The 71,111-nt window shown below is 45.5% G+C and overlaps 4 protein-coding genes across 6 annotated transcripts in view; 2 read left to right on the forward strand and 2 right to left on the reverse strand.

Moving 5' to 3' along the window:
* Nucleotides 1-145, forward strand: part of LOC120809347 (NEDD4-binding protein 1) — an 11,728-nt gene extending 11,583 nt beyond the window's left edge. The window contains exon 12 of the mRNA XM_040163076.2: nt 1-145. This exon is cut by the window's left edge and continues 1,562 nt beyond it. The gene's annotated coding sequence lies outside the window, so the exon portion shown is untranslated.
* A 4,331-nt stretch (nt 146-4,476) lies between these two features.
* On the forward strand, nt 4,477-17,132 carry LOC120809471 (E3 ubiquitin-protein ligase Siah1). 2 transcript variants are annotated; one of them, XM_040163293.2, is made up of 5 exons: nt 4,477-4,653; nt 11,715-11,772; nt 14,404-14,585; nt 14,810-15,106; nt 15,201-17,132. In XM_040163293.2, exons 2-5 carry the CDS (start codon nt 11,763-11,765, stop codon nt 15,570-15,572), a joined length of 861 nt encoding a protein of 286 aa, XP_040019227.1. In that variant the 5' UTR covers nt 4,477-4,653; nt 11,715-11,762; the 3' UTR covers nt 15,573-17,132. The 2 variants fall into 2 exon arrangements, with proteins under 2 accessions (XP_040019227.1, XP_040019228.1); XM_040163294.2 differs by lacking the exon at nt 4,477-4,653 and adding an exon at nt 9,849-10,498.
* A 4,441-nt stretch (nt 17,133-21,573) lies between these two features.
* Nucleotides 21,574-37,683, reverse strand: LOC144383709 (lon protease homolog 2, peroxisomal-like). Of its 2 annotated transcripts, XM_078082557.1 has the most exons (17): nt 37,297-37,683; nt 35,332-35,467; nt 34,487-34,600; nt 32,414-32,545; nt 31,952-32,080; nt 31,698-31,852; nt 30,629-30,723; nt 29,563-29,681; nt 29,311-29,450; nt 27,034-27,175; nt 26,794-26,944; nt 26,139-26,265; nt 24,926-25,065; nt 24,060-24,148; nt 23,610-23,817; nt 22,345-22,535; nt 21,574-22,248 (listed from the first exon to the last, which is right to left on the reverse strand). In XM_078082557.1, exons 1-17 carry the CDS (start codon nt 37,527-37,529, stop codon nt 22,012-22,014), a joined length of 2,538 nt encoding a protein of 845 aa, XP_077938683.1. In that variant the 5' UTR covers nt 37,530-37,683; the 3' UTR covers nt 21,574-22,011. The 2 variants fall into 2 exon arrangements, with proteins under 2 accessions (XP_077938683.1, XP_077938684.1); XM_078082558.1 differs by lacking the exons at nt 34,487-34,600; nt 35,332-35,467 and having other exon boundaries at nt 37,297-37,553.
* A 557-nt stretch (nt 37,684-38,240) lies between these two features.
* LOC144383710 (interleukin-34-like) lies at nt 38,241-58,525 on the reverse strand. Its single transcript, XM_078082559.1, has 8 exons — nt 58,356-58,525; nt 53,345-53,538; nt 48,716-48,819; nt 48,164-48,241; nt 47,994-48,071; nt 46,929-47,036; nt 41,874-42,057; nt 38,241-40,945 (listed from the first exon to the last, which is right to left on the reverse strand). Exons 2-8 carry the CDS (start codon nt 53,388-53,390, stop codon nt 40,914-40,916), a joined length of 630 nt encoding a protein of 209 aa, XP_077938685.1. The 5' UTR covers nt 53,391-53,538; nt 58,356-58,525; the 3' UTR covers nt 38,241-40,913.
* Between the last annotated feature and the right edge of the window lie 12,586 nt (nt 58,526-71,111).

A 71,111-nucleotide genomic window follows, 5' to 3' on the forward strand; every position in this document is an offset into this window, starting at 1 on the left:
TTTTTTTTTTTTTTTTTTGTAATATAATTATTTTGTGTATATCAGTTTTACTTTTTTGTAAATTCAAGGTTTTTTTCTGCTACCGTGCACATATGGTTTTGTGTATGTGGGGAAAAAGGAAATAAAAACCGCAGTTCCAATCAAACTTTTGTGTTTTGTTTCTCTAATTCATTCTTCAGAGGCAGTGTAACCCTTTTAAAATGTTTTGTAGTTTTGGGTGCGCTTCCTTTCCACTCCTGGACAATACATAGTGTTTGACATGCTCCCATAAGGTGCTGGCAGTGTGACGTTGACTTTTTTTACTCATGTTTTTATAATAATAATAATAATTCTAACTCAAAAGTTGAGTTTTTAACTCAACTTAACCCATGGCCATCGTTGTTGAGTTATATCCGCCTGGCCTGAAGGGGGTCGACCAGACCGACTGCCAGCTCGCAGATTCATATGGAAGCATTTGGCTGCGGGAGGGAATGAAAGGCGACCCCCCCCCCGTGCTGTTTGGGCCGTGATTTGTCTTTGGTTTCACATTTAGGGTTGTCTTGTCTGTATTGACGTGAATAACTGCCTTGAACGTTTATTGCCTCCGCACTCCCGAAATGGATGGCGTCCCGGACTCGGGGCGTCGTCATTGCCATTCTCTCGAGGCAAGAGAATGGCAGATAACCACAAACAATTCCACAAGCTTCTCTCCAGCATCTCTCGTGTTTGCTTCCGCTGCCACGTGTGTGCGCCGCCGTTTTGGAAGAATCCTTCCGGTATTGATTATTTTGACAGTGTTTCTAGTAGTTTGTGGTGCATGTTGACTGAGTCAGGGGGGCAGGGGTCAAATGCTTTGTTGGCACGACGGGTCCGAGAGTCACTACTGCAGGTTGTTCACTAGGGGGCAGTGTGCAGTGAGACGTGACCATTGCAGTGGCGTTTTGCTCGTGCACCATCAGTGCCGTTACCATTCATGAGCATTTCATTGGTACTACAACTCTCAAGAAAAAAAGATTTATGAGGAACGTGACTTAATAATTTCATCTTTTAGAGCTCTTTTACGAGCACTGTCACTGAACTAGATGCATGACACGGCCCACCTGTGTAAGCAATGTTTATAGTGCAGAGGACAGAGGATGCCTTTTCTTTACAGTGGCAAAGGCCGTTGAATAACTGCCTTTACAGTTTTGCATTCTCTCGTGTGGTTTGTTTTTACGAGGGTCGTGTTTTCGTGAAGAATTGGAAAGATCCGCTTTTGACTTTAAACGGTGGTTTTCCTCGTTGTAGACGTCGCCTTTAAAAATTGATTATTTCGATATATAGTATTTTGAAAACATCTCATCAAATGAGTGTTTACGGTTGGGTTCATGTTTACAAGCGTAGTGGTTCACTTCCTGGAGGAGCTTTAGAGTAGAAGCAACGCCGTCCAGACGCTTTGCCTCCATGCAAACGTGCGCGGCGGCCTGTATGCCAGACGGATGCACTGTTTTTCACAATTCTCCATGTTTGAGATTCAAGCTCTCATGCTATTGCTTCATGTGGACGGTTGTCTCTCTCCTAAGGCATAAGAAACCCTCGTCTGCTGACCCGCAGAGCTGGAGCGGAATTACAAAAGCGGCCCAAATGGACACGCAGGTGGGCTCGTGGTTTTCGGGGCAGAGCGACGCCAACATGCATGTGAATCCAGAGGGGGGGGGGGGGGGAAGACATTCCAGATACAAAGTCGTGCCGCTCTGCTTCAGCCAGAGAGATTGCAATGGGGGTAATTCCGGCCAGGAAGTCTAGTTTGCAACAAGAAGTGATGACTTCTTGTAGCAGCAAGAAGCATTTGTGTGCAGCGCAAACCATACGGATCAGCTGTGACAGCAGCATCGATTAGCCCAGGAGTTATTTGCATCAAAGCCCTCGACTACAGCACTCTTAAACAAGTGCTTTTGTATCAAATCCTTTTAGCTGTTCTGTATTTTGGCAAATATAATTTGAAAATGTTTTTATTTTTATTCCTTTTAATTCATTTTTCAAGTGATTTGAATTTGAATTTTGTGCAAAGCCTTAAATGTCTTTTTGTAAAAGCAACCATTACTAGGATGACGACATATACTATTTCCTATTAAGACATTCAAATAAGTCTGACACGTGTTTTCTCAATGCCGTGACGTCCGTCATCTTTTTCTCCGTCAGACATTCCGGCAAAAACAAGAGTCCGCCGGGGCTCGTGGATGTGATCGTGCCTCCTGCCACCACTTCTGAGCATAAAATGAGGAAAAATACTGCGGCCTGATCACAGAGTTGTGGCTTTTGCACACTTGACGAGTCCTGTCTGTGACACTGCTGCCCTGGGGTTTTTGTTTTTTTTCTGAATCGGTTCCTTGTCTTTTATTTTGTTGCTCCGTGATCCCGTGTGTGTGTGTGTGTGTGTGTGTGTGTCATGCACGCGTCTGGACGCAACGGTTGTAAAGCGGCTTGTGCTCCACGTGTCATTGGATCACCGCCCCGCAGGCCATGAATTAATGACTAGCTTTGTTAATCACATAGTTACCCAGAGTGGCAGAGTTTCCTCAACCAAACAAATAACCGCTTCTTGACTCGCTCTTGTTAGGAGCCTTTTTGTGCATTTTGGACTCTGGCATAATTGCAATAGACCAGAGTGTCACTGAGAAAAGGCAAAATATGCCAATCCAGGAAGTTATACGAGGAGATTGGCGTCTATGTGATAAAAGGTTAAACCGTCGTCAGTTTAAGCTCAGCTTAATCCAGAATGAAGACACCAAATTTGATTATTGAGATTTGAACTGGAGTTTAACGGAAGGAGGTTAAAAAAACAGCCCCCGTAAGTGTTTTGCACGAGAATCTCAACAGCACACAAGCCCCCAACGAGAAATCCTGAGAAACCCGCAGCTGGCAATTTGCATTATTTCGGGTGGAAGCTGCTGCCAAACAACTTTAAGTCAGGAATTCGCCGATGAGCCGCCTGCTCCTCCCTCTTCCTGCTCGCTCTCTCCTTCATTTTCTTCCTAACCTCTCCCTTGCATCCATCACGTCTGCATCCTCGCTTCCTTCCCCTCGTTCGCTCCTCCTTGCCTCCCGCTTCAGACTGTCGCCCTCGACCACCCCCCCTTCCACACTTCCCCTTTCCTCAAACCCCTCTCGTCGTTGTCTTCTTCTTATCATCGACAACATGTGTGTTGTAACGTCTGATGGGACATTCCAGGTCCAGCGGCACACCAACCGCGGCTCGGCATTCTCTCCACCTTCCCCTGCCTTCCTTCCCCCGGCCCCTCCTAGCTCCTCTCCCCCCCTGTGGTTTCAGATGTTTTCCTCATCATCTCATCCTCAGCAGGAAGTGGGTTTCCTTCACCCCTAACTGGACGACTCCCGTTCATTCAAAATTAGAGATATAATTCTGCCTTTTTAAAAAAATATGAGCTTCATCAGCACTATTCCATTGTTCCATTCGTCTATCCGTTTTGCTTTTTCATCTCATCAAAATAGTATAATGTCATGGTAACATGATGAATGTCAAGGGATTACCAAAATGATCCGGTCACATCCTGTGGAGGCCGCCAGCGTCAGCACGCGATTGCAGTGAGAAGTACACTCGCAGTCCCGGAGACATTCGCCCTTCTTTGCCGTGAGTCTCGCCCGCTCGGCCCGAGGGCTGCTGGGACGATGCACTTACATAACCGATCCCTCTCTCTGTAATCCAGACCGGGTAGCCACTCCCAACCCCCCCCCTCCTCTCCTCCAATCCCTCCGATGGGGGCAGTGGTGTTGGTCGTTGGGGGGGGACGGGACTCCCTTATGTTCAGATTACTATGGAGGAAGCAGCATGACCTCTTAATCTAATCTCACCCAGTTACATGTTTAAGCGTGGAGACAGAATCGCACGGCCTCATTCTCGAGTGTGTAAAACTCAAAATGAGGATATCTGTGCAAATTCTAAATGCCTTTCTCACAGATATGTGAAGGCGCCTTTGCTTTTCTTAATCTGTTTTTTCTTAACCAATCTTTTTGTCTCCAGATATGTTTCTTAGAATAGGCGTAAACTCATGCATTAGTTGTACATTTGAGAAGCAAAGAAAAAATACAAAATGCAAAAAGGAATTAACCATAAAAATCACCGCTGAGTGGAAACCCTTATTCTCTTGGGGCAATGCAGGTTTAAAGTGGTGCATATACCAGATGTCATGGGCTGATGGCCTCATGTTACTAACCCGTAGCATTATATTGTATTAGATTGTACCAGATTCCTCTTGCACTGTTTTTTTGTCGTACAAATCCCTTGTATGTCTGACATATTATGGTAATAAATGTTTCCTGATTCCTGATTCGGATTATTTATGTATTAATCCATAACCAGTTTAGTCAAAAATCACCCAAACAATAATAAACTAGGGAAGCGGGTGTGCAGTGGACGCGTGTGCATGCATTCACTTGTTTGAAATATTCGGACCCACGATGCGAGATTCGCGCAGCGCGCGCTCCCGCGACAAACTTCAACAACTGTGCGCGCTCCGGAGCGGCTGGTACTTAACGCCTGGCGGTCTCGTCCCTGTAACCGGAGCAGCGTGAATGTGTACACCGAACTCACGAGTGAGAGACCATTAGGAGGGATCCCGCGTCTTATCGCCCACCCCCTTTAATTACAGCGAACTTGAGGATATTCCGTCCGAGGTAAGCGGGTGGGCCGCGCCGAGCCGAGCCGAGCCGAACACCGGGGATTCGAGTGCGGTGTGTGTGTGTGTGTGTGTGTGAGTCGGTGGGAAAACAACAGCCCCGGTGTAGCAGGAATTAGCTTCCTTCATTAGCGCCGTGCTAATGGTGGCTGCTAGCTAGCCCCCGCTGCCGTGTCGGCAACTCAGCGGTTTTTTTTTTTTTGTCATGGTCACGTTTTGTAAAATGCACACGTTTCCGGGCCAGCCTGCCGAGCCCAACTTCCCCCTGAGCTGTACGCGGGAAGAAAAAAAAACAACAACAACAAAAAAAAAAACGCCAAGGTGTCGGTTCCACCGTCGCTAAGCTAACAAGTCACCGAGTCGGCTAACGGCAGCTAGCGTGCTACGGGCCGGCCGCTTTACGGCAAGACGAGGCCTCGCGCTGCACGTAACAGTTGACGCTAGCTAAGCTGCCTCGGCGCAGCGGGCCACTGGGCTTTACGGGCCGGCTGGTTCGGGTCAACGGAACGCCAACATGGCAGCCGTTTGTCCGTAGCTGCCCAAACCCGGCTCTGTAATTGCTGTCGGGGAAGTGGTGACGAATGTTTACCCGAAGTAACGACTGAGATCCAGCAAGACCGTGTGTGTGTGAGAGAGAGTGTTATTGTGCTGATAGTTTTTTTTGCACATTCGTCTCTGTGCCCTTTCGAGTGCAACAGCTGAGCGCGTCGCATCCATTTTTGCCGACACGGACACTTGTAGACGTGTGCTTGTAGCTCTCCCGTCGGCACCAGAACCAACGGTACCTCCTGTGCGTTCGTTTGTGTGTAAGGCGCCTGAATCAAGCAAAGGGAGCCCCCGTTGTTGATTCACGCTCACCTGCGTGGTTGGTGGTTCTGCTCAGGTTGAGGTGGGATGGATGGATGGATCCATGCTGGAAACCACGAGGCCACCCAGTTTGTAGAGAGTCGTGTTTTGATGCAGTACGTGATGTGTGCTGACGGAGATACTCTGCAAGCGCATCCACACCACAGTCTTCTTCATCAATGCGAGTTCACAGGAATCTTCATTCAAGTCTACTTGTGGGTACAAGTAAAAGTCACCTGATTAAACTTTGCATATTTCCACACGCATAGAACCTGTAGTATTTTTGTCTACAGCTAAGCAGTTTGTCAGAGAAGTGAATGTGAACTCTGCTCCTCAGTCACTCTCCCTCAAACTGTAGATGAAGAACTTTGATGGCGTCCCTATATTTCACTGGTGCCATTGCAACTATCAATGGCACACAAATTGTGCATCTATTAATTAATAACTACTGCGTGAGACAATACTGCAGCTATTGGTTGGCAGTAGGGCCATTAACCATATATATAAATTAAAACCGCTAAGTGGTTTCTTTTCAACCAGCTTAATCGATTCCTAGTTGGTAATCAGCTCTTGAATGTATGCCAATAAATAATCCCCAGTGTGTGTGTGTGTGTGTGTGTGTGTTTGTGCGCGCTTCATCTCAAGGAGACGTCTGATGAGCAAACCGAAGACCATTTCGTCTTTTGCAGAGTGTGCGCTGCTGTGTACAGTTGCAGCAGAGAAGAACCTTTCTCGATGTAAACAGTGACTCTTGGGCCACATCCTTTTACCGAATTATCCATCGCAGGGCTGTAACTAACGGTTATAACCACGAATACACATCTATCTGACCCTGTAAAAGCTGCTGATGGTGGCGCCAATGGTCAGAACACCTGCCCCGTCGACCAGTTCTTAACTCTGTTCCTTGTTGTCTTTTGCGATATCCGATTTATTTTGCATGCAAGCTCTTGCGTGCCACTCTGCCGTGTGTGTGTGTGCACGCTCAGTTTCACATGGCTCCACCCGATGCGCTTCTTTGACCAGATGTATGTGGAGTTTGGCAAAATAATAACATCTATATACAGTATATAGATGTATATTTGAAATAACCTGGTGGTCAAAGATGCTGCTTGTGCACATGAATATATGATGGTATCATGTTGTATTGATTTAAGCTGAAGACTACGTTTTTTTCCGCCGATATCGATCTACCACGCAGAAATCTGACCCTGCTGGATATCTCTTGGTGAAAGTCAACGTATACGGTGTTATTTTCATACGTCAAAGTTTGTACCGTTTTTCACTCGTCATCAGCAAGTGACTTTACTTGAGCAGTATTTTGATGATTTTTTTTCTAGGGGAGTTTGTCTGATTCAAGCTGTTGCAGCGCTCCAACTGTGTCCCGTGTAACTTTGTCTCCATGGAGAAGAAGAAATGGAAAAGCCTTCCAGAAAAGGCATGTCCTTGTCCTTGCACGAGTCTCAGACCGAGCGCATCGGCAGATCTTTTTTTTACTCTTACCGACACAGCGTCAACGGCACGTGTGTCGGGCCGCCGCCGCCGCCTCCTCACAAGAATGACAGCTGTTCTCGCCGGCCTACTTGTGTCAGTGTGTGTTTAAGAGCGAGAGTGACTCATTGGCTCTGTATCAATGAGGTAATTCCACATCGGTTACTAATGCCAAAGGGAGTCCCTGCTCGCTCATCGCTCTCCTTGTGTGTACGTGGAGGCCAAGACGAGGTGTGTGTGTGACATTGAGCTACGGGCCCGTCCCCCATATCCTCGCTCTGCGTGGCTTCTCCATGGTAACCTGCTAAGCCGCGCTGTTGTTTTTCCTGCGGCCAAAGTAGAACAAGGAACTCCAGTTTAAGTTGCCCTCTAATGTAGACGGCTGTGCGTTTTGTCTCCGTGCGTCATTCTGTGACTGTATTCCAGGACTCCGCGAAGAACGTGCCCTTTTTGCGGCGCTCTCGACAAGCGGGCGAATGGAGGGTAGAAGTTGTCGGTTGATTATCATTCGTCCAGTTCACAAAGTCTGCACTCGGCAAGCGGGCCGTTTCTTCTGAAGGGTCACCACCAACGGCCAAGGACTAAATTTGGGGCCGAACCGCTTGTGGCTGACTCAAAGGACTTGTTTTATAAGTCTGCTTAACGTGAGCGTGCTCTCTCCTCAACAAACGCCGAGACCTGAACCACAGTCGACTTCACTTAAGACCAAACAAACCTCAATACACAAATTGTGAGTAACAATGACCACTTCCTGACGCACCCCCTTCTGTGTGCGCGCCGTGTGTCTTCCTCTGTCCCATTACACTCTATGAGCCAGGCGGGAGAACCTCTCATTAATGATGAATAGACCTCTAGCGGTCATATTAAACACGTCAATCAATTCGGGGACTGTGGCCCCGCGGAGTCTGCTTGTGGTCACTGTGTCTCGAGCTTTTAACCTCGCTTTTATGCGCTGATTTCAGACCCCGTGTGACGCCATTAATCTGCAGGTGAGCGGTCGCCACCCCCTCCCCAACGCTGCAGGGTGACCTGTGCGAGGACGCTATGGCTTGAGACTGGCATTGAATGTCAAATTCACCTGGAAGCAAACTGGGGTAACTGATTTAGTGTAACAATCAGCGCTTTTTAAGCATTGTTACAAAATGCACTTCTTAACGGCAGAGATGATTTTTTTTTCTTCTTCTGCCTCTGTGACGGGCATCAGATCAATACTTGAGCTGTGGGGTTAGGCCCTACGACGCCCCGCCCCACCCCCCCCCCCCCTCCCTCCGCCCAGGCGTGCTTTTGCATCTTTAACTCGCTTGTCTTGTTGTCGCTCCCTTTTAGTTTCATCCCGGTTGCAATTTGCATGACAGAAGTGCGTTTAATATGTAAATAATCTTTTCCTCTCGCTTGTGAAGCCCTCGCTGTAGGTGATGAAGTGTGAGGCTCTCTGGAGAGGAACTGCTGCCTGGTCCAGATGGCTCATTGTTGTGTCCGCTGCACCGCCCCTTTTAATAACACACTTTGGGCATTGGCTAGTGTCACCGCTGTTATGTGTGTGTGTGTCACAGCGGGTTCTCTTTGTGCACAGATTTCTTTTCCCCCGCTGCTGGATATCTGACTGCATTCTGTTTTATATTGTGTGCTGATAATGTGAACAGATGCGGTGTGGCGACGGTGAGGAGGGCGGCAGCGCGCCTCTTCTCCTTAAGCTGATGTTTAAGGGTTCGTGCCGATTCTACCCAAACCAGCCATTCCTATCAGTACTGTTAGCCCGGCGATCCGCTTCCTTATCGATACTCGGCGCATCTTTTTGATTCTTTTTTTAATCTTTTTAAACAAATTGTTTTATTCTTTGAATGTAAACAAATTAAATTTGAGCAGCAACTGCAGGAATGTTTAAATAACGTGTTGTTGTAGACAGCAAATACGTAAAATAAACAATCTTTGCTTCCTGACAGCTACATTTATTACATAATAATAGATTTATTGGCCCGTACTCGTAAACCTTGCATTGTTCTGTTGGTTAAACGCTGTGATAAATTACTGGTAATAAACGTCGCGGCAACTTTTTTTGGCGACAATCAAAGAATATTAACAATCCATAAACCCAATGATCCCTCAATAGTCGGCCCATTGTCAACACACAACACGCCGCTCGGCGACTTTGAAAAGCGGCACACGAAACGGCGCCGTTTTCTTTTCCCGACTCCCCATAAATTCCTCTAACCATCTTTCCTTTGACCCCATGACGTTTTCCCACAGAGGTCGCCGTGACTTGTTTGAAAAAGTATTTCGTGGGCCGTAAAAGTGTGACCACCCCTGGAATAGATGTTAGGAGGTAAATCCTATTGGTGTTGCTCCACGTGATTCATTTAGCGTTCAAACGTACCAATATCTCATCTGGGGGAAGCAAGTTAAAAAAATATGTCTAATTTTGGCCTCAGGAAAAGGGTGTGATGCTAGCGTATATGCGCCAAGCTAGCTATCATTTTGTGTGTGTGTGTGTGTGTGTCTCAGTGGGTGGGCAAAAGAATAGCGGAAAGGTGGGTTGAGCATTTTTGCACAGAATTATTCTACAAGTTAAATAGATCAGTGTTTTTCAATTGCAAATGTCGGAAACACACAGCTTTTTTTTTTAAATACATTAATTCATCAGTGTGTGATTACAATGTAACCAAACCGGTTATTACATAGTGACGGCAATAGAAGGGCAGAATGAAGAGAAAGTGAGGTGTGGGGCAGCTGGCGCTGCAGCCTCCAGCCACACGAGGCCTGAAATACGACACTTGCTGTGTGTGTGTGTGTGTGTGTGTGTCTGTCTCTCTGTGGTGAGAAGGCAAGAAAACTGCTGGTTCGGGGCCGAGCGTGAACGCAGAAAAGTGTGGGGCAGAAATAAGAAGACATGCAAGATGAAATGTGACGTCTCGCGTCGCGGTCCGTGTGCAGGAAACCGGGTGTGGGGACGTCGGGTTGTGCGTCTCTGGTCCGAGCTCCCCGGGCTGTGATTGGGCTGCAGGCTGCGTCCAAGCAGCAGCGACGCCCAGCGCACTCCAGAGGACAGAAACACACGGCATAAATGAAAGGGGGGGGGGGGGGGGGTTACTTTGTGTTTGGGACTTTCCCTCCATTTTTTCCTTTTTTCCTCTCCCGCGTGCTGCAGCTCTTCTTCCACAAGGAAAGCAAGAGAGCGCGGCTTTGTTTTCCGAAGCAGCAGATTGTTCCTCCAGCAACCCTTTTCACACCATTCAAGACTTGTGTTTGTGTTTTCCCAAGAAACTATCCCTCCTTTTTCTGTGGGAATTGTGCTCGTGTGCCTCAAACCGGCAGGTTTGGAGAATGATTTTGGAGGAGGACGTACCTTTTCTTCTCAAGGCGGCATTGTTGCGGCGACAAAAACGGACTCTGGGGATCTCTCAGCGGTGAAAGCGAACGCCTAGTTACCTACGATCAGACGACCTGCAGTGACTCAGCGAAAAGCATCCGGACGTGGTCCTGAGCTCCCCGCGGCTGATCGGGAGGGGCAGGTTGAATACTCGCACACGGGGCAGATCAGGGATCAGCTGCTGGTGTTCATTCTTCTTCTGGCCCTGTGGTGTCCCCCTCTTTGTCCTTTGTCCTTTTTGGGCTGTTTCTTTTTAAGTGCATGTCTTTTTAAAAGACATTTGCAGATGAGTGATGGCAACAGGGGAAAAAAAAAAAAAGTACACGTTGTTCTGCACCGATGGGCCGGTCGCAGTTTTACGTCCCGTCACGTGTGTGTGTGTGTGGCCAGAAAACAACTGATGTTGCAGAAGCTATTTTTTACACCTGGGGGGGGGGGGGGGGGGGGGGGGAGCGTGACGCGGTCGGCGTTCCTTGTCTTGCCTGTATTGAGTCACGGTTACGTCATCGTACAACAATGAGTAACTCGCAACAAACCCTTTTTATAGCGCGCAGGACGTTTGTTTTAGTCTTAAGCATCAGTTGATGAGAGGCGGATTGAGCGGCCGTCCCTGCAGTGAATGGTTTGCAGCGGCGTTTGATGGAGCGATGATGCGCCCCGTCTCCCGTCCCCCCCCCCCCCTCTCCTGATGAGCAACACGCGTGCTCATTAAGTGTGCAATGTTTACATGGGCTCCACGCTACTTGTATTACTAGCCCGGCTACGTCTCCCGTTTCCCTCCCCCGGAGGCGTGCAGGTACACAATGTTTAGAAAATACGCTTTGTGTAGGAAACTATCCGTCTGTGTGCGGTGTACACATCGTTGGCATGATCTAGTTTTCATGCCTCTTCACGTGTTCGTTTGGTTCGTGGTGACCGGCTTCCCTGCAGCAGGTTCACCATTCAGTGGCTGCAAAGTGGACACGCGTTTGTGGGGGGAAAAGCGTAATCGACCAACCGCGTCGGGAGTTTGTTCCGCTCCTGGAAAGTGATGCATCAGCACAATGTGATCCCAACGTAACGACCAGGAGCCGCTAAGTGTAACCTGCCGATGTAGCTTCGTCTGCTATTTGTGAATTATGGATGAACAATGCCGGGCAACCAGCGTGGCGCCGACGGCCTTTTAGAAGTCGCGTCTGATGTACTTTGCGTTAGCGGCGCATTAAGTGGTCGAACGTTGCTTTTGAACCAGCGGCGCTCGGCGTAACGCAGGCGCGTGCCCTTATGAGTTTACTGTACTTTTATTTGTTGTGGTTTTCAGTATTTTGTCACTCGGTCATGTTTGTTTACCCTCAATTCTCTCTGCTCTCTGTTTCCAGAGGTCCCCCACGTTTCAAGAGAAGACGAAAGCCTTATTTAGAAATCTTATGGACGAAGGTTGGTATCCATTTGTTTTTTTTTCTCCCTTTTCTTCCCCCTCAGTCTCCCCCATCCGTCCCTCTGTTGGTGTAACAGCTGCGGTTTAAGAACAACACTTCCAGCAGCTCATTTTTTGTGTTGACAAACTCCCCAGTTTGCTGCGAGCGGCGTTCCGCGGGGGGGACGTCTCTCCGCTGCTTTCTTTTTGGTCCCGTTTGCGTTGCTGCTCCAAAACAAAGAGGACTGTTTGTGTGCGCGTGTGTGCGTGTGTGTGTGTGTCTCCTCTCCGTCATCGTCCCTCGCCTCCCTGACACGGAGCGGCATCACGCCCGCTGGTCTGGGTACCCGGAGGGACGCTCCTTTCCCACGAGCTGCTGGTTCTGCCTAAATGGCCACTTTGGGGCGGAATGTAAATAAAGCCGCCCCGAAGAAGGTTGCTGAGCCATGCGGGTCCCTTATTCCGGCCCTTTTTATCTTGGCTGTGTCTCTTCTTACCCCCCACCGCTCTCCCGATGTGCAACTGAACAAGCGATACTCTGTTACCCCCCCCCCCCCCCCCCCACTGGCTCGCTGCTACGCGTTGTTTTGATATGCTGCCCACTCGCTTCTGCAGCCAACGTTAACCAGCAGACGTTTGTGTCAACACTCTGCCTTAAAGTGAGTGAACCTTGTCTTTTATCATGTTCTCACCGTATTTCTACAATCCCCTTGTATTTGTACTGTGTGTGTGTGTGTGTGTGTGTTGCTCAGCCAATCAGAGGCAGCGTGTCATTCGCTCCTTCAAGCCCTCCTGTGCTCCGGCGACACGTGATCTCTTTTAGAATTACAACCTCAGGTCCATATTTCGACATCGCATGGCTGCGTTGAAGCTCTACAGAATTCTCTCCAGATCTGGTGCGGCAGCTCGGGAGTTCCTCCACTGTAGGACCGCCCCCCCCCCCCCCCCCCCCCCCCTCTCCGGGCCTCCGCTGCTGCAGTGTTGTTCTATTTCAGTGAAGTATGTTCAGCCGTACAGTTGTTCTGCTGACTGAGCTGCAGTCCGTGTTCTTCCTGTTCACTCGAACCCGTTCGCCTCTTCACGGCTGCTCTCACCCGCTTTAAGTTGCTGAACTTGCTGTGAAATGTTCCAACAAAACCACAGTGCGAGTTTCCTGATTTGTGTAACTAAAGAAAAACCTTCTTACCCAGTGTTTTTATGAATGTCTTTAATTTGGAAACGTATGTCTAAAACTGCAAATTACCGCTCGCAGCATTTTCTTAAACGCTGTTGGAAGTCCGGGAGCCAAATCTGGTCCCGCCGCTCTTGCCGTTGGCACGCTGGCCCGGTTAAGGCGGCCTATTCGTGGCCACCGAGGCGTCCCCCGCCTCACCTCGGCAGACGTGTCTGCAAGCCAAGGTCCGGGTGCCGCTAGCGTGCTCGCTGACGTGCGGGTCCAGTTGGTGCCTCGGTTTTGGGAGGGGCCTCACGCCCCCCCCCCCGACGGTTGTGACCGCCGCCTTCTAGCGGCACTGCCCACTAACCAGCTGGACCCGTGCAAGTAGTGATCGCGAGGACAAAAGCGCCGCGGGCGCCTTTTTCGGATTGACGAGCTTTGAGCCGCCACTATAAAGCCCGATTCTCTCCCTGTTTCCTTAACACTCACCTAATCTCCCGCCCGTCACGTGTTCTTATTCTCTGTGCTCCACAGGCCACCCCGCACTTAAACACTAACCCGTTACCAAGGCAACTGCTCAGCACGATAGGAAACTGCAGAAACACACACACACACCACATCGGAGTTCACTTTACTGTCTGGTGGTTCTTTTTTACATTTACCGACCGAGACAGTCTGTGCAGCTCCGACTCGTTGCCGTGGCGATAATGGACAAGTTGCGCACACACACACAAGGCTCCGTCTGTGTTTTTGTACTCGTTCCTCGTATAGTGTCACGGAAAGACCATTCGCCCCGTCCCCCTAAAGGGTGCAGATGCTTCAAATGAACTCCACACGTGTGCAGTTAACAGCGTCGCGTTGGTTCGAGGCACTGTGGTTACAGATGTGACGTAGCCTCCAGCAGGAAAGTGTGGTCCACAGAAGTGGTTAACCTCACCGGTCGCTTCTGTAAAGCAAGTTATTTGTGTTATAAGATTTATTCTGCATTTCTGCACGCACTGAATCTATGAAGGGAAAATGCCCCATTTAATCAAAGCTTTTCAAAGTTTATTGTTGATGGCTGAACATGCAGTATGTGGCGCACACACACACACATGACACACACACATGACTCTATTCATGACTCTATTCATGACTCTATAGCTTCTATTGCTACTAAGCATGGTGAGTGTCAGACCAGATTCATAAAGAATAAAACGTCTGATCACGTAAACTGATCAACTAGTATTGCAAGGAATTTACTTCCTGTAGCCCGGATGCGTTTGTGTAACTCAACAAAGATAAAGAATGGTGTACCCAAAAAAATTCAATTGAACAGGAAATGAAACCCTAATTAAAATGTCATCTTATGAAGGCCCTCTGCTGCCCATCGGCTTTGATGCAGAGGCGTCCTGGTTGTACAGGTCGTAGAGGACATGTGTGTGGCCTACTCGTCTCAAATGACGTGTGCATCTGATCACGTGCTAAGCAACCCTCCTTTTTTTTTTTTTTACAGAAATGAGTCGCCAGACTGCCACCGCGCTGCCCACCGGAACCTCCAAGTGCCCCCCCTCCCAGCGCGTGCCCACCCTGTCAGGCACCACGGCCTCCAACAGCGACCTGGCGAGCCTGTTCGAGTGCCCGGTCTGCTTCGACTATGTCCTCCCCCCCATCCTGCAGTGCCAGTCCGGACATCTGGTACGCCGCGTCCAGCCCGGGAGCTGCTTGTTGTGTGCATTAGGTCTTACACCTCAAACCGTGTGTCTCCATTTTATTTATTTATCTTGTTCCTACAAACTGTTTTATTTGCGGCGACATTTTAAGAGAACGAATTTGTTGAGAGATTCATTTCAGGTTTGGCGTTGAGCAGAACACCCTGTGCACGGAAAGCCCGCTAACTCGTTGTCCGTGTCCCGTCCCAGGTATGCTCCAACTGCCGGCCCAAGCTCACCTGCTGCCCCACCTGCCGGGGCCCCCTGGGCTCCATCAGGAACCTCGCCATGGAAAAGGTGGCCAACTCTGTCCTCTTCCCCTGCAAGTACGCCTCGTCGGGCTGCGAGGTCACCCTGCCCCACACCGACAAGACGGAGCACGAGGAGCTGTGCGAGTTCCGGCCGTACTCCTGCCCGTGCCCCGGCGCCTCCTGCAAGTGGCAGGGCTCCCTGGACGCCGTCATGCCTCACCTGATGCACCAGCACAAGTCCATCACCACGCTGCAGGTCAGACGCGGACACGCGTTTTTCTATTTGTTTCAAGAGCCGCCGTCCGACACGACGAACTAACCCGCCGTGACGTGTGCTTGTCTCCAACCAGGGCGAGGACATAGTCTTTCTGGCCACGGACATCAACCTGCCGGGCGCCGTGGACTGGGTGATGATGCAGTCCTGCTTCGGCTTCCACTTCATGCTGGTGCTGGAGAAGCAGGAGAAGTACGACGGCCACCAGCAGTTCTTTGCCATCGTGCAGCTCATCGGGACGCGCAAGCAGGCCGAGAACTTTGCCTACCGGCTGGAGCTCAACGGGCACCGGCGGCGCCTGACCTGGGAGGCCACGCCGCGCTCCATCCACGAGGGCATCGCCACCGCCATCATGAACAGCGACTGCCTGGTGTTCGACACGTCCATCGCGCAGCTGTTCGCGGAGAACGGCAACCTGGGCATCAACGTCACCATCTCCATGTGCTGAGAGCTTTCAAGAGGAGAAGGATCCAAAAGTTACAGATTGTCGGGGGGGGCATATATATATATATTTTTTTAAAAATGGGTCAAATCGGTCGTGACCTCGCAGTGCCCCACCAACCCCCTTCCCCCACCCCTCCTCCCCCTTCCTCTTCTCTGCTTCACCCCTCGAGACGCGGAACTGGGCTGTGGTTGGGCAGCCGTGGACGCCCCTTTGGGTGCGATGGAGGGACGAATATTCACATGGACGATGCCTACAGACACAGACACACACGCACACGCACAGATGAACTTATCACATGTGAGACTCTGGTTCATGCAAACTGAAAGGCAGTTCAGTCAAACTGCTGCAGGTGATTTTCCTCATCACTTCCCTCAGTCCTCCGGAGACATTTCAGGCCCTGCTGCTGTGCTCTGACGGCACCACACGACCAAGACGGACTCCTGGTCAGTGCTCTTCAGCTACTCCCCCGACCCCCCCTACACACCCTCCCCCCTCCCTCCCCCAGCCCTGATTCCTTAAGGTTCGTAGTCTGCCTCCGACGTCCTGCCCCTCGATCGACCGGTTGACAACGTGGCCGCCGGCGTGGCCTCAGAACCCGAGGGGTTTTGCCTGTGGCTGCTGGCGGGCCTAAGGGGGCCGCTTCCGCCCGACACGGGGCGCCCGGAGCCCGGTCCGGGATGGCGGTGCGTCTCCAGGGCTGCGGACGGCGTCCCTCCGGTCCCGAAGGCTGAAGATTGAGCATCAAATGCTCTTTAAGTAGTTGCCCGTCGTCGTCGATAGTTCTTAGAACGGACGCTGCTCTCATCCTGTACGGACGCGGTTGCCCTGTTTGTTTGTTTTGTTTGTTTGTCTCGCACACAAAACCCACACCTTTCATTACAGACTGTGTGCCGGTGTAATAGTGAGTAATAGTGGATCAATTGAGTCGGTGCGCTCTATAGGAGACTTTTTCTTTTTTTTTCTCCCCCCACTGCATTTCAATTGAGTGCGTTTTTCTTCTGAGGAATAATTTTTTTTTTTATGTCCCGTTTCTTTTTAATTCTTTTAGTTGTCTTTTTCTATGAGGTCCGTGTGTGAAGTGCACGTGTGGCAAACAGCCGCTCGTCTTTTTATTTGTCCTTCGACCACTGATCAACTGACCGCGCAACCAGGAATGAGGGACAGTTTCTACCGTTACAATGTGGCTGTTGTTGTTGTTATTAAATGGAGATTATCATAATTATCTTATTTTGTAATGACTTTTAAAATGAAAAGGCAGTTGTAAAACTTGTGGCTAAAACTTCAGTGTTTTGTAGTTGAAAAGCAAGTTGTGTCGTTCTTCTGGAGGTTTGTGTTTCCCCCCCCGAGTTGGATTGGTTTACCTCATCTGTTTGTCTCTGTCCTCTTGTTTGTGTGTCCCTTTTATTGTCTACGAGGAGGGAGGGAGGGAGGGAGGGAGGGAGATCAAGGCATTCATCTCTCCTTTTGCTCTCCGTGTGGAGTCTCCGTATGTTGCTGCTCCTCCTCAACTCCTTTTACTTTGTTTGTTTTAATTTGTCATTAAATAAATCTATCTTTTTCATACCTGCTTCTTCTTCTTCTGTTTCCTTTTGCCGTCGGACCTCAGATCCCGGCGCGACATTTCTTTCTCATGACCAATTCAGAATAGAATAGAAAAAAAAAAGGAAGCGCAAATCTCAGCTCACGGTCAAATTTAAGGATTTTTTTTTTTTTACATTTTATATTCTCAAAGTGTGTGTTTATGTACGTACACCCCTTGGTTGGGCACAGCGACGGAACAGAAGCCACATCCTTTTTCTTTTTTCTCAATGCTCTTGTGTTTACAGGTCGGGTTGTCTTGAGTTGAGCTCATGCCGTCATAGTTAAAAAAAAAAAATGCAACATGGTGTTGTGACTGAAATATTTTTATATGTTCTGTAGAAAATGATTTGCGACCTAGAATTCCCTGCTTCTGGTCCCAGTGGGAAGGAACCTAAAGCGGTAGATTTCCCGCTGTGCGGCTCTCCGGTGTGAATCCTTTTTATTCCCTCAACAAAAGCCGACCGCTGGTTCCTTCTTGCGATTGTTTCCAGAGATGCGGTGGCTCCTTGCAGGCTGCGCATTGGTCTCCTACGACCGTTATCTGAGCTGATGGGAGGTCAGGAAAGGGAGACGGTATTTTCTGAAGGGCTTTTAAAAGATGACTATATAGAAATGGCTACAATCCTTAAACTGAGAAGACATGGACCTTACATGACGAAGGTTGGAGAACATTAAAAATACACCTCCAGTGTTTTTATGCTTCAAGATCAAATCTTCAACCTTCTGATTCCATCTACTATCCCAGTTAGGGATATAATGTAAAAAAACGCCAATAATCTGTAAAATCTGGACTTTTGAGTGGAATTGCTGATATTTGGAACGTCGGCGAGATTAACAGGATGTTCTGTTTTGATTTGAATAAACAGGATAAATTCATAGTTATCAATGGTTTACGTAGTTGCACCACTTGGAGTTAGTTGCATTAATTACAGGGTTTTGTATTTCACTGTAAAATATTGGTTCACATATACGAAATATCCGAATACCAAGAACTGGACAGAATCATCTGCAAAACGAATTGGTTGGTTCAAACCTTTTCTCCGGTCCCCTTTCTGGCCCTCATGTGGTCTCGGGTGGGGGGGGGGTGGGTTTCGCGGTCTTGCAGGGGGGGCTCTGCCATGGGACTTCGGTATGTGGCCGGTATTCTAAGCGAACCCTCAGGGGCCTCCGGGTTCTGGACACTTAATGTCCTTGATTCACTGCTGGGGGGGGAAACGCAGTATTGCGACTGCGTAACTAGATCGTGTGGACGTGGTAAAAGAGACAAAAAACATTTGAATACTCCGCTGTGCCTAATGTTCATGTTGTGACCCGGGAGGAGGAGTGTGAAAGCCCATGATGCGCAGGGGAGGACATGACCTGCATGTTATGGGCTTTGACCCCCAACGCGTCCGGTGCCCGTCAAGTATTCAAGGTGTTCTGTGTGCGAGCGGATTGGGGAGCAGATTCACACAGTGGATTCACTGGTTCAATGTTCCTACGCACAGTGTTTGAGGTGTCGTCCTTTTACCAAGAACTCCGTTTACATCCGGAACCAGAGTTTTCAACTAAAAGATGTTTTCAGAAATATCATTTTAGTGAAATATAACTCACCTTGGCCGCTTGGACCAGAGGCCAAAACGGCAAAAATGTCAGAAAAGGGGAAAAAAAAGAAAATTTAATAGAAATGGTTGTCTAACAATATTTACACATTAACTCAAGATGCCCGGGACAAAGATTATTATTATTATTCAATGTCTTTATTGATCGTATCTCTTGGTGTCGGCGTGTTTCTGACTGGACTGGCATCTGATGTTTGTTTCAGAACTACACCCGACCTCCTTCGGGCGGATGGGGCACCGAACGTAAAGTGCGGGCGGCTGCAGGCTCCAGCTGGGACTTGGCCCGGGAGGTCCGGAGCGGGACCTGTGTGGCCCCTGGCTCGCCGCCTCTTTTGCTCAAGGCCTCCCTCCTCAAATCCGCCGTTTCTCACTCGGGTGCTTCTTTTCGGTGGGCCGACCCCTCGTGGACCAGCCGCTCGCTCGCCCGCTTTCGACTTCCAACGCGGCGACCTCGCTGCTCTGCTCTCTTGGAGATCAGATCAAGAGGCGGAGGCTTTGAAAGTTGCTCCTTCGGCCCCTCGTTCTGCCTCCCCTGTGCGTTGGCTACGTGATCGTTCCTCTCGGCTTTTTTTTTGTTTTCTTCTCCTGAAGTTGGTTTGACTCGTTCTGGAGTTTCTCAACCTCCTGCTGAAGGACGCGGATTTGATCCATGAGGCGTTTCTCCTGCCTGCTCATGCTCATTCTTCCTTTGCTGGCAGCTGCCCAATCGGGTATCGTTTTTCTTTCGTTACCTGGTTCAGTCGTTCCTCTCGTTGAAGGAAAAAGGTACGTTCGTCCTTCGCGGCTCTGCGCAGATCTTTTATCTGCAGCTGCTTTCTTAGGTCAGTGAGCTCTTTCTTGGTGGCCTTCTCGTAAGTAAGATGCTCCGCTTCCTTTAACCTGTAAACATTATTTTCCTCGGTGAGAATAAGATTTTCCACGTGAATTCTTCTCCTTTCCCTCAGTTTAAATGAGAGATCTTCAACCATTTGTTCTCAGCTGGTTTTCACTCGCGTCAGACGAGTCATCCGGTTCCACGTCACAGAACTCCATCTTTAGTACGAGAAGTCAGCGCTCCGTTGCTCCGGTCTGATCCGTGTTGCAAATGGAAACCCGGTGGTTTGTGTTTCTGTGCTCCAGAACCTGAACGCGCTCCGTTGTATCCTCACGTTCTGTGTTCTGCATCTCAACTCACAGGAAAAGGCCTCTTATTGGGCCTCGCCCACCAAACCCAAGAAGGGTCTCTTTTCACAATCATGATATGAATCAAAATGACACGTTTAAATGTAATTATTCCTATATTATATTAAGGAAAATTAATAATAATAATCCTAACTTTCGTTTTTTTTTACCTTTTTGGTCCTGAGTAGCACCTGTAAAAATTCCCCACCCCATCATTCATCACGATTTTAATGAAACAACCTGCGTTGCCGTCTTTCGATTCTCATTTGGTTGGAAAGGAAACTATAAAACACTTCATCGTCCTCCACGGCAGCTCATGTAAACAGACTTAAGAATGAAACGTAAGCCAAACTTTACGTAGAGTACATCAGTCCCTCGCGTCGCCCGGAGAGACTTTATGTGAATACAGCTCCTCACTGCTGCCCCCAAGTGGCCAAACCCAAGTTGCTGCAAGCTCGGACGCTACTCGTCCACATGAATGAGACACACATACTGTGGGCCGCTGCATGCGTTACACTTTCTTTCATTTGTTTTCATCATTTGAAAGTAATTGAAAAACGCAGCAGATCCCACAAGGACTCGCGTTGTCTGTGGAAGTGTCTGCGTGGTGTCGCAGACTCCACATATGTGGCGGGTGCGAAACCTGAACGGAGGCCTTTGATGGCGTTGCGTGTCTGTAGAAATGCTGCACACCTGCATTAATCATTTCATGGCTGTCTGAATGAGAGAGAGAGAGACAGAGAGACATTGCACGCTGGTGTTTCAGATTACGTCGCTACGGGGTGGAGAAGGAAAAAAGAAAATCACATCCGTGGGACAGAGTTGGAATTGCTTTTTTTTTTTTTCTGCTTCAGATTGGAATCAGCTGGGATACAGATTTCTCTTTTTTTTACATTTTAAAAGTCATTTTGAAGAACAAAGGTGCATCTTTAGAAACTAATTAACGCTACAGTGTTTTACACCACTCGTCTTTTATATGACAAAAATAAAAAAGTTAAACCTATGCATGAATCAGCACTTCAGTAGGAAACCCAATTGCTGTTGCGTAAGCGTGCTGGGCACCAGCGTGTTATCTGCAGGGTGTGCAGTATGTACACTACGTCACGTGTCATTTAGCTGACGCTTTTATGCAAAGCGACGTACAAAAAGTGCATTCAACCATAGGGACACAAACTCAGGAGAGCAAGAAACAAGAAAGTGCAATTTCCTCAAATAAGCCAATTTACAAGCTCCACAAACGTAGCAGAGGCCCCGGGATTCTCCCGGTGTACTTTACAGTTGGTTGCATTGTCCGTGCCTCCCCCGCTGTGTGTGTGTGTGTGTATGCAAACTGGTGTGGATCCAGCTGTGGGACCTACACAGCTTGCATCTGGATGCAAACGGCAGAGATGGCGTCTGGACCCGTGGCCTCGTTGACATTGATCCGCTTAAAGACCATAAATCCACATTTATTTGTGGGTTTCATGTTGGTGGCTGTTTTCATGGAGTTCCACAAGTGTTTTGGGTTCACGGCCTGGAGGGTTTCCCTCTGTAGCAATTAGCAACTATGAATATTACATAGCAACTATGTGTGACACCCCTGATGTATGTAGTTGCAATTAGTCGAAACCGTTGTTTTAATCCGGGCAGCTCGGCCGACATGATGCAAGAAAAACGATGTGTTTTGGCTTGAGATCTTTTTATTATTTTAAAATGAGTCCAGGAAAAAGATTCCATAGCGCAGGTTCGTATCCGATAACTTCTGAATTGATCAAAATGATTGCAGTCATTTGTCACATGCCACCGAACGGGAAAGCTGCTCTGAATGATCAGTTTTATATTAAAAAAACCCAACTTGATTTCAAATGAATTGTGTACATGTTTTTTAAATCTCTTTCTTACATTCAAACGCCACGGTAATTAGTCGTTAGGGACATTTCCACAATGTAAACACCCTCATTACATCAAATTTATAATCAGGTTTATAAGATCTGACTCTGAACCCCGAGGGGGTTAAATAGGAAAATAATCCTCAGATCTCAAAAGCAAAGAGCCAACAGAAAGTTACGGTCACACAACAAAAGTCCAAGCTGATGACCCACTCTGCTCTTTTAAGTCTATTACAGTTTGCTGCTCAGCTGAGGGTGGGGGTGGGTGTGGGTGTGGCCCGTCCCCGGAAACCCTCCGTCAAAGGCGGCGTTCAGCACCTCGTCCAGGTCGGCGGCCGTGACGAAGTCGAGGTCGGCTCGGACGTTGGCCGGAAGCTCCTCCAGGTCCTTGCCGTTGCGTTTCGGGAGGATGACGCGCTTCACTCCGGCCCTGTGGGCCGCGAGGACCTTGTCCTTGATGCCGCCCACCTGGGGGGGGGGCGAAAGCAACGCACCCAGTCGGGTTAAAACCAAGTGAAGCCTCCACACTCCTCGCCATTTGCGCTGAAACGTGAAATCGCTCACCGGCAGCACCAGCCCCCTCAGCGTGATCTCTCCCGTCATGGCGACGTCCGATCTGACCAGTCGGCCGCTGAACAGCGAGGCCAGGCATGTTACTATGGTAACGCCCGCAGAGGGGCCGTCCTTGGTGACGGCTCCTGCTGGGAAGTGGAGATGGATGTCGGTCCCTTCCAGCGGGTCCGGGCCGCCGCCCACTGTTAGAGACCCGAACATTCGTTAAAGGAGCGTGTGTGTGTGTGTGTCAGAGATGCTCACAAGTCTCTGATCTAGAGTCCAAGTCTCAAGTCTCTGAGCTAGAGGTCAAGTCTCTGAGCTAGAGTCCAAGTCACAAGTCTCTGAGCTAGAGGTCAAGTCTCTGAGCTAGAGTCCAAGTCACAAGTCTCTGAGCTAGAGGTCAAGTCTCTGAGCTAGAGGTCAAGTCTCAAGTCTCTGAGCTAGAGTCCAAGTCACAAGTCTCTGAGCTAGAGGTCAAGTCTCTGAGCTAGAGGTCCAAGTCTCAAGTCTCTGAGCTAGAGGTCCAAGTCACAAGTCTCTGAGCTAGAGTCCAAGTCACAAGTCTCTGAGCTAGAGTCCAAGTCACAAGTCTCTGAGCTAGAGGTCAAGTCTCTGAGCTAGAGGTCAAGTCTCAAGTCTCTGAGCTAGAGTCCAAGTCACAAGTCTCTGAGCTAGAGGTCAAGTCTCTGAGCTAGAGGTCCAAGTCTCAAGTCTCTGAGCTAGAGGTCCAAGTCACAAGTCTCTGAGCTAGAGTCCAAGTCACAAGTCTCTGAGCTAGAGTCCAAGTCACAAGTCTCTGAGCTAGAGGTCAAGTCTCTGAGCTAGAGGTCAAGTCTCAAGTCTCTTGTGGTTATAATAAGTGTTGCCACACGTATATTAGCTTACAATTATATGTCCAACAAAGCCCATCTGATACCACGAGGTTATGAACTGATTAAATGGTACTCTGGGTAAGAAAATATTGCAAAATGTATAAGCGACGACTATTTGTTTTTCACTTGCAGAGCGTAAACATTCGTTCCCGTAACGTCGGGTCGTAGCTAAAGCAAGACGCAAGCTAACGGTGGATGGTCACTGCTCGCTTAGCTAAACATGTTTACTCACCTATCAGGGTGAGTTTTCAGAGGCCGGATAAAATTGGACGTGGTTGAGGCCGAATCTTTTATGGTAATACCGCATAAATTGCGTTTCGCGGTTCTTTTTTGTAGGAAAGTCCGAGTCTGTGTGTGTGTGTGTGTGTGTGTGTGTGTGTGTGTGTGTGTGCGCGCACTCACTGTTGGTGAGCTGGTAGGTTTTAGCATTTGCTCTGAGCCAGCTGATCGCCAGATGGGCGGATTCTTTCATAACGTCTCCAAGCTGACCGGTCAGGGTGAGCTGACCTTCTCCCTCCATTCGACTGGCCTCCACAAACAGAATCTCCCCCCCCAGGGGGGTCCAGGCCAGACCCACAGCCACACCTGGCAGGGTGAGCCTCTCAGACACCTGCACACACACACACACGCACACGCACACGCACACGCACAGAGTTGGTGGAATATTCCGAATTCAAGTGGCCTTGTAATCTTCTTTCAATCAAAAGGCCGACATGATGAGACATGAGGACAAGTGCCTGCAGCGTGATCCTGACTTTATGAGACATCTTCACATTAATGAGGTGCGAGAACATTCCAGAAACTCAAGACAGCCGAAGGGGGAGGGGGGGAGGGGAGGGGGGGGCTTCTCACCTCCATTTCAAACAGAGGAGGACCCAGGATGTCCCTCAGGGCCACGTGGTCGATCACTATGGGCATCTCGGGGGGGGCCGCCGCCTTGTCTGAGCGCATGCAACAAATTGGAACGGTTTTCAGAATAAATTCATGACGCAGCCAAACGATCGCGTGGTCACGTAACTGAAACATGCTATGAAGTTCATACAAACGCACAGTAGGTGGTGCAACGCTCCACACGGCCCACATGTGATACAGAACGATGGAGCTCAGGGTTACACACACACACACACACGTTATGCATTATGCAAAATGCAGATATACATTAAACCCTGATTAAAAATTAAAAAAGCTGGAAACCGTCAACGGGGACAAACTCCACCCATGTCAGCGCTGGATGCCCCCTGCACCCCGTTACCTGGCAACACGAGAGGTCTTTCCACCGAGCCGCACGAGACGACTCGCTGAGCCCCCCAGCTCTGATCCACGTCTCCGCTCTCCATCATAAAGGTCTTTTTTTTTTTTTATAACGGGAGATGTTTCGACTTGTCATATCCAGAAAAGCCCATGTGCTACTAGTATGATGGTGTAAAGGCTCATAATAGCATCATATTTTTACTTTATCTACTAGTTCTTTACTAATAAAAGGGGAACCTTTGATTCCTGATTACTTCATCTAGGATTTTTCTGCCCTTTTTTTATACAGAAGCAGTCTGTGGTGAGTTGAATAAGTTGAACTGTGTTCACATTGATCCGCTTCCTTTTTTTGGAACCAAGTACACACAGTAGATCACACGTCCGCTCTGCCAACCAGGAATTTGACCCCCTCGTCCGTCCCGCCGAGACACAAACAGAGCAGAGAAACCCCCCCCCCGGGCTCTTACCCCCCTGCTGTGGCGGACGCTCGGCGGCGGAAACGTCCGTCGCGGCGCCTCGGCGGCCTTCGGCGACTTTCACCGCCACCGCGCGGCAGATGGCCCCAAACTTCCTCTCCAGGGAACGCACGCCGGCCTCGCGGGTGTAGCTACAACGACGCACACAAAGACACACAAAGCAGATGGATACAGTTATGTGGGGGGGAGGGGGGGGGGGGTCAAGTGAGGAACGACAGTCGCCGTTTCTGGTTGCTCGTATTTGGGTGACTTATGAAACAAAGTCTTATCCGCTCAAAATCAACTAAAGTAATCGGTTCTGACAAAAAAATGACATCTCACATTATGTGTTTTGGTCACTTTGACACAAAAAAAAACCCAAGTCACATGTAACTTATTTTCAAAATAATGCGAAAAAGTGAAGTCAGGAGTATCCCTCTAAGGACGAGCACCGGGCTGTCTGCTGTTAGCCGTTTCCATGGTTACCAGTGAGGTAACCAGTGTTCTTTTTTTTTTTAATTTGACCGGGCTGTTACTAATATTAATGAAGCCATTTATTCCACCACTCGAATGTTTAGAACCTGTGTCTTTGGTTGTGGATTCTTTGTGAGAGCTGCTCTCAATCGAAGACGCCGGCTCCTCCGTCTCGTCTTTCGCTCCCATCTCTTACGCCACCTCTGCTCCCATCGGATCCCGCCGACCGAGGCGCACAGATGCAACTGATCCGCTCTCCCCCCGTGAGTTATGGCCCTTTTCTTTTCTCCCCTCGGCTGGCTTCAATCTTGGCAGGTCAGAGGATTCTTGTACGTGCTTCTCAGGGACGCGCCGGCTTCATCTTTGGCACGCGGCGGCGGCGGCGGCGGTGGTGGACGTGCAGGCGCTGTTTGATTTAATAGTGACGTTGTCTCGTAATCTCTGCTCAGATCGACCCTTTGTGCCGGAGGCCCCCGCCCCCCTCAATCCCACACCGGCCGGGTGATTATCGTGGCCACATGAAACCGTGAGACAAACCAGATTGTCGACCCCTGACGTAGCGCGTATATTTCAACTTAACCCTCCCTCTAAAGGCCCCCACCCTGACCCCGCATAACCTTTACCAGATGGACGGAAACGCGCCGTGGAGGAATCTGGTGCTCACGCCACCACCAGGACCGGCCCTGAACCAATGGAAGCCCCCCCGCTCGTTTCACCGCGTATGTGTTTTTTGCAGAAACCCCCTGCGCACCTGCTGATAACGTCCTGGGTGGTGTCCTGCGGGACGTGCAGCTGCTGAGGCGTCAGTCCATGCTGCTCCAGCTGGTTTGGGATCAGGTGGCGGTGAGCGATCTCCACCTTCTCCTCCCGGGTGTAGCCTGAAACGCGACAGGCGCACACACACACACTTTGATAAAACAGCGACCTCGGCTTGAGCGCCGCACTCTTATAACATCGCCGGCGATCCGCTGGGGAATTCGACGCAGCAGCGCTTTCCCTTTTTCGACGCGCCGGCGAAGTCCTCCCCCCCCCCGCCTGTGATATGCTAACCCTGAACCTGTTGTCATAACTCTCGCCAGTCACAGCAGGGTGTGTTATTTCGCAGCCTGTAGACGGAGCAACGGGAAGGGAAAAAATGACAACTACTACTTTCCTCAAAACAGGCGGGATTCTATCAGGTTCACCTTCTCCCGTCCGGCGGCATTTCTGTCCTCCCCCGCCGTGTCTCATGTCAAGTCTTCATGGACCTCAGGTTGTGAAACAAGCTACCGATCGATTCTTTCCGGCAATAAATCGAGTACCTGCGGGTCGTCGCTGGACACGCAGCCGGACGGCCTCGACACACGTGCACTCAACTTGGGAACTGCTCCGTCACCACGACGGGGACCGCTGCGACCTGAACTCACCCGCTACCTGCAGCACCTCCATCCTGTCCAGCAGGGCGGGGGGGATGGTCGCCGTGGTGTTCGCGGTGGCGATAAAGAGCACTTGGGAGAGGTCAAAGGCCACGTTGAGGTAATGGTCAGTGAAGCTGTGGTTCTGCTCCGGGTCCAGGACCTGAGAGAGATGCAAGACATCCGATACCGATGGAAGAGGATTCCTCCCAACCCTCGTCGTCAAAAAACAACGTCACGTCTTCTCCTCACCTCCAGCAGTGCGGCCGCCGGGTCTCCCTGCAGGCCCCTCCCCAGCTTGTCCACCTCGTCCAAGAGGAACACGGGATTATTCACGCCGACCGTCTTCAGGCCGTTGATAATGCGCCCGGGCATGCTCCCCACGTACGTGCGCCTGGGGAAACCATTTGAAATCATTTGCTTTACGCACAGGCACGTGAATTGATTGAGTGTGGGAGGGGCGGGAATCTCTTGGCACCTCACGATTCCGATTCCAAACCGATTATCGATGCATCTCGATTTTCTAAATGCTCTCAAATCTGAGTTTGCTACTCAGAGGTTGCTAATCACTTCCTACTTTATTTGATAATTAAAGAAAATCAACAGATGAATTACCTTCTCTAATTTTTTATAAGAGAAAAAAAAAGATCTTTGTCAAAAATATGATTTTCTATCAACAATCGTTTTTCTTTTAAATGAAGAAAAAGCTGCTCTTAGTCTCAGACCGGTCCGTTTTTGTAAAATACTGGAAAAAAGTCAAAATCTGTGAATATCTCGCCAACTTTCAATACGGATCGACTTTTTGGAAAATGGAAATAATGAGGTAAGATGTGCGCAGGCTCCTCCATAGTTCAGTAAAGTTATTAGATATTCAGATTCAGACTGACGGACCGGTCTGCGAGCTGGACGCATTGCTCTTAATGTGCCGGTAATGATGGTAAATGATGGTTGTAGCTGGTTGTCATCTACGCTCCACTACGGTTACCGAAGGGGGGCCAAAAGACGGGTTTGTAACCAATCAGGTGTAGAGACCATGGTGACTGGCTCCGCCCCCTCACTGTCAGAAAGAAAAACAGCGAGCGCGTAGAAAACACCTTGGAGAGCGAGCAAATATCTCGCGCGAGACAGACTTTTTTTTTTTTTTTTTTTTAATATTCCGATAATTAACTTTTCTGAATCGAGACTGAATCGATCAAGAGAAATGTAAAAATCGCGTGAGGAGTCGTCACATGTTTGCGTTCCCGTTTGTCACGTCGCAGCGGGACGGTAACAAGAGAGCAAGCGAGAGCGCGCAGGCGGTGGCGTCCCTCTGGCCTCCGCTCGGGCCTTTCAGAGGGTTCATTTCTCCCACAGACTCATCTGGCTTTCATCGCGGCGTTTCAACTTCTCTTTAGAAAATAAGTGGATCGCCTCTGCAAGCGGAGATGTGTGTGTGTTTTGACAGAGATAAGACGCGGGAAGCAGATCGGGCCGATCAAAGACGAGCTGCGTGAACCCACGGCCCGAAACTCCCGTGACCTTTGGGCCGACTCGCGTTACGGAGGCTCCGTGGGAGTCAAACCATCCACTTGCTTGGGTTGTTGCCTGTTCGCGGGTCCACCATTCGTTACTCCCGATGTGGCGGTGATCTCTTATTTCTACTTTTCCTGTTTTTGAAAAGTGTGGATTATGGAATGAAAATTCATTCGATTCCCCGAAGATTGTCCACCGGAGACAATCTTTGACCTGACACACCCGGGCTGGATAAGTCGGGCCTGGCCAGACGCCGTTGATGGGGTGGACTAAAAATTGGCTGGGGATTCTATGTAATGATAACATGTGGATTGTTGTGTTTTTTTCCTCTGGGGCGATCCTGAATCATTACGTTTGTCACACATTTTGGACAAAAGGCAGCGTTTCTTTGATTTTTTTTTTTTGGCAGCAATAACAAACTGACGGAGTTCTGTCACGGATTCCTTTAGTTTTTCTACAGTACATTGTATTCAATAAAAGTGACTAAACTTACTTTTTGGATGGTATGAAGCCAGAAATGCAGACATATGGCAAAATGTAGAGTGGTTTATACGAAAAGGAAACTGGATAAAAACAACGACTGTAGTTCGAACTGCTTCATCCAAAGAGCAAATAATTCACTCAATGACAAGCTGCCGAAGAACAAAGACCCAACCTCAGTAAATGAAGTCTGCGGAACACATGTGTAATTGAGGACGATATATATATATATATATATATTATATATATATATATAATATATATATTATATAAAATATATATATATATATTATATATATATATATATATATATATAATATATATATATATATATATAATATATATATTATATAAAAAAAAATATATATATATTATATATATATTATATATATATATATATATATAATATATTTTATATATATATATATATATATATATATAAAATATATTCATAAATTATATATATATATATAATGTGTTTTCACAGGTAATTCACATGTTTGTATGCAGTTTGCAGGCCTCGCCACTGTCCGATACCTGTGTCCACGGATGTCCGACTGGTCACAGATGCCTCCTAAAGCGATGCGGTGAAACTCTCGGCCCAGGGTCCTGGCGATGGAGCGTCCTACACTGGTCTTACCAACTCCTGGGGGCCCCACAAAGCAAATGATCGGCCCCTGAAGACAAAAGCAACGGTATCAAATTTCAAAAAGTGACGAAAGTAAGGCACATAGAGAAACCCCCTCTTTTTGTCTTTCTATCTTTTGCGGCCTGATCTGTAGGACACACCTTCAGAGAAGTCTTCAGCTGTCTAACCGCGAGGTACTCCAGCACGCGTCTCTTCAGCTTGTCCATGGCATAGTGGTCGTTGTCCAACAGGGTGCGAGCCGCTTGGATGTCCAGGCAGTCTGAGGAGGGGGTGTTGAATGTGGACGGATCCCAGAGCGAGAGAGAGAGAGGGGGAAACGTTTGGGTTAGTGAAGGAAACAACAATTAGGAGGCAGGAGAGAAGGAGGGATGACTGGCTGAAGAAGTGAGGAGCAAGAAGAGGAAAGCGGTTTCAAAGACTGGACATTATTTTGTGGAGTCCTTTAACGTGGCGCACTGACATTTTATGTTGTGGCCAGCCGGCACAAATACATTGTATCGTTTTAGGGCTTTGTGGGGGCAAATTTTATCGCCTTGGACTTTCGATGGGAACATTTTGGTTTCACCTTTGCACTTTATCTGAAGCTCCTAACCACAGTTGTAATGCTTCACATGTTAGCAAACAGTTAAACACCCAGAATTTATGGAGCAAAATTAGCTTTGTGTGTTTGATAAACCTGATGAATATCGCCATCTCTCCACTAGATAAATGCACCACTTTGTCTCTTTGACCCAGTAAGTGGTCGCAGCATTTCTCACTGAACGAAGCTGCAGGTGGAGCAGCAATGAGAGTGAGGAAATGAGCAGAGAGATGCTACAACACACCAAATCGGGGCAAAAGACACCAGCCTCCCTTTCACTTGCAAGCCGCCAGTGACGTTGAGGCCGCGGCGGTTGAAATAACGAAGCCCTGAAGAAATAGAAATGGAAGCCCATTATGTAACCGGCCGTTAATCTGGTGCACGGCTCCGTTCGTGCACCAGATTGAAACCTACAATTGTCACAACCTCAGTAATGAACGCGTGACGTTTTAAACCCTTTTCTTTCAGCTGACCACACGAACGCAAGACCGATTACGTTGCAATATTCCGCACAGCGGCGACGACACTGTTACAGCCCCCACATAAAACATTAGGCTGGGTGGATTTCAGCATCATCTCCAGAGGATCTGAGGCATGTGACACGTGTGGCTTCCAGCTCCGTGTACCTTTGGTGCTTTTGCTCCATGGCAACTCTACCATCAAATCCAAGTAGTTTCTGGCCAGGGAGAATTCGGGCATTGACTGGGGCATCTTCTTCAACCTGAAAACAGAGGAACGAGAGGAGTCGTTGAAGTAGGGGGGGATCGTTTTCAAAGGGATCCGAGAGAATGGAAATGATTCAAAAGGTTTGACAGCGTGCAAATGGGAAGACGGGAAAATGTGCGTCGGAAAGTTTGACAAAACTTTGCCTTACGCGATGCCTTCTTTTCACATTTAAATGTAACATTTTAAATACAAAACCAAATTTTGTTGTTTCTTTCCCCCCCCCCCCACTGATCACTTGTAGCACATTCCACTTTCCATCTAAAGGCCGGTCGCTATCTTGGTCTCGCCAGCTCCCAACCAGGCCGTGCTTTTTCTATGGAAATGTCTATGTTGTCGACCATGTAACAGTAGGGGGGAGAAGCCCTTCTTGTTCACCTACTTCTCTCCTGTTTTACAGTTAGGGAGTTAGGTAAGATTCTTGTACTTTTCTTTTGTTGGGGGAGGGGACGGTTAGGGAGGTAACATTTTGGTTAAGATTGTTTGTTGTTTCTTGTTTTGGGCAACGCTGACCCTGACGCCTATTTGTAAGCAGCACTGCTGCTTATTTGGGAGTGGCAGGGCAGGAGAGCGCCACCCATAGGTACACATGCAACACCCTCTGTCCCGGAACCCCCCCATCTGCACAGGGAACACTTTGCCCCAAAGAAAAACCTTAACAGGGAGACAAAAAAGAAAGAAAACTAAAAGTAGAACCCTCCTCCAGGTTGCAGTACAATTTCCTCCGACCATATAAATCCCTTAATTCACACAAATATATTCTTAGTAAAACAAAATAATCCTTGTTTTAATTGAATTATTGGTCCATGGTTATGGAATCCCAGTGAGCCAACATTTAACCAAACATACACATTTATTTTCAATCAAAGACTACAGCAAATAGGGGCATACTATAGGTATAACAGCAGATGTTAAACGTTGACATTTTACGGTTAATTGCAGTATTATTCAAACAGAGGAGAAACATTTCACCTGTTGAGCTCTTTGAGGCAAACTCGGAGTGCGGCGTCCGACATCTTGGCCCTGTGAACCTTCTTTTCCAAGGCGGCGATGTCATCGCCGTCCTCATCTTCAGGCTCCTCACCCAGGTTGAACGGCCGACCCGAGACCACTCCCCCTTTACGCACCTGAACAGATGAGACGGGTAAACGAGGCTTATGCACGCACACACACACACACACACACACTTTGTTGAGAGCAAAAGCGCGAATGCAAATGTTTCTTACCCGCTTCTCATTTTCGGGACCTGAAGACATCTTCCTGTTTTTCTGCAGCAGTTTTAGTCCTTCTATTTGTCTGGTCAACATGGGCAGAGCTCTCTTAAATCGCTCCTCCAAGGTCAACGCATCCAGGACCTTTACAGCACACAGAAGCATCATTTCAAGAATACATTCAGCTCAGGGAAAAGCACACTTTAATCCATGCGGTAATGACCAGATACAAATGTCCCCTGGAGAAAGACGAAGACGGACACGCTACCAAAACGGCACAAACCCTTTTTTTAAAATGTGTCCCTGAATGTGCGACGAGCGGCTCAATGCACGCGTTTGCTCTTTAACTGGCTCTTTAGATTGAAACTGTAAAAAAAAAAATACAGCGAGATGCTGTAATGACACTTTCACCTCCCGTTTCGTCTCCGTTTAAGTCGTTTAAAACTTGGACCACACCCACCCGCCCGTTCGCCTCACCTGGAGTTTCTCCTTGTTTGAGGTGCGGATCATGGAGGCCACCACATCGGGCAGAGCCGCCCTGGGCAGACTGTCCAGAAGACGCCGGAACTTGGCCACCACTGGAACCGACATGTCCAACATACCCAGCAACTGTGCACACACACACACACACACGTGGAAAGTTTTATGTGATGCACGATGAAATGCTGAGTTGTTGAAAGGGGCGAGACAAATGGATTTGACCTGCTTTGCCTAAAACAGACACAATGAATGTGTTGGAAGAACTGCAGGTTGGTGGAGCTAAATTATTATGGAATATATTAAGTAGTTAAGAAACAATCTGTGATTCAAGGAAAAGCCATCGTCGTAATTCTTATAATAATAAATTATGCCTGAGGGATCCCAGAGTTTTTGGAGAGCTGGAATGTTAAACTTTCTCCAGGATTTCTGGTATAGCTCAGAAATAAATTATTAAGCAAAGACGGACGATGAATCATTTTCCAAAAATTATATATAATCTCGTAAATTATAAGTGCTTGACGGCAGCAGCCTTGTACTTCTTCTCACGTAGTTCCAAGGTAACGCTGCAATGCAGCAGGAGAGACATCACCACTACTATGAATGAACCAAACAAACAACATTGGAAACAGATGTGTTTGACGAGAATCACTGAAGGAAACCTTTAAAAAGAGCCATGTTTAGGTGATTGACAAGTTATAGTGGCGTCGTAAAGGGCCTCAGCTTTGTTATGACAAGAGTCCCCAGTAAGCGTCGTCAGTGAGGAGCAGACGCGTTCAATGGCGCAATGAAACAGGCAATAAAAAGGGGTTATAAGAAAGTGTGAAGAGGTCCTCAAAGCGTTCAGCCACAAGCTGGCCGCCCAGAATATCCTGCAGTTTGCTGCAGCAGAATGAGAGACCGGCCACTGACGCGCCCATGCATGCACACTCACGCACACACTCATGCATGCACACACTCACTCACGCATGCAAACACTCACGCATGCACACGCTCACGCATGCACACACTCACGCACGCACACACTCACGCACGCACACACTCACGCACACACACACTCACGCACACACTCACGCATGCACACACTCACGCATGCACACACTCACGCATGCACACACTCACGCATGCACACACTCACGCATGCACACACTCACGCATGCACACACTGATTCACACACTCGTGCAGACGTGCAGCGACCAATCTCAGCATCATCCTGGCGGCGACGATAAGCAATCCTTTTTTTTTCTTTTCTGGTTAAGTAAGCCCGGAGGTGAGAGGCTCAGTTATTCTAAATCAGACGCGGATGTGCATCATGAACAATGACAACTTTACGCCCGTTAGACGAACACCAGTGAAGCTTTGACGAGAAATATCAACAGCTGGTTGAATGAACGAAGCGAGACGTTTGATTTGCAGATGCAAAAATGGAAGCAGCCGTACTTGAAATGCGCCGTGGTTTACTAAAGCAGCCCCCCCCCCCCTCCCCTTACCCTCCCCGGATGGACAAAAATGAGCCCTTGAATACATTTTTAACCATTTGCTATGCTATGCAAGGTGAACTCTGAGCTAAAAGGGGAGTGGGGTGGGGGGGGGGGCGCAGCTTTGCCATTGGTTTGGCCTGTAACAGTTTAGTGCAGTCGTATTTAACGAACCCCCGTAGAAGGCCTGTGATTGACGCCTGGCCGATTGGGAGCGATAACTCGCTCGGGGTAAAGGGAGGAGGGGGGGCAGCTTTGCCATTGGTTCGGCCTGTAACAGATTAGTGCAGTCGTAGTCGGGGGGGGGTGTACGACTTCCGTGGACTAACGCCACGCTTCGTTTTCCTAATGAATGTCATACTGCTGTGAGTTCTCCCAAAGACAAGCACCTCAGTGTTCCGTTGGATGTAGGACCCTTAACTAAACCCACATGGAACCTGAAAAGAGTTTTATAACGTCCGGGTAGAAGAATCTCATCTGGTTTAAAAAGCAGAATGTCCTTTAGCTGTAATACGATCCATTTCATTTCCATTCTTACATGTTAACATAGGCTGGCACGTTTCCACACACACACTGACACACACACACACACACCTGTACGGCAGCCTGGTAGAACTTGATTGACAGCTCCCCTAGCTCGCCCTCGCTGGATGAGGCCCCCTCTGTTATCGGAGTCGTGTAATGCTCCAGTTTATCCAGCTGCTCCACCTGCAGTTCATTTTGCAATTAAAGAGCCACACGTTGATATCACCCACATTTGCATGGGTTAATTACTGAGTGACAGTTGTTTTAGTCCTTTAGTGAGGGGAGGGGCGGGGCATGATAAAGGAAACCCCCATAAATGCATCTTTGTCACGGCTTCATTGGGAATTAGCAGATGGGAGGTACCTTTTGGAGTTTTGGAGGATTGTTTGTACTGAAGGGCTGCTCGCTGTCGACGCGACAGATTATGGCGCGTTTCCACCGAGCGGTGCGGTGCGGTGCTGTACGGGTCGGGTCGGTACCCTTTTATTTGTGTCACCACTGCCAAAAGTTGAGAATGGTACCAAAAATCCGAACCGTACCGAACCACTTTTTGGGTACCCTTCCGTTGGGGCACCTGGCACAGTTGTTTGGTACTAAAGGGGCGGAGCTAGACTCACTGCAGAGCGTCGATTGGTTGAAAGAGTGTCGTCATTCGCCGTCAATCTACTTTCCGTCACGTACCACGCCTATCAAGTGACGTCATCGCTACTTTCTGGAATACACCACGCCTATCAAGTAAGGGTACTGTTGGCGGTGGAAACGCTCCGCAAATCATGGTTAACAGACCCGACCCGACCCGTACCGCTCGGTGGAAACGCGCCATTAGATATTGGAGACCTCCACATGTATGGCTGACATACAGGACCCTCCCCCCCCCCGGGGCCACTTTAAAAACAACTGTTAATGCGGTTCACCTCGGCCAGGACAAAGGGTCGCTCCTTCAGCAGGCCGGACACACTGAAGCGGCACAACCCGGTGATGAGGAGGGTGTAGTGGGGCTTCGGCCAGTTGCTGCCCACCACCTGCACCGCTATCCCCGCCGTGCCAATCCTACCGAGGCGGAGACAGACGAGGCAGTGGAAATCATTGAACAGGACATTTGTGAAACGCCCGCAGGCACGGAGCGGAGTTGATTTTGGGCGACTCAAAAAGGATTCGGCCTTTGGCTTCGACTTATGCGGCCTCAGGTGTCGCAATCTGTGCAACCCCTCCGTCCGAGGACGGGTTGCTGAATCAGCTTCCAATGGTCACACAAGGGAGAGAACATTGTTGTCCATTATGGAAGGTGATGGAAAAGACCGCCTACCTTGACCTCTACATTGCGTTGATAGCGTTGCCATTCAAGGATTAGAAAGACGGGAGAGAACACTTTGTTTACACCTAAACGAAATACGCTTCGTAAAATGACGGGGCTACTGTCCTCATCCGGGCTGGATTTCAACCACGTCCCAGTTCCAAGAGGCCACAGACCTTCCGTCGACTCACTCTGAACCTTATTCATGAAGAAATGTATGTTTAAAAGTTCGTCCAGGAAAACAAGCTAGAATGGGGTTCATTATATTATATACATATATATATATATATATATATATAAAACAATATACACGCACAAAACACACACACACTGGATGTCCTCAGTGGCTCCGAGTAGACGTGAGATCCCCCCAATTCACTGACACTAAATTGGGAAATATTTTAGTGTGGACAGTTTATTGACCTGTTTACCTTTAATCTTGTTGTACAAAATATAACATTCTAATTCCTCACACTTAGCGAGGACATTAAAGCTTTGTTCTACAGCTTGGCTGCTTTGAATATGGCTGAGCGACTCCCCCGTCCACACACATGCAAAAGGTATGTTTCTGATTGTGAGCTTGCGGCGCGTAAGAAATAGATTCCTGGATTTAATGTGAGTGAAGTTGCAGCCCCCCGAAGAGTAGAAGCCTTTAGAAGACAGTGTTTAAAAGGGAAAAGACGCTTAGAACGAGCATTATATCCCTCTAACATATATGAGACATTGCTTTGATTTAACACAGCAGCCAAAGGCTCATCAGATTGTCTCAATTCCTTTTGTTGATAGATTCTGCATGCAGAAATGCAAAGTACTCAAGGGCACCAAGCTTTTCCAGTATCTGTGGTTGGGGGAAAAGACAAAACCGTTCAGAGTGACACAATCGCTTGTACTTAGTAACCAGACTGACCTGGTAGGAAGCTGGCGAAAGGTTAAAGGTCAAAGTCCACCTAGCTGTGCCTCACTGCAGAGCACCGCTAAACTAAAGGCTTTAGTCCCTCATGTTCATATATATATATATATATATTATATAATATATAAATTATATAATATATATATATATATATATAAATATTATATAATATAATATATAAATTATATAATATATATATATATATATTATATAATATAATATATAAATTATATAGAATATATATATATATACTGTATATAAAAAAAAACAAAATAATAATAATTGGTTATGGTTAACATAATATTTTTTGGGGGGAAAGAATGAATATTACATGTAGGCCTCGAGGGGAAAGCCAGAGGTTAAACTTTACTGGAACAAATCGCAAAATATCACATGCAATGACAATCGTCATGGAAACGTAACAAAGGAAACAAAAAGTCCTCCGATGAGCAGCATAAACTCTGTCACGCGACCGGAGAGGTCAGCTGAAAGGCACGACCTCTCCCAACTGGGACATGTTGTTACACAACATGTGTCAACAGACACAGTATTTCTCATTTGCCCAAAAAGCTGCTCATAGTGTCTCCAAAACAAGAACGGAAGACGCGGACTTTGTTGTCTCGCAGGACTCTGGTTTGTCCCCCCCCCCCCGTGTTATCTCTGAGTGTGTATTACTTGTGCAGGGCGGGCAGGCCGTCCGTGTCCCGCTCCGGGTCCCTGGTGTTGGGAATCACCCCTATGATGGTGCTCTTCAGCGACGTGCCCCGCAGCAGCCGCTGGCTGACCAGGTGCATGTTCCGCGGGGAGTCCACGGTGAACCGGGCCGTGGAGCCCGGCAGGAGCACCGCCTCGTGGCTCAGCAGCAGCGGCAGCCGGCTCGGCACCTGGATTCCGTCGCCGGACGCCATCGTCCGTCGTCGTCTTCTCGGTTAGTTCCGGAAGACAAACGCCCGCTGCCGTCGGATGGGCCGAGCGGCAGGGAGACTTCCGAGTCGGGCTTTCAAAATAAAGCTCTCACCGAAGAGTCGGATACACGATTCGGCCTACGATGAGATTGAATTCACGTTTCTGAAATCAAATCGCTGGGTTTTTGTATTCACAGTTATTCTCGCACGGTTGTTGACCCCCTCAAAGGGATTATTTGGTATTTGTGTCCGTCTTTACCTATGCGTGTTTACTTCTGGTACGCGCTGGACGGGCTACGGGTAGTCCTCGTGGACAAAATGTGCGTAATCGCGAATTCTTTGTTGCTCTTTTTCAATTGACGAGATATTTCCCCCCCCCGTTAATATCGTCGTTTCTTTTTACTTGACTACTCGGTGTGACATCTAAACCTACTTGCTACTTTACAAATACACAAAAAAAGACTAGTTTTTTCTAATTTGATTCAATGCTACAGCAATAATGATCTACCAAACAGTATATACATTGGCCAAAATAGCTCCAAGCAGCCAGGTGCACCACTAAAATGTTACATACATCAGGATTAATTATACAATATCCTCTGCATAATGGCTACTTTAACCATAAGTACATTTGAAAACTGAAACTTGTCTTACTTAAGTAGTGGGTCAACATACATATGTACGCTTTAGAGAAATAATATGACCAAGACAAGGTTTAAATACCTGCATTTTATTATGCGAAAGAGTTGGAACACATTTAATTATTGATTGCGACGTGTTTCGGGACTAACTTTAATAAACACTAAACATAGGGTTAGTTGATAAAAATATCTATTTAATATTTCTTTCTTTCATTAAAGTCTTGTCACATGGTATTATACATTTAAAAAAAATAAATACATTCATATCTTTGTATAAAAACAGCCTCTAAAGACCACAGATAACAACCATCCTCGTGTTTGCATGTATCGTCTCAGTTGTTGCAGTCACCTTCGGGAAATCACTTTTTTTTTGTCCACGATAAGATATCTTTGAATACACCTCTTATGTTTAAAGACAACCTTACAGTTATACATGATTAAGAACAATAGAAACTGCATCAGGGCAATGCACCAACAATCCTCCATCTTTGGTTAAGCATAGCAGTTACTATGTCATTTAATTTCAAAAGAGGAAATAATGAGCTATATGTTGAAAAACGATTGTTCTCACAGGATGTGAAGTTTATTTTTGAAAACAAGGAGGTAACAACTGAATGTCAAATGTGATACCTTTAGAAACACAGTTGGTCAAAAGTAATAAAGTGATGTGACGTTTTCACCAAAAACTGACTAAACCAGCAAGTCAGATATCTTCAGTTATTTAACCAGGAGATTATCATGGAAATGAAACATGACGCGAGCAAAACACGAGCCCGGAGTGCATGGAGTGAACGATATTGGGCCCAGACTGTTCAGAAGGCTCCCAGAAGGCCGATGGCGTGCTTCGTATGCCCAACGCATAATGCAAATTATTATTATCTTTTATACGTTGAGCCTCTTGAAGTTCAGTATGTCCGATATGATATGTGTGATTATTGTATTCCTCAAAAACGTAATACATTTCATTTAACAGCAATGAGATGGCCTTCAGTTGAATTCCTCGAGTGGGAAGAAATTAAAGTGGGTAGAGCCAACACAACCGGAGAGGACATCTCATACAGGGAACAATGCCGAAAAACTTTTTCTTTGAAGCAAAATATTTTCGTTGAAAGTCTAAAAGGTTTTAATGTTGAGTTTGGGGGTTGTACTTTTCCAGTTTTCATTTACAGCATGTTTCGAAGCCGAGATTCTAAAATCCCCTCTAATCAACCTTCACGCCTATATGGTTTGCTGAGATGAAAAAAAATCTAACTGCACTTATTAGATTATTTAACTAGAGAATAGAGAATAACTGTATAAAGATAATTAATATATGTAGTGCCTGAGTATAAAACTACAAACCAATGGGACTATGATGACACTGATATTGATATTGTAAATGTAGAGGATGAACAACATCGACATATGAACACCCAATCGAGTCATCGAAAAGAATCACTTGAAAAAAAAATGCATGACTTGGACGGAGAGAGAGAGAGAAACAACTTTTTTTTGGCAGGTTGTGGATGTGCAACAGATCTAGATAATGACGCTTGTAAGAGCCGTTATGATGGGTGTCAGGATCTGATTGATAGGGGGGGGGAGGGGTCAAGGCAGGTGTTTTTGACCGCATGCTCGGTAGTGTCATGTGACGCACGCTCGGTGGATGTACAGTGCCTTGCGAAAGTATTCGGCCCCCTTTGAAGGGCTTCAAAGTATTAACTTAAGGGGGCTGAATAATTTTGCACGCCCAATTTTTCAGTTTTTTATTTGTTAAAAAAGTTTGAAATATCCAATAAATTTCGTTCCACTTCATGATTGTGTCCCACTTGTTGTTGATTATTCACAAAAAATTACAGTTTTATATCTTTATGTTTGAAGCCTGAAATGTGGCAAAAGGTCGAAAAGTTCAAGGGGGCCGAATACTTTCGCAAGGCACTTTATGTTAAACGTATGACAAGAATAAGTTGTCAAATAAATGGACGTGGTACAACAGCGGCGCGTCAATTACGTTTCCGAACAAAATGCCTCAGTGGCTTAAAGCGTTGGCTCAGCCTCTACAGCGCTTTAAACCGATGAACGCAAGCTGCAGGTAAGAAACTCTAAGAAACGCTAAAGACTTTTCCACAATGTAAGATAATGCAAATTTAAAACAGACTGCCCAGGGACCTTCTCCGACACACACACCCACCCTACATCCAGAACCTTTGCGTTTACCTTTTTTTCATGTAGCCAATGCATGGTTTAATTCTGCCATGTCATCCCATGTACCAAGTTATATTTGCTCTCGCATGCCTGGTCTTGCAAAAGCTGAATTAGAAAGAAAAAAACAAACATACAAAGACAACAGCAGTAATCAGCGTGCCTGTTGGTTTAAGTGCAAAAGTGAGGGCTTTATGTACAGAGCCCTCACTTTTGCGCTTTGCTGTCTTAAAGAGCCATCTGGCTGTGGTTCAAGTCAGCAGAATTTTTCAATATAATATCTCTGCAAAGTGTCTCTGACGGCTTCTGGGGTCCAATGAAGGCTTTTGGGTCAGACATCAATTTGGTGATCAGCTCAGTCCATAAATATATGATATGTGGAGGTGGGCAAATGTCTTCCAAAACTGGAAACCCAACTTTTAATGTCAAGACCATCTTGATACATTTGGGAAAGACAATTTGATGTCCACAAATTACACCTGAACTTAATTATTAATGCTCAGGGGACATGATTACACCAAGCCCCCATCATAAATATTCACTGTGACGTCTCCTCAGCTTCCGTCTATCTGCCTTTCCTCCATTGGGAAACACAGTCTGAAAAAGAAGAAGAGAGAAATTTGAGTAACTTGAACAAATATTTCATCCTTAACACAAACCAAATGGATCCATTGACATCAGTGTTGGGACACCAGTGGGTTCAGGCACTTTTTTATTTTTTGTATATGCGGTGTACGGTTGGGTAATAACGAGTTGGACAGAAGTTCTCGTAGGCACTGTAAAACTCTGTAAAAAAACTGTAAAAAAATTCTTATTATTACTTTGAAGATGGTGAGACACATGTTAACACACTTTCAATATATTTTGTGCGAGAAAACGTTTTTTCTTCATTGACAACATTACTCTCCCTGTCATGAACAATACACCTTTTTTTCTATTTTAGTTTCTATTACAAACTGGTATTATTAGTATTTTAAATATTTTGTTGTTGTAATTAATTTTACTATATTTAACTTACATTTATAGTTATTATATTTTATACTGGTGTCAGTTGTGTTTATTTATAATACTTATTACTACTACTATTAAGAGTTTAATACTTATTACGTTATTGTGCATATATAATGACTTTAAAATACTATTACGGAATTTTACTATTAGTGTGTGTGAGATTGTTTATTAAGGTTAAGCGTCAACTTCCAGTTCCCTTGAACGATCATTTCAGGCTGGTTTTAAAAAAGGCGAGAATATTCCCAGCGAATCCCGTGTTGCAATGTCCAAAGAGCGTGTTTGCATCGTGGTGCAAAAAATCCGAAAACATTTGCATAATGAATATGTATTACATGCTATTGTATTCGTAACAAAAGCTGCTAAATGCTGCAGAGTAAAAAGCCTGATATTTTTCACTGAGATGTATGAAGTAGATAGAAAATAGAAAAGTCAGATCATTTGGGACAAATAAAGTTCGACCACGTGCGAGTCCTTGTCATCACGGAACAGTCACGTCTTCCTCTGTCGTACTCACGGTGCTGCGGCGCCTCTGCGCCGGCGAAACACTCGCCGAAGAGGCACTGCATGGTGTGACACAGGTTGTCCAGGAGAGCCTTCGGCGAGGCAAACCTCCAGTTGGACTCGGGCACTCGCTCGGGCTCCTCGGTCAAATGATCCCACGTGTCCTGGATGGTCTCCGGGAGGTCCTTCTGGAAGACCTGGACGAACGAGAGAAACACCACGTCGACCTCGGTGTTGCGCGAAAACCATTCAGCGTGAGTCGCACCAAAGGGGATAATTGTGGTTGTTCATTGATGGGAAATAGAAGAAAGAGCCCCAAAACTTAACAGAGCAGACAATCCATTTTTTTTTCAATCATTTACAAATCTAGAATGCGTAACTTTTGACTCCTTCTCTCCCTCCAGCCAGCTGGTGCCAACGGCTCAGTAATATGACATGTGAGTTCACAACTCTTGTTACTTATGTTTTTATCTGGTGGCAAAGTCCCCCGATTGTCTCTGTGAGGACAATGTCGAGCTGTTCCCGGACGGTCCACGTCAGACGATCGGAGCGAGTACGTTCAGTGATTGAAGCGCTTCGCTGTCAGCCAGATGCTGGACGCTCTGACTGGAGAAGGTCAGAGGAGGATCCCCGATGGAGCGACTACAATGGATCACATGTGCACAGCTTCTATTTGAGAAAAGGAAGTAGGGTTTGCAGACTACCTCTATCCTAACAACTGTCCTGTGAATTTATTTTACAGAAATGTTTACTTCAAAAACTGTTTTATATAATTCACTAAATGAGACCTTATCAATTAAGGCTGCAACGAATTAAACAATTACCTAAGATTACCTTTGGCAGACCAATTAAGATATAAATGTGTGCAAACTCTTTCTAATTCAGCACAAACCAGTGTCCTCTTTAAGAGACGCCAAGGACAAGAGGAGGAGACGTCTCCCCTCGTTTGGGACAATCTGTGCTTTGTTCTGCCTGCATGAACCAATCAACATCCAGTTCAAATGGCAGGAAACTCAAATAATTTAAAACCGACACGGTGATTAAGGATGCACATATTTAATCAGTCAGTAGAGAGGAATTTTGAATACTACAGAATCCAAATGACAGGTTACTTTATAACCTAAATAAAGTAAATGTGTCGCACACAGGCAGATTAAAAACATATAAAATACAAGCGCTAACTAAGACAAAGCACTAGCGTGCATGCAATTAAAATCTCTGGGAAGATCACAAGGACGCATGTTTGAAAATACTTGATTTATGTAAAAGGAAAAGCCTCTTCATTAGCAATGCCACTCGAGTCCCATGAATTGAAATTGCACAAAATTAAAAGGAATATTGTCACATATGTGGATTATATCGGGAGGTGCGGAATTGAAGAAATCACCCAACATATATATCGTTTTGTCTGCATTCAATTCCACTGAGACTGACGTGAACGTAACAGCGAGAACAGAGCAGATGAATATCGACTTCGGGGCATGTGATGTGTCTGTGATCGGCCCAGACTTACTGTCTACTGACTGAGAGTCACAGCCTTTTTAATAGTAGCCACGGGGCACTGCGGCGAGGATGCCTGATAGTGCAACGCGTCGACGCCATTCACCCTGTTCGGACAGTTCAAGCGGTTCTATTAATGACTCCACTGTTTTGATGGCTGGAAATCCCTCCCAAAGGCCTCTGAGGGTCCATTTGTCCCATTGGGCCGGCATGTTTTAACACAGCTTGATAAAAACACGCGTTACAAATGAATGCACTGCATTCATCACACAAAACTGGTTGTCAAATTACATGACATTACATGACATTACATGTCATTACATGTCATTTAGCGGACGCTTTTATCCAACGCGACGTACAATAAGTGCATTCAACCATAGGGTACAAACTCAGGAGAACAAGAAACAAGAAAGTGCAATTTCCTCAAATAAGCCAATTTACAATTTGCTATAGATGAGTGACGTTACAAGTACAATTTAAGTGCAATTTGTTAGTCTTTAGTCGAGGTAGAGTCTGAAGAGGTGAGTCTTTAGTTTGCGGCGGAAGATGTGAAGGCTCTCTGCGGTCCTGATGTCTTCAGAGAGCTCGTTCCACCATTTCGGCACAAGGACAGCGAAGAGTCGAGACCTAGTCGAGTGTTTTGCTCTCAGTGAGGGAGGGACGAGTAGTTTTGCAGATGCAGAGCGGAGAGTGCGGGTCGGGATGTAGGGTTTGACCATGTCCTGGATGTAAGCTGGACCCCATCCATTCACAGCATGGTAGGTGAGCCCCAGTGGTTAGAACTGGATGCGGGCGGCCACCGGTAGCCAGTGAAGAGAGCGGAGGAGTGGAGTAGTGTGGGAGAATTTCGGAAGGTTGAAGACCAGTCGAGCTGCTGCGTTCTGAATGAGCTGCAGAGGTCGAATGGCGGCAGCAGGGAGACCTGCCAGGAGCGAGTTGCAGTAGTCCAGGCGGGAGATGACAAGAGCCTGAATCAGTACCTGCGCTGCCTTCTGAGTGAGAAGAGGACGTGTTCTCCTGATGTTGTAGAGCGTGTATCTACATGATCGCGTTGTCGCGGCGATGTTGGGAGTCAGGGAGAGTCGGCTGTTCGAGTGTGACGCCGAGGTTCTTAGCGGTCAAAGTGGGCGTTCCAGCACGGATGAACTAAACGTAATCGAACTGAACACGACGGAAGCCCATTTCCGCCCACAAAAAAAACAAAGGGTTCGGAAAGTCAAAAGTATGACTTAAGATATCCTCCGGGTTTTTTTTCCTCGGTACATTGACTTTCCAAACCCTCTTGGCAACTTGGTCTGACGTGACGTGTTGTGTTGCAGCTACTGTGAGTCTCACGGAGGAGACACGCGTCCCGTCCAGTGCTGAAATCGCCGCTGATCTTTCCTCATTGAGAAATTGGCAACACCGGTTCAACAAAGGACTTTTCAATCGTCACCAATCGCGATGACCACGGGATCGAATACCACCCGGATCGTGTTTTATCTCCCTAGGAGTTTGATTCATTTTCGAATACCGAAGATAATTTGGCGTCGGCTAAAAGTCAGACGTCCCTGTCCTCCCTGTTTCCTATGAGGGTGGAGTGAGTGGGTGCAAGTGTCCGTAGAGCGTTTACAGTCGGTAAAGTTGGCGAGATAAATATTGTATATCTATAATAATATCTTTGCAGGTCTAATTCCAACATAGTCAGTCTCCTTTTTTTCCATTACTGACTTGAGAAATTTGAGGAATTTACGCAAATTGCGAAAGAAACATTTGCATTTGAACAAGGCTTTTTCGAATGCCGTTGCTGGACCAATCATTTGACGGTCTCTCTTTTACTCTCCTTGAAACCAGCAACATGAAGGACAAAGCCACCACCAAGGTGGCTCTTGATGAACCGATGAGCACGTTACTATAATCGAGGGTGAGAGGATCCGGTCACATCCCATCTCTGTTTCCTCCGAGCAGCGCCTCCTCCTCTCGCTCTGCGGCGGCCAGTTCACTTTGACACGGAGCTGCAAAGGAGTGCAATCCTGCAGTAATGTGCAACATTCACGGACGAATTAGCAGAGGGCAAGCTCAGAGGAAGCCCTGGTTACAAGGCACCCACGGGGAAGGCGAACAAAACTCCAGCAAGAAACTTGAAAAGTGCAAAGAAATGTCGGGTCAACCACTTTCCAGCTCTTAGGGTGAAACCGCTGAAACCCTTAAACAAGGAGAGACTTATCCCCGAGTCGAGATGATGTCACGCTCAGGAAACCTGAGCTTGACGTCCTGCCCTGTTTGAGCTTTCCCTGGACTCTTCAACCATTTTTAAAACCAAGACACAATTCATGCGTTAGACGGGCCGGATCGATTTTATTTCCCTGCGTCTCGAAATTATTTTCCTTTGTGTATCTCGTGATGTTTCTCCACCGCTCTGTTGGTCTTTCTCAAACTGAGGATCGCAGTGGGAGGTTGGAGAAACACACAGAGGAGCGGTTGAGCTTGGCCGTGTGTTTAGCGCTTAGTTTTGTGTGGTAGCGATCAGATGTCTGCACTTGGCAATTTGCAGGACAACAACCGTGAGTCTAAAAGAGAAGCTGTGGTCGTAAATCAGGGTCCGCCAGGTAAAGAGAATCTACCTCTGCAGCTTGGATTTGAAGTCCCGCCCGTGTGAAACACCGTGGTAGGTCTTTAAAATAGTTTCATTCGTTGAATTAGTTTATTTATTAAAATTAGCTAATACCTGCAGATATCCCATATATGACACATTTCACAGATTGACACTACGTTTGTCCTCAAACGTCTTTGTGGTCATCAAAGCCGCGCAGGAAGATCTTGACCAGCAAGCAGGTGGAGCCAGTGACGGAGCAACGGTGCTTTTTCCGTATTTTGGATGGTTGCACCTTCTTGTGCCTGACTGATGGACCTCATGTATGCCTTTCACTAAGCTACCCCAAGAAACTCAAATATACCTTTGAGGTATTTTCAGATGTTCTTTTTCTCATTTTTTTTAATTAAATATATATTATAACTGTTTGATATTGTTTGAAAATGCTTTAGCCGAGCTGTTTGGTTAGTTTGGGTGTTTTTCTGCATACGTAACCCTAACCTTGCAATATATCAAAATCCTTGTGACCATCGTGGAATTGACGCCAACCATATTTTCCAGTCCTGTAACACAATCTTTGCTCCACAGCAGCATATATTGCATAATATTTGGATTGTCATGACTGCGGAGAATAAACTTGGATGAACACCTTGGACCTCGGTCACCAGCCAGCCGCAGGGCTGTCGCACAGACAGAACAACCATCCACATTCACACACCCGGAGAGAAGCCACGCAGACACGTGGAGAACATGCGTAGACTCCACGCAGACAAGGACCAGGACCTTCTCGCTGTGAGGCGACAGCGCTGACCACCACCTTGTGTGCTAAACTCCCCTTCGATTAACTCTGTTGGCGCATGACTGTGTGTGTGTGCCGTATCTGATCCCCTAAAGATAAGGGCACTCATTTCCACAATCACTTCAATTCAATCAATTGCTTCATTTACAGAAGATCTAAATACAGCTGTGATTCAGGTGCGTGGACTGAAAGCTTACCTCAGCGGGATGCGACTGCACAAAGACGCCCTCCACGTCCTTAAAGCGTCTTTCCAGCTCGGTGGTGTATGGTCGCGAAGGGTGCCTCTCCGGCATAACCCGGATGATCTGAAATGTGAACGCGGCGTTAGCCAAAGACAAAAGATGCTCCGCAAACTTAAACCTCCTCCGCTCTGAATCTTTGCGGATAAACTATTCGCGCGTGGATGAAATGAATCTGCATCCGAGGAAGGATTGGGATTGGCAACGTATTTAATTGAATATCCGAGCGAAGTGGTCGGCGAATCCTCCGAAATCCTCCTCGATGCACACCGCGTGCTAAGCACACGGTCGGCACTGATGCGAAACACCTAAGAGGACGCGGTTGCTTATCACATTCGTTTGGAATGCTTGGCAAATGGAATCTGTGCTGTGTCCACTTTCTCCCAAACGGAGGAAAGACAAAACCGAGCTCCTCTACCTGCAGCGGCCATCGGCCCACCTGCCTCGTGGTGCCTGATTTAACTTCCTAATCTAATCCTAATGTCAAATCTGCATCTCGCAGGCCCAGGAGGCAACGTGTGTGTGTGTGTGGGCTTGAAGCTCCCATCCCCAGAACACACATACAGTACAGTATGTGCCTATTCCCTTAATCAGCCAATTACTGGCATGTGATTCCAAAATTCTGTCCTTCATTGACGGCTCGACGAAGGTTTAGTCTTATGATTCAACTCAAAACTGCGTTTGATCTCGGCGTGTAGAAAGTCAGTGGCTGACGGGACCACTGAAAACCTCTTTCTATGTGACCGGCGTTTGATTTGCGGCCCGCGGTGAACCGCTTATGCGTTATGGTCATGCTTAAGCTTTCAACATTTTATGACCGCGAACCAATTTAAATAATCTTTTTAGAGCAAAACATTTATGAAAGAAGCAGCATCTTCCAGTGACAACGAACACTTTGTGTTACAAAGGTCACGGACCACAGTTCCTCATGAGCTGTGCGTTTTTTTTTTTTTAGCAAATTACACAAACCGCTTGACACGGGGGGCACAAGAACCGTGTGTCTGTCGGTCACGAGATTTTTACCTTTTTTAACACGCCCTGGTTGACCTGGAACCACAACCTCTGCAGAACCAGCTCGTCCAACTCCTTCACCTGCGACCTCTGATGCGTCGCGCGGAGGAGAGAGATTTGAGCGACAACAGGTTGCATAAAGTCAGAGTGTCGATGTGTGTCGAGACACGGCGGACGTTTACCATTCTGTTGACGTCGGACAGTTTTAAGATTTCCTTGTGGTGGACTTTGATAGTGTAGTTGATGGGGAAGTTGTGCTTCTGCAGCAAAAGGAGAAAGGCAGAACATTTTTTATATTTCGATTTAAACTTCCTTTGACTAATTGACAACGACACCTAGCAAATTTAAAAGATAGAATGAGACAAATGAAAAACGTTGAATCGGAGTAACAATTTATGTGTTACGTTCTATTGGTGACAAAGTCATTAATCACGTAACACATCGGGGCCAATCTCTGATGGGTTCCACATGGATTATCTCACGAGTGCCCAGACTGTACAGAATTTTACTGAGTTGGTTTTACTGGAAACAGTAACAGTCAGTTTCCTTTCGTTCTATTGTTCCCTCTATCGTTGGCTGGAGGGAGTCAAAAGTCTCATTGGGAAAAGCCAGGAAATCCCAAACTACAGCGGAGGTGGACCAAGCTTCTAAAAATGACCCAAGGAATACACTTCACACTGACAACAGTTGGCTTGTGACACACTCGCGAGCGCACGCCACGCTGGTCCTCTCACCATGTACCGCCGCCTGTGGCTCAGGCTGTCGTTGAGCGTCCTCAGGGGCGTGCACATGCTGGCTGGAGTCGGGGCCATCAGAACAGGTGATAGCAGAAACAGGCCTGCAGCAAAAACCCGGAAAAAAAAAAACACACACACACAGGAGATTGCAATGACTTTTTATTCCCACTCGTCACGTCAAATCAAGCGGTGGAAGCGAGCACACGGGTATAAAGGCCCGGCGGGAAGTGAGGGAAGGAAGCGCACGGCCGGTGGCCTGTCTGTCCCTCTGCGCTTTAAAAACAGAATTATAATCTGGCTAATTCCCTGAAACCGAAGACGTTCTGACTTCTGGCCCCTCTTCAGTGCTAAGAATTAAAATGCACCGTCATTATTCTGTTCGATTACGTGTCATTTCGACCGACGTCTGACAAAACGCCCCAGACAGAAGGTACACTGGTGTCAAGGGGTTAGCGGTTAGGGGTTCAGGGGTCATTCCCTCAACCAGCAACACCCATGAGGGATATTAAAGGTGGGTGATTTCTTGTTTCGTATATCCAGTGTTTGTCGAGCAGCGGTTTTAATCAGCGTCGGGGGCCATAGATACGCTGTTGCACGCTCACACGTCATGTGAGATGCACACGGATGCATTTAAAACCAGTTAAGAACATCGATTGAAACATAAAAGTAAAACAGGTCATTAAAAAGATTCAATCAATTTCACACAGAAATTAGTTTAGCTCTGTCTCAACCTGGCAGAACAACTCCGTCCCATTTAACAGCTCCTCGTATACTATTTTGGCTCAATTTAAAGTTTAAATATAGCACTAAGAATGCACACAGTTAAGTGGACTACAAAACCACACAATTGTCAGGGCTGAAGAAACCATTGTTATCGCCCTTTGCTGCAGGTTTTGGTCAATTAAAACCAAAACACAGCGGTGTGGCGTAAAAATAAGACTGAAAGCGGTTACTACTGCGAAGTGTGTTTATTTGTTGAAGTTTAATCATTTTAGCAAGAGCGCCGATTATCGAATTCAACTGTGACCAGACAATTGAATTACGCGTAACTTGGCTCGGCTGCTTTGTTTTTCCCTCCGGGTGCGGCCAGCTGTTTGCGTTACGGCGCTCCGGGTGGACTGCTTCCACTTGTGCACAATTCGTTTCTACTCCATGAATGGAATCACGTAGGCTGTCCTCCTGTCGGCAGCCTTCTCCCCATCTGTTCAGCAGCGAATGCACCTTTTCACGCACCGAAACTCGAATCCTGCCACCCCCCGAACTGTGAGGCATAGCGCATGCATTTGGTGGGCCTGGGTGTGGGTGATAAAACAGCGAGAGATGCAGACACTGATGTCGTGGTATTGAGTTACCTGGCGTGCGTCCTGCAGACAGGAGTTACAACTAAGTGATTCTCTCTCCTTAAACAAAGTGGGGTCCTAAATCAACTCAGCGCTCATTACATTATCCACATCGGCCTTTTACGATCCGCCAGACGGGGCAGTGGCTGCTCTCAGCGTTTACCGGGCTGCTTGTCACTCGACTTTAAGTAGAAGGCCACATTTTTTTTTTTTTTTTAGAGAAACCCATAAACCAATCATATGGGGTCAAAATTACAGGTTACTACAATTGCACAAACCCCCCTTTCACAGCGCAAATCTCATCTTACACGCGAGCGTAAACATGTTATATATGACGGAAAAAAAAGACATGCATGCTATTCACGGCTGCTGCAGCTATATGTGTTTTACCACTTCGTCATAACAAAAAACGTTGCCTACACGAACCCTACGACACCAGACGGGACCCAGAACCGAGGGTTGCTCTGTTTAGAAAATGCTAAATGTGTGTGACGTGTGACGATGAATTGTTTGAAATTGTAAATCATCGCCAAAAACAGGTTTGGGAAGCATATGGAAAACCGTTTAACTTTTAACTTTAAGAATTCAAAATCACATTACGTGTCTTACAACAAAAACAACAGCTACATTTTCATCTGTCCTTTCCTGCTCGACTTGTCCAGCTGGGTCACATCACAGCGAGATAAGAGGAGCAGCTTCACACTGAATCCATTGTTGAAAAACGAAAATATAGAGAGTGCAAAACCGCGATTATGCAAGTGACATTGCATTTCACCAGTGAGAAAGATAAAATCAGATCAGGCTCCACCTTAAATGAAAAACAAAAACAAAAACGTTGTGTCCATGAGTGTACGTGTGCATTTTTGAGGGGAGGAAAAAAACACAATAGCTCAACTCTGACACCGAAAATCCCATTTGGTGATGTGCACCACAGAGCATTCCTGAGTTACGAGTCCGCCAAGATACACCGACTTCAACACACAGTCGATGACATGTGTGCTTATACGTGTTCTGGCTAAACTGCAGATACATCTGCAACGCATTTTCGGTCGATGTCCAGCTGCGTTCGTGGAAAACGAGGAAAACGAGCACGCCCGTTGTCATGACGTTTGAAATCAATCGACGAAAGACTGAAATATGACTTCTCCGCAGGCTCGACTGCTTCGATCGTGGGATGCGGGAGAGATATATCTTTGGAGGTGTTACAGCTAAATCTTTCCTATCACATTCCCAATGGTCCTATCACATTCCCAAACATGACAGTTATTACAGTGTTTACCTGGACATAGAATATACTAGTACAAGTATATTTAAAGCCTGTCGCATTTGTCAATGAGTGTCAAAATGTGTATTCCTGTATTAAACAAACACATCTTACAATAATATTTTCATATAGAGTAACATTTTAGAGCGTAGCAGCAAAATTGAGCCATTGGAAGTGATGATGACGAGTAAACTGTGTGCACACGCCGATGTGCTGGCATGTTAAAAGGTGTAGAGACGAGGTGAAGGCGGCTCTCTTTAGATTTATAATTTATGAAAAGAAAGTCGCTAAGTTGGCACCACCAGTTAGGATTGAGTTTGATGAGTGGGAATATGAATGTTAGCTGAATGGGAAACATAATTGGTTACCTTTTTGACAGTTAAAATTCCCAATTTCACCAAGACGTTGATGTGGTTTAAGACCAGCGCGGAAGAATTACAGCCCACGTAGACTGGGATTGTGATGTGAAAGTAGACTGGGAAGTACTTTAAAGACGCCTCCTTCCTACGCCTCCTTCCTACGTCTCTGTCCTACGGCTCTGTCCTACGCCTCCTTCCTACGCCTCCTTCCTATGCCTCTGTCCTACGCATCTGTCCTATGCCTCCTTCCTACGCCTCCTTCCTAGGCCTCCGTCATACGCCTCCTTCCTAGGCATCCTTCCTACGCCTCCTTCCTACGCCTCTGACCTAGGCCTCCTTCCTCAGCCTCCTTCCTACGCCCCGTTTCATGCCAAGGAAAAGTTCCGTGTTTACAGCACAGCTCGCTCGGAGCGTTCAACGTTGGTACTGTAAAAACTTTCAGCTTCAATCACTGAACGAAACCTGCCATCTTTAGGACGAGAATCGTGACCTTAAATTGCTTGAACTTGATCAGCACTCAGGATTTATTTATTGTTGTCGTTCATTAGAGCGCATACATTCGGATATATTTAAATATCTGTCTTTTGTTAAAGCGAATATTCAAACGTCCTTTTTGAGTCATTTTGACAGCCCTAGCGTGCAGCCACATGGCTGTCGCAAATAGTTCACCGTCCGCAGTTGGTCTCATCATCAAAGCTTCGGACCCCCACTGTCTCTGACTACATCCAAAGGACAAATACAGACATCTACACATCAGCTCTCCACTTTAGATTTACACGTGGCACTTTAATAACATTTATTTGAAGTGACTCTTGATTAGTATGTTAATTATATTCACACAGTTTATGTTATTGTTAAACAATGTATTTCACTGTAGAATTGCTGTTGTGCGCCGATAGGGAAGCCCAAAAAAAAGGCCCTGAGGTGGGAGTAGAGGAAACCGGGACCTTTTGAAGACCAAGTTGTAGCCACCACTGTTTGCTACTTATACTAAATATACTACACTACAAATCCCAATAAATGTATAAAATAATAAACTGGACATTGCAGGGATGAATGTCCATATTCCTGATTTCAAACCGCACTAATTATTCACATCCTCCATCATTTTTCAATAATACTGTAGCTGATGAATGAATTTTACATAGAAAAAATGGTGATCCAGAGTTGATCGATACAGAAACAATCGTGAGAACCGTAATCTGATTTTAGTAATATATCCACAAGGTATTGAGCTTTAACTAAAAGCAATTCTATCCATATATAATATTCCTGTGTGTAGGTCATCTAAGTGTACAAGAGTGGAACAAATGGGGGCCGTGCTAACGGTGGAAACCACACATTGTCTGTTGGATGGGAGTACAAATAGATCCTTTTAAGTGAGGGACAAAATATATGGTCCTCATTCTGTGTAAAAAAAATAATAATTCTAAAAAGCAACGGAATTTTTAGGGAATTTTTAACATTCCCACTCTCTGCGACGGCTCGATCCCAATCAGTATCAATACAACAACGAAGGCTTCACCCATACACGTCATTTAGAGTACTTATTAAACTAAATGACATAAGGGAGGAAAACAGAAATCTGCTCAGCAGCAAGGGCCACATACACACACACACACACACACACACACACACACATATACATGCAGATGTTTCTTACCCAAAAGGCCTCCCAGCAGGTAGACTGATGTGGACAGTTGGACCATACTCCTGAGCTTATATGCTTGACACCACAGTGCTATATCGCAGCACACAACACCGATGTCTGCAACTCTTCAGTGCGTGTGTTCGGTGAGGCACACATGAGTTATTGGGTTATCAGGTCTTCATCGCACTGTTGAGCATCACTGTAACCTGAAAACAAGACGCAAACAGCAGCCAAGTCAAGGGCCAGACAAGGAAAATAAGCCGTCATTTATTCATGGTGCAAAGCTGTGGCCGCCTAGAATGGAATACGGACGGTTTCATCATCAGTTTCATTTGTAAAAAAAAACCCCACTCAATTGAACTTGATGAATTGTAGATATTGCCTGCGATTGACTCCAAAATCTTTGTTCTATTTCAACATTATAACATGTTGAGGTTCTCTTAGAGCTGCTGAGCAACGTGTGAAACTACTTTTTAAATTTGACTGATCAGAAAGACTTTTAAGGCACTTTGAAAAACTTTGAGTAAGGAGGGAGACGATCTTAAGGAGCCACTTAAGAGGATTTAGAAGCCATCGGACACATCTGCAGGCAGACAGTAATATTTACTGCAGTTTCTAATGCGTGTTCCTTGAAGTGAATATGTTTGAATATTAAAACAGGTGACGGCCCTTTGGGAAAGTTTGGGAAAGTTTGGGAAAGCCTTAAAATGTCTCCCTCCAGCCGAACTTCTCTCTCTTATTTTGACTTTGTTACACGCAGAGTTACTAATAGCGGCTCAGCTCTGTATACCTGCAGCTCTAGACAACACATTGTGCCTGTTACATGAGCTAATGGGGATTCTCCAATCAAAATCTCCTCCCCGATACGGTTTCCATTGGCTAAATAGAGGGTTTTGGAAAATGCAGTGTTCTAAATCCATGCAATGTAATCCAATACTTGTCCACAAATCCCCAAATAACTAATACATAATTGGGAATTATTACATTTTGCTTTTCTAGGATTTACAGAACTCGTTCCAGGGAACAGACTAACCAATTGCATGCGTTGCACATTGTGCTATTTTGAGACGCTGCAATCAAATTGCGGGTTGAAAGGCAGAACAGTTTATGTCACATGGCGTTTGCCAAAAAGATCCGCGTGGTCAGCGGGACCAGAGGCTCTAGCCAAGAATGGAAAGAATCTTCAACGTTTTGTGCTACCGCGACCGTTCAAATGGTGGCGATTATTAGAGGGGGCAGTGTGATGCGCAAACTGTTGGACAAAGCAAAAATATTCGGAGAAAAAGTACCCAACCGAATCCGAGATGAAGGCACCGAAAAGCAAAAGGAAACCGAGAGGAATCGAGCGGAAACAAGTGGTTTCCATAACAACAGATGCATTCCCTGCACGTACATCTATTGTATTAGAAGACGATAACAATATAACGTTGTGGCTTTTTCACAGTTGAATTCCCTTTTCTTACTATTTTTTAAGATTAACATTTTTCTACGTTACCGTTTTTTTTTTTTCTCTAACCCTCGTTGCACTTGAACTGAGAGAAGAACTCAACGTGACATGAAACGCATGGATTACATTTCGCCAAAAATGGTCCAAATTGAATGCTTTTTTTTTTTTTTTTTAAAGCGCCACATTTGATACACCGCTCCACTTCTGCGTCGAACCCCCCCCCAGGGATTTATAAAGGATACTTCCTTCGTCTTCTTCTAATTAGTGCCCTCTCAACTTAAGTCTACTTAAGGTTGTTAGCAAAACCTCAATTTGAATCTACTGTACATCTTTAAAACACAAATCTCAGCATTTATGCAGATTATTATTCACTGAATGCCAGATAAGCTCAACTTTGAAATTGGTTATTAAACCCTGAGGTTTTACTGCTACATCTAATGCGATTCATTAAAACTTAATTCATAGAAGGCAACTTAGGATGAAGAGTTTGCCGGATTTGAAATGTGAAGATGAAAATGCGTCATACAGTATTCAGTAAATACCCCCCCCCTGAAAAAAACTCCTCATGTATAAGTTTAAAATTAATACTGGATCACATTTTAAATGGGAATTTAATGGTTTGGTGAAACAGAATTAAGAACTAAGACAGCTCTCTGATGTTTTACAACTTGTGGCTCTCGCGCGCGGTTGTGGGCAATATTAGAAACAGGGCAGTGAAGCAAGACATTTTCGAATGACTCAGGCTTTCACCGCCCGCACACCCACGGCGCGCGTCGTCAATAAGATGTTCCCACATCCAGTCGACTCGCGGCTCAGGAATGTTGCTGATATTTTGGTGGAAAACACACAGCGTCAGCTGCATGATCACTGGGGGAAAAAATAAACCTTTTGTCACACTCACCAAAACACCAAAACTGTCTATTTTTGGGACTGAACGTTGACGTTACAGCGAGAAGCAATGTCTGCTGACGTGGCAATGATATATTTTTTATACCCCATTTACATGGTTAGCTTTTAAACCTGTCTCACTCTTTACTTAATATTGGTGTGCTCTGTTTATACCGACAGTTAACAATCTCTATGATATGTTCCTATCTCCCTTTCTTTTACCTCCCTCTAAATATTCACTTCCCTCCTCTCATCTTCATCTAGCTTTTTCCACCTTATTTCAGCGCTTCACTGCCGCCAGAAATGGACCACTGTACAAGTCCTAATTACAGGAAGTGCGGTCAAGTTATGAAAAGTAATAGGAAGCCAAGGATAGAGCTCATTAAAGGGGAGAAGGGTGTAGGAGTTGGTGGCGTCCATTGGTGAGATTATAGATTTCAGCAAACTGAACAACCCCGTCTGCTCACTGACACGTTTCTAAGCGTATTGAGAACTCCGCTGGCCTCCATGTAAAAACTAGTGCTGTGCAATTATCAAAAAAATAATATAAAAAAACTACAATAATGATGCGTTAACGTGCCTGGCCCTAATAAAAACCTGAAAAAAAGGCTCCTCCCCCGGAGCCAGTGTTCATTTTTTCCGTTACTGTAGAAACGCGGCCAACTCAGTGGGGAGGAACCGCGCCATATGTGGATATACACTACGACTCGAAGGTTCGCAGGCCTTCTCATTCAATTGAACTAGAGAGTGTGTCCTGTAAAAGTATAATTCTAAGGTAACAAAAAATGCTCCACGTTTCAGACAGGTACTTCACATTAGCCATCAGCATGTCTGAACTCTACCCTTATTCTAAACGTGGCCATGAAACCATGCATTCATGCCGTAGCTCTCATGCGTGTGCATGTGTCAGTGTGTCTGTGTGTGTGTGTGTGTGTTCAACTTCAAAGAGGACACTAACTTCCATGGGATTTGTGTAGAAAAGCTGAGGAAATGCTGAGAAAACCACTTCTCAAAACCGGAGCTCCTTTGCTTAGCTCCCCCTCGACGAGTGGAGAGATCATGTGCTCTGAGCTGCACGATAAACACCAATTCTAACATCTAAAAAGGGTCTGAAAGAGAGTTGGGAGTCCAAGAAGAAGAAATATAAAGTTAAGTAAAGATTGAAGAAACTACAGTTGGATCTGCATGGCAACAAATAGAAATGCATTGGAATGCTGACAGATGGAGTCGATTGCAAAGCATTGCCTGTAATGAAAAAATGTCGTATCCCTTTCATGAGAGAAAGTTTATAACCCCAAAATGCAAAGCTGAAAAACATGGTTCTTGAAATGTGAAACGGGCAGAGGTGGAAGCCAAACTGCATTATTGAAGAAAGCTTAGAGCTGAAATACATTGCTGGAAAATGAGGCTGAACTGCTAAACTGTAGAACTCGCAGTAGTAGTAGTAGTCGAAGTAGAAGTAAGAAGAGGGGTATAGCAGCTGGAGTTATAGTAGCTGGAGTTTGTGGTTCTACGGTGTGAGAATTGGATAGCCAAATACAGACCAGTTAAGTCAAAAACTTTGTTTTGCACATTTTATGAAATCCAATCCTTAAACTACTGTATTTTTCTGTTATTTTTGAAGAGAGCTTGTAAGTTACAATTTCAGCAATTTGTTATATTTTGTATTTATTATAACACTGTTTTACTGGTGAGCTAAAATGTACACCACATGTCTGTTGTCAAGTGTAAGTTCATGTGAATTTAGTGTAAAGTTAAAGGAAAATCTACAGAATCTGATGAAATTGAATTGATTTGATCAATCAACAATTTCCTCAATGTTAAACATTTCTTAAGAGGTTATACGAATCTTTAACTGGATTATTATTCAGAAAAATCCTGACTATGGCTTTGTCAATTTCATCTAACATTAATCTACAGTTTTTTTTAGAAGGCAAAGTCAGTCAAATTGAAACTATGAAATTCATAGTTTCCATCTTTAGTAAAACAAGGAGAGAACAGGATTTTTTCAAAGGACTCTTTGTCAAGATGAGACGTACCATGTCCAATTCAAATTTCATGCCATCTAACTGAAGGGCTTCTGCGATGGGAAAGCCAGCTAAAAATACATTATGACAATAATAATTTCCTCATATTGGAAAAATACTTTAGCTTCATGCTGAGCAAGAACCCATATAAAGGACCTTATAACACCGTACGATTTGTTTTTTTTAACAGTTCAAATACGGGGAAGTGATTGATATCATAATGTAACTTGAACTGACATTTCCTCTCATTTTCTCAAACACAGAAGGCTACAGTAAAATTACATGAAATTCGACGTAGTTACAGTTGACACTTTTGCTAACTCGTAAAGTAAATCATTGAACGAAGCAGCACGCTTTTTACTTCTAAAACAGTACTTTAGGTTATATTATATCATATTAAGTGGACCGAAGCTCCGCAGATGAAGGTGCCGATTTGCACATCTGAGTCAAACTTTTGTCTGACCGGTGGCACGACCTGTGAGAGCCGACGTGAAAGTAATACAGAAATCACTCACGCACGGGTTCGACCGAAATCGACGCCGGGCGACTCGCCCGTCCACGGCCACGTGCCTCACACACACACACGCGCGCAATAAGAGCACTGCGAGGAAAGCGAGAGGAATCCCATTGTGCGCACTCGCGCAGATGGACACGCACGCACCTGGAGGGTCCCTTGGGCCCCGCGTCCCGGGAAGCACGTTGAAATGAGCCGTCGGGTCAGAAGAGGAAAAACGATCCGGTAGCCATCCAACTATAAAAAGTTGACGAAAATGAGTGAGGGGAGTCCTCTAGAGGCTCCGTCCATCAACGCCGCTTTGCGCAACACAGGCTGGCTCCCTCCAGTCACCGTCAACCCTTACAGGCAGACCTTCAAAATAAAAGCGCAAGCAGCGCGCTCTCTCTCTCCCCCACTCTCTCTCTCTCTCTCTCTCTCTCTCTCTCTCTCTCTGTCACTCTTGGTTGTGCACTTTGATGTGCTCTCAACTCTCCATGACTGTGTCTGAAGTGCCAACAATCTCCCCACATTTAGCCAGGTCGTTTGCCAAAACCACCGTCTTTTTAGGGACACAGTGGTGGTCCTCTGCAGATGTTGAGATGGAAGTGGCCTAGCAGATACCAACATGTTATGGCCAATATCAGCCCTGCAGTGGTCTGTTTGCCACGTGTCCCCCTTCAGTTTTGACACATGGAGGAATTCCTGTGAACAGTTCTCCGCATTACGTTGCACCGGAAGTGATTAAGTTATGTTAACTGCTTTAGAAGATTCTATCGCGTTAATATCTGCCAGAATAATATCACGGATTAACGTGTTGACTTTGATATGGGAAGCATCTAAATGTCCGCCATGACAATAGCTGTCTGATGAGTCTTAATGCTGAGGAAAGCTGCTTAAGTGCTTCATTTATTACACTGTAACAAATTGCTGTAAATTTACGGTGCATTTCTAACGGTATCTTACAGTATAGCATAATAACAGTAACATACAGTTAAATTTCCATTCCTTGCTTGTAAATTAACGGCCAATGTCATGAATAAACAGTTAAAGCTGTCAATTTACAATAATAACAATAATAAGACTACCATAATTCAACTGCATGTTACATATATTTTATGAAGTGGTGGAAATACACATACAAGTGCAGTGAATCACAATCCATCTACATCTTTTGTAGGTTAATGTATGGAGCCCACGTCAGCCACTGAATTACAGGTCCTGTAATTCATCATAATGAGATAGTATCTCATGAGATACGATGATGACTTTGACTTACAGGACATTACTATACATGCAGCTGTCACTGTTATCCAAACGGCCATGGTTTGACATAATTTTATGTGGAGTAATTGGAGGTTAGGTGTCTTGCTCAGTGACACTTCAACTTGGCACAGGGAGCAGCCAGGATTTGAACCGCCAAACCTTGTGCTGCACAGCACACCCTCCCTTTCCCATGCGCCGCCTTGGTTGTCATTTCAGTGGCTGGAATGTAAAGATTATAAATATTTGTATTATTCAAAGTGTTCATTGCCTAAAAGAGATTTGATTAACATTCTCCTTCCTTACATCTTGTTGTCTTACTCAAATTTGTAAATTTAATATTTTACCAATGACAGTGTTTCTAAATATTTTAATTTGGTTTGTTTTACAGAGGCACTGGATTAAGGACGCCAGCCGTTTGCTGCGGTCAATTGAAAGTGTTCCATAGCGTATTGTTGCAGTTAGTTTACCTTGTTGCTAATGATTTTATGATTCATGCGGCATATTTTATGTTTTGTTCTTGGTTACAAATGCCTAACATTTTTGTCTGAAAGGCATCTAACAAACTCCAACCACTATGACCCAAAGGAGTTTGGTTGTCTTTCCTAAATTTATAGGGAATTAAATGCAAAAGTATACGGTTATAAGTAAACGGTAACATTCTGGTATTTATAACACAAAAACAGTAATCGTATTGTAACAAACTGTAATCCAATATACAACAACATACCGTAAATTACGGTGGGGCACTGTAAATAAAACAGTAAGTTACTAGCGTCGACTGCCAGTAAATTGCAGTTAATTCAAAGTAAAATTCAAGTTTACGGTAACATACAGTAATCCATTTTACGGTAACATAGTGTAAAGACCATTCACGGTATTATACCGTAAAATAACGGTAAATTAATGGCGTCCTTGCTGCCAGTAAAATACTGTTAATTTACGGTGACATTTTTTAGAGTGTAACTATGTCACCGTTCAGGGCTGGTTTGGACTCAAGAGTCCGACAAGATTCAAATCGAAAAAGATGGGGGTTTTTACCGTCCACCAAGAGTAATAAACAAAAAGAACTCAAGGCGAGCAAAAAAAGAAAATCCCAAAAGGCAAAGTCATTACAGAGACACATGGTATTGGCCCGACAGACACGACGCGCACAAGGTAAAGAACAATGACAATTCAACAACTGGACTGGGGAGTATATACGAGTGTGGGGGGGGTGAGGCAATTGGAGGCAGCTGGGCGGACATGAGACTAACGAGACGACAATCTCCTTTCACGTGGGAAACCCTAGACCCTCCTTTACAATTATGTAATATTTGGCATAGGGCGTAGGCCTTATTGCTGTGATCAATCAGTTTGACGCCTTTTAGCAACACATTTCACACATAGTCTACAGATGTGAGTTAGCTTACTGCGGGAAACAACACGTTCAAAGCTCCGTGTTTTATAACCGCAGCTGCCGGCAGGGATCCGGTTTGGATTGACAGTAGTGTCAAGTGTTAGTGTTACGGGTTTGCTTGCCTTCCTCATCTGACAGATAACAGATTACACCTCAACCGTCATTTGGTCTGCAGCGCACATGTTATAGCTTGTCAGTGCGCATCCATTCAGGATTGTGTGTCACACACTGACACATTATTTATTTTCTGAGACAATAACTAGAATTTCTAGCATAGGTGTAATGTTTTGACCGATAATACCTTTTTCAGACTTGCAACAGATATGTGATGTTCCAGGAGAGTTGGGACAATTACACTTTGGAGAGTACTTATAGGCGGACTGTGAGGGTTTCTGGCTGAATGCGTACAGTACAGTTTAAAAGTTTGGACACACTCACACCTCATTAAATGAAAGAAGGTGTGTCCAAACGTTGGTACTGGTACTGTACATGATGGAGGGATATTATTGCATCATTACAGACAGAGCCAAACCTCCACCACAACCGCATGTTCCACCAGACATGGCAGCTGAGCTCAGAGGGGAAAGCCCGCAGGAGGGCAGAGGCATGGACGCAGTCATGTCAAGGCACTTTTTTATGATTTTCATTTTCCATTCAGTTACAAGATATTCCTAGATATTGACGTTGGTCAGATTTTGAAGTGACCTCGCATCAACTGTTTAAGGAATTGGTGCGAGAATGGTGCAAAGTAAAGCAAATAGATGTTGCATTATCACACAATGAGTGAATTGCTTATTTGGTCTAATGTATTGCCTGGAGTCTGAAAAGTTTTTACTCTTGTTAAACATACAAGAGCAAATGGGACGTTAGTCAATCGAGTATTTGTCCTAAGTGTACCCAGGTGCTGGTGTGTAATCCCTGAGCAATTCAACGCTAGGACACCTAATCAAACGCTGCAGATCGATATATACAGGGGACTTTTGGAATGAGAAACAAATGTGAGCTCCACACCCTGCTTTGTAAAAGTGATCAAAATTTTCCCTTTACGTCAAGCTCTTCATAACACTTATCTCACTGCACGCAGTGCTATGTGATGGATGGGTCACACAGAGAGAGGGCCTCTGGAGCAGGTTGCAATGTAAACTAGAAAATGCATTTTCTGCAGAAAATGTGTTGGAATGCTGAAAGCTAAAAGCTGAATGTTGAAATTTGAAATTCATTTACAGAAATGAGATTAGCAAAAATGAAATTTTAAAAATTGCTGAAAAAAGATTGTTAGTGACAATAGCAGTAGAAATAGTAGTAATAATATAATTTGTAGTATAACTAATAGTATCAGTATTATTCTCTTTTGCAGTAATATTAGTAAAAGTAGGTGTAGAATTAATAGGAGTATAAATACTAGTCGTAGTTTTTGTTCTAGTCGTAGGATTAGTAACAGTTGTATTATTACTAATTCTACTAGTATTACTTCTAGTATGTACTATTACTGTTGTAATAGTAGTAGTATTCTTAGTACTAGTAGCAGGAGTAATTTTAGTATTAATAGCAGTACAAATATTAATAGTAGTAGTGTTAGCATCAGTAGCACTAGTATCACTTGTAGTAGTACTACCGGTAGTGTTATTAATAGTAATATTAGTCTTAAAGTAGTTGCAGTAAAATGTTGAAAGAGCAATAAGTATTTCAACATAACAGCATCATTCTGAGCTTCATGTTTAGTTACGGATAATCATTGAGGCTTTGAGCAAAAGTTCGTCTCGCGCGAGATATTTTCTCGCTCGCCGAACGGGAACTTCCTCGCTCGTGAGGCGAATCTCTGCTCGCGTTCGAAGGTGTTTTCTACGCGCTCGCTGTTGTTCTTTCTGACAGTAAGGGGGCGGGGCCAGTGACCATGGTCTCTACACCTGATTGGTTACAAATCCCGTCTTTGGATTGGCTGGAGTGATGCATTCACACAACTATAGAAGCCCATTTCCGCACTAATGTAAGGGGAGAAAAAGTCAAAATTATGAGATAAAACGTTGTCAAAAAACAAACGCCCCCCTTCGGTGATCGTAGTGGACCGTAGATGACAACCAGCTACAACCATCATTTACCATCATTACCGGCACATTAAGAGCAATGCGTCCAGCTCGCAGACCGGTCCGTCAGTCTGAATCTGAATATCTAATAACTTTACTGAACTATGGAGGAGCCTGCGCACATCTTAGTCGATCCGTATTGAAAGTTGGCGAGATATTCACAGATTTGGACTTTTTTTTTCTCGGTATTTTACAAATACGGACCGGTCTGAGAGGTGGACATTAGTGCGGAAATTGGCTTCTATAGTTGTGTGAATGCATCACTCCAGCCAATCCAAAGACGGGGTTTGTAACCAATCAGGTGTAGAGGCCATGGTGTCTGGCTCCGCCCCCTTACTGTCAAAAAGAAAAACAGCGAGCGGGTAGAAAACACCTTGGAGCGCGAGCAGAGACTAACCTCGCGAGCGAGGGAGTTCACGCTCCGCGAGCGAGCAAATATCTCGCGCGAGACGGACTTTTGTCCCGCGGATGTTTGATTTACGCGCGCGCATCAACCTGATTTGCGCTCTCGAATCTTGACAGTGATTTGCCGCCATAGTGATGGCACAGCTACAATTCTAGAATCCACATCTCAAACAAGGTCCTTTATGAGCAAAATAATGAAATCCAATCCAAAAAATAAGGTAATTGCGAGAGAGCCAAGACTGCAGATACGACCTTACTGTCAGTTTTAAAAACTTGTACTTCCTGCTTTCTCTAACAAATTTGTAACCAGATTTGGATTGGTCTCTATGGTGCAACAGTCCCAAATGTGCAGCAGTGCCGGCAAAATAGATTTAAATGGTGATTTAGATTTAATTTAAATGGTGGCTGCAACTGAATATTATATACTGATTTATATAAATTCAAGCACAAAAGATTGAACGCTCAAAGCTCGTAGCACCCCTCTCCTGAAGGAGCTGAATGTTTTAATAGCTGAACATTTGAAGGAGCCGAAAACATGTAGAAGCATTCCAACAATAACACAAGCATATTGTTTACACAGACACACCCCCCCCCCCCCCCTCCGTCATCTATCAAAAAACGTTTAAATTCGTTTGACATTATGGAAGTCTTCTGGATATCTGTGGTTAGCGTGTAAACAATGTTACCATGCTAATGTAAAGCTGTTATGTTTACCATGTTAACATGCTAACATTTTTTATTTAGCACCAAACAGTTAGATTTGTGGCTTGTTGAAATGCCATTCTGCGGGTATTATTTAGTTAACAAAACAATGTAGTGTAAACATTTTAACTTATAATTGAGGAATGGACAACATATACATTTACTGCCTGTGCTAAAATGTCGTAGCTTCCGATCATCCTATGTTAAAGTGGTTCACTAAAAAACGGCAAAGATAGACTCTGGGGACCTCAAAGTCATTTGGCTTCATGCCCCTGAACCAGTTGGGCAACAAAATGTTGGGGGATAATCCATTGATCTCATGCATACTCTGTGACCTCTCTCATTAACTTAGTGACCTCTATTCCTGACCGAAACTAATCCACAAGGCACTGTGTGTTATTGTCTATCTTTCTGTCTGTCAGACAATAATTGTCTACGGTCACAGTGAGGGGGGGTGGGGGGGGTGGAAGTGTGCATTCCTCCACACATGTTCCCCGCTGAAGTTCCTTTGTGCAGTGGTGTCCATCTGATTGGACAACACGAACCTCTTTGATGTGCATGAAAGCTGCCATTTACATGAAGAAGCCTGGTCAGAGCATCTTACTCCCCACAGGAGCAGGAAACTCTGTCCCTTTTCAGCTGAACTCCTGTCTCTACTTGCGTTCAAAGATTTGTGTATTCTTTGATTTTTCTATATCTTAGTTTTGTAATAAATACCCAAAGACGAATGACCTTAAGATACTTCTGATTGCTCTCAAGGACATTGTCCACTATTTTTCCCCCATGAACTTGGAAACGAGGCTGGGACGGACGTGTGCCGGATCTGGACTTTGTCGGACGGAGAGAAGACCATACGCTCTAGATAGTTCCTCCTTGAGGGTGAAAAGCTGTCGTCTTGACAAACCCGGATTGCCGATCCATCCAGTTCCAGAGAAGAAACAAAGAACACCTGGTGAGAGATTATTTGAAGGCGGTGAGTTATTGGTGCACCTCCAGTTAAATGCAGTAGACTGCATAGCTAGAAAAAGCAACAGTCACTGACTCGCTTTCGTTACGCATGGGATATTTCATAAGTGAATCCTAGAAATTCATTCACACACACGCTTATAGACAGATAATCCTTGTTTTCCCGAGATCCTGAGGAAATGGGCAGACACGGATCTGGACTCGCCGCCCTCCCCTCACTCCTCCTCCAGCCGCCGTGAGCCAACAGTCTCCTCGGCAGGCTGCAGCACAAGACTGCGGTCATGTGGGCCGCATTTCAAAATGGAATGTGCCTCTATTTAAGGTGTTACGGTTAAAGGGCTTACAGCCTTAAAGGCATTAATCGCCTTCTTGTGAAGTGTCATATTCCAATCTCTGAACTGTCTTTAAACCAGATCCAAAACCGGCAACACTCTGCTTTCACTTGATCCTAGTTCATGTTGACCTCCTCTTATGCTCGTGTACGTTCCCATGAAATATTACTGTATGGATTTTGAGAAAATTGAAGGAAAAGTTAGTGAAAATGACATGTATAGAATATTCTATTCACACACAGATACGGCGCGTAGGCATATAAAAAGAGACCAAGAACCCATCTTACATGTTAATAGCTCAGGTTGTAATAAATGTCCACAAATAACATTGAGGATGTCTAGAAAATAAAATATAAAAATATTTATAAATTATATATATTTTATAAAATATCCCCCAAAACGGCTGATTTTTTCATTAGAAATACTGAAATACTAGAAATACTGAAATACTAGAAATACTGAATGTGGATTTAAAATAAGTAAAACAACACCTTACCCATTGAGCGATAGCAGGTCCTGGAATAGGTGGCTTTTGCGCAACACACATTGCAGTTGTTTTCGATGTCAAAAACGAATTCGTAAAAAAATATAGACTATAACACATTTTAATGTCAACATGAACTAGGATCAAGTGAAAGCAGAGTGATACTGTTTTTGGATCTGGTTTAAAGACAGTTCAAAGATTGAGAAAAGACGAATATAATGTCATTATTACTGATTTCATCTTTACTTTTCTCAAAATCTATACAGTAATATTTCATGGAAATGTACACGAGCATAGAGGAGGTCAACATGAACTAGGATCAAGTGAAAGCAGTGTGTTAACAATTTTTGGATCTGGTTCAAAGACAGTTCAAAGATTGGAATATGACACTTCACAAGTAGGCGATTAATGCCCTTAAGGCTGTACGCCGTTTTACCGTATCACCTTAAATAGAGGCACATTTCATTCTGAAATGCGGTCCACATGACCGCAGTAGCACAAGCAAACCTTCCTCAGCTTGACGACAGTCCTCAAGGAGGGCGGCCAGATTTAACCTCCGACACCAGTCAGACGACCTTACGACCTACTGGGACCCGCCCGCGGCCTCAACAGAGTTCAAAGGGTGTTCATGACTGCGGCAATAACGTCTCGCCTGAATGATCCAGATTATGGCACAGCACAAACGTAGACTTGCTGTGGATGCTCTCATTGCGACAGTAAAAGAACAATTTCCTCGGCCTCAGCCGACACTAACCCAATGGCGGCACATCCCTTAAGGCCGCGTGAAGTCCATCTGAAAGAATCAGAATCAGAAACATTTATTTGTTGGACATATGAGGAAATTGTTATGGCGGGTGGTGCTGACATAGAATCATTTACAAGTGAATTAACAATAGACTGTAAAATACAAATAAATCGCACAGCCAAACAGGTAAAAGTGCTATAACGTGTATTTTAGAGCGACCAAATGTGTTTTAAATGGAGTCAGTCAGTGGGGGGATCGGGGCTCTGTTAATGAGCCCAACTGCCGACGGGAAGGAACTGTTTGTGTGGCGTGATGTCTGCCGGTTTGCCAACTCAAACTCATACAAATGGCGAAACCCTCGTGCGTAACCTGAAAGAACTTGTGCTCCTGCAGATAGATATCCCACAGCACGCTGAACATGCTGAAGATGATCAAACGAAAGGGCAGACAAAAAAGATTGGAAAAGGCTCAGTTAGTGATGATGAACACGCTTGCAGAGCCAAACCCCCAAAATCTGCCCCAGGCCGACTTGGAATGGAAAGAGCTCGTGGAAGAGGCAGATCAGACGGGACGTACAGAAGGAACCGTCCAAATGTGTGTCACACTGGTGGAATAAAAAAGGACATCGACAAGTGTGCGGATCATAAAAGGATGAGACCTCCACGCCACCCGTCTGACTGAGGGAGGCAGCGGGGGGGGCCGGACCCCAGAGATGGACCACCCAACCACGGAGAAGAGAGTAACGCACCCTACACGCTCACATACAAAACAAAATAGTTATTAAACACACACCCATCTTACACGTTAATAGCTCAGGTTGTAAGAAATGTCCACAAATAACATTGAGGATGTCTAGAAAATAAAATATAATGGAAAATATTAATAAATTATATATATTTTATAAAAATATCCCCCAAAACGGCTGATTTTTTCAAATATTATGGTAATAGTATTACTCATCTTCTAATAGGACAGGCATCAACTAACATCATTGAGGCTGTGCCTTTCAACCATGTGACCATCAAGCATTGATTGCCAAGGAGCAGAAAGCGGTTATATTGCGCTGTTTGTTCATGCGTGAACAATAAAGTGGTGGAAACAACAATTTGTCTGTTCGCAGTACGGTTCATTTTACCGGCCCCAGCACTTTGTTTTCTACCCCACAGCAGTTCCACCGGAGCTCCTCGCTTTGTTGCCTCGATGAGTTTCGAACGAAACAGCCGTTTTTTTACAGCTTAAAAATAAATATGAAGGGGTGGAAGCAAAAGGAGGCTCAGTCATAAACTAATTAAACAAACGAGGCAATTTGGTTGTAAATCATTTGTGTGTTTGGAATTGAGAAAATCCTTTTTTGTCACCTTTCTAAGATGTTAATGGATTCTCCATGTGAGGGGAAGATAGATGAACCTACCTTCCAAGATGTGCTTATTTTGCTTGCTGTTATGTCTCTAAGCAACACCCAGTAAACTGCAGTTTACTGTTGTGAAAGAGAATAAGCAGGACTAAAATGGTTAATTGTTACATTACATGTCATTTAGTTGACGCTTTCATCCAAAGCGACTTACAATAAGTGAATTTCAACCATAAGAATACAAACTCAGAGCAAGAAACAAGAAAGTGCGATTTCCTCAAATAAGCCAATTTACAATTTGCTGTAGATAAGTGGCGTTACAAGTACAATTTAAGTGCTGCAATTTGTTATTCATCAATGAATAACCGTGAACAGTTTGGCCAACAAACAAGTCAATTGTTTAATAGACTGCAGCGCTTTCTTTTATGTATTTCATTCTTAAACACAGCCCTTGTTTCACTTGAAACGACAGAATGTGCATGCTTCATAATCGTTTTATGTGTGGTTGATGTCACACTGGATTCTTAATGAAATAAAGAATTTCAAATTCAGATTTTAGTGCACCTACGGCAGTTTAAGTGGCATCAATCAAGCCACCAGTTGTGAAGCCACGTGTGAAAAAGGGACTGTTTGCAGTTGTTGAGTCCCAGTGACGCCATTCACCATTGGCGGGTTTGTTCGCACTTATTTTCTCACCAAACTCCCACGCGCTGCACGCCTGCTTGGAGCGTTAATATTTAAAGCTTCATTCACAGGAGGAAGAGGAGGAAAAAGTTTTAGGGTCTTAAACGTTTTTAAAAATAAATCACCAAATGGAATTTGTGAAAAAAACTTGGCTTGAATAAAATTAATTAACTTTTAGCCGCCCATTTAGTCTAAAGTGTGTGATTACCATCCTGAGTTCAAAGGTGGGTTGAGTTTTTATGTGTGAGATGTTACTTTATTGGGTTACAAAGCTTTACCCTGTTGATTTATATGAGGGGGGAGATTTGAGTCACAACTAAAATGGGGAGGTCACTTCAAAGCAGCTAAAGATATTTGAAAGGGTGAGTTTCCCTTTTCCTTCTCTCGCCCCCCACGCCGTCCTCTGTCAAGTTGAGGCAAATATTCCCAAACATGCATGAGGTAAAACGGGGTTGTTTCAAATCAAGGTTGACACAATTCAAAACAGTATTGATCTATGTTAATGTAAGGATACGATTGTATCCTATGCAAAATATTAATCTTTGGTCAAAATGTAGCTTCTCAACATGAAAAACGTGTTTTCTCTATTATGGTTGATGAGGCTCCTCCTCTGGGCATAGTGACAATTGTGTTGAATTTTCCATGTTTATATTATTATATTATATTTATCGAAGACCGGCACGGAGAAGGCCGCCGTTATGGGACCATAGGAAATCCCGTTTGGCCAAAGTTATCCCGAAGGCTATTTTCACATCTGTAGTTGCAAGTGGCAGATGTTAGGGTGTCAGGCAGAATGTACGACTCAATTTAACTATTTTTAATTCATTAAATAAAACAGAAACGCGGAGGCAAAACAATGCTACGCTTCGGTTGCTTGAAAAAGAAGGAAAAAAACGAAAACACGTGAGAGGCATGTTGAAAATACACAGCCGAGCGACAAAACGGACATGTGTGTGCGGGGTAGACGAGGGTCAACCAGCAAGACAGACAGATGAAGTGAAGCTCAACACAAACAGGCAGAGGTGCATTTACACGCTACGTCTGACACGGCTGGCCACCAACTAACCACTTTTTTAAATGAACTATATGTTTGTATTTATTAACTGCACATATTCAGGTGAGCGAAGAACTCCTTCCTTTATAAGGGGCAAGAATCTGATTCTTCTGCCAATTTTTTTTTCTTATCTGCGAGTTGTGTCTGAATCACTGCCACGGGCAGCCCCCCTGCAGTGTTTGCTTTCCCCGTCCTGGGATGATTTGGATTCACAACCGGCGGGATCCCATAACAGGAAGGTTATATTACAACGATTATATAAAACACAAAGTTCCACTGAAGTTAGACTCGCCTAAGTGTCTGTGATAGTGTGACGAAAGAGAAACAGCGCCCGGCAGGAGGCTGGAGCCGGGACTCTCTCAGAAAGGCGGCTCCTCTCAGCTGGGATCATGGGAGCTTACCTCGATGACATTGGACCAGATAGCACAACGGATCCTGTGGAGCTTTGTCTGACTGGCTTCCCTTATAATTTTTTTCAGGTATAACTAATTGTTTTACACACACATCTATCAGCAGAATGAACATAAAGTCCCAGTGGGGCAGAAGTTTGAGTGCCCTCAGCGTCTTTACTGCAAGTGCTCCCCAGTGAACTGAAATACTTGAGGTGTGCGCAGTTACAAGAGGGATTTAAATCAAATCCTTTACTCTTGATAATGGCCCGGGGGGGGCGGGGGGCTTCGGGTCTGACCCTTGACCAAAAGTATTCATGCCCAAACATCTCTCCCCTGAGACATTTGTGATATTTTAAGGCTCTTCATTTCTCAAATGTTTAAAAAAAAAACATTATTCCTGAAAACCACACGATCACAAGACTGAGAAAAATCAAAGAGGAAATCTTTGCCCGAGGGAAGTTTCCATACGGAAAATCTGGCAACTCGTCAATACAAGGGAGGTTTCTACATAAACGTCACACATTCCTCTTTTCAATTTTCAAACCTTGTGATGCGTTGTCATAAATCCTCCTCGGTGATAAGATCAAGGCACTCTCAAAGGGGGTGATTGTAATTTGCTCTTAGAGTCTGAGGTGCAATAGAACAGGAAAAAAACCGCTTGATGGGATGCTGAAAAGCTGCAGCCTTCCTCGAACCTTAAGTAGCGCACTGTAAAAAAACAACCAATAGAATCTACTCAATAAATGTAGGGTAACAATTTGCACCCGGTCTGTTTGGGTAGATTTTACTACATGTTAGTAAAGGATACCTAAGTTTCACTAAAAGAAAGAAACACTTTATACAACTGATTACTTACAAAAATTAGTTAATATTGACTCTAGGCAAGGCAAGGCAATTTTATTTGTATAGCGCTTTTCATACACAAGGCAGACTCAAAGTGCTTCACATCATAACATTTCATACAATAAAGTGAAATAAAATGCAGGAATTAAAAGACAATTAAAAACAGCAAATAAAATTATAAATTAAAATCTTATTTAAATTGTTTAATTAAAAGCAGAGG

The sequence above is a fragment of the Gasterosteus aculeatus genome, chromosome X (genome assembly GCF_964276395.1).
Source record: "Gasterosteus aculeatus chromosome X, fGasAcu3.hap1.1, whole genome shotgun sequence".
NCBI classification, from domain to species: domain Eukaryota; kingdom Metazoa; phylum Chordata; class Actinopteri; order Perciformes; family Gasterosteidae; genus Gasterosteus; species Gasterosteus aculeatus.

Bases quoted from the DNA above. Each gene is read 5' to 3' on its own strand.
- LOC120809471 (XM_040163293.2), top strand. The intron at 14,586-14,809 runs GTACGCCGCGTC...GTCCCGTCCCAG, and splicing joins AGTGCCAGTCCGGACATCTG to GTATGCTCCAACTGCCGGCC. The intron at 15,107-15,200 runs GTCAGACGCGGA...GTCTCCAACCAG, and splicing joins AGTCCATCACCACGCTGCAG to GGCGAGGACATAGTCTTTCT.
- LOC144383709 (XM_078082557.1), bottom strand. From the start codon at position 37,529: ATGGCGTCCGGCGACGGAATCCAGGTGCCGAGCCGGCTGCCGCTGCTG. The intron at 31,853-31,951 runs GTAAGAAACATT...TCATCTGTTCAG, and splicing joins GTCCCGAAAATGAGAAGCGG to GTGCGTAAAGGGGGAGTGGT. The intron at 24,149-24,925 runs GTAAGAGCCCGG...GCATGCGCTCAG, and splicing joins GCGTCCGCCACAGCAGGGGG to ACAAGGCGGCGGCCCCCCCC.
- LOC144383710 (XM_078082559.1), bottom strand. From the start codon at position 53,390: ATGGTCCAACTGTCCACATCAGTCTACCTGCTGGGAGGCCTTTTGG. The intron at 48,072-48,163 runs GTAAACGTCCGC...GCGACGCATCAG, and splicing joins TGTCCGACGTCAACAGAATG to AGGTCGCAGGTGAAGGAGTT. The intron at 40,946-41,873 runs GTGAGTACGACA...CTTCTTTTTCAG, and splicing joins CGCAGAGGCGCCGCAGCACC to ACTGTGTTTCCCAATGGAGG.